This window comes from Alligator mississippiensis, chromosome 11 (assembly GCF_030867095.1).
Source record: "Alligator mississippiensis isolate rAllMis1 chromosome 11, rAllMis1, whole genome shotgun sequence".
Classification (NCBI taxonomy): Eukaryota; Metazoa; Chordata; order Crocodylia; family Alligatoridae; genus Alligator; species Alligator mississippiensis.
Window position 1 is genome coordinate 61,961,921 of NC_081834.1, and position 68,928 is coordinate 62,030,848.

Here is a 68,928-nt window from a genome sequence, read left to right on the forward strand (position 1 = left end):
GCCACGCTCCTGCTCCTGGACAAGGGCCTTGTCTGGCGCACAAGCCCAAGGAGTTATCATGGGAGCAGACCCAGGTCTCCTCTGTGTCAAGGGAAGCGTCAGCAGGGCAGAGGCCTGGAGTTCACTGCGCGAGAACAGCGAAAAGCACCCCCAGGGAAGCCCATTTCCCCAGCGCCTGTACTGGTGCGATCCTGAGCAGAGAGGGCCATGAGCACACGAGAGAGGAGCGGCTGGAACAGGATCACTGACTGTTACCTGTCAGCGCGACAAGGCCCAGCCGAGACACGGGATCTTTGTGCCGGGTGCTGCACACGTGCAACGAGAAGCATGCAGGGCTCTCCCCTGACTGCTGCCAGCGCAGAGCCCTCTCCCACCCCATCCCTGCAGCTCCACAGTTGGCTCCTCCCATGCTAGAGTTGGGAAGGGACAGAGATTTAAGCCTCTTACCACAAACGCAGGACCGCCGCTCAGGCACCCAGACCCAGGCCCTCCCCTGCGTGTGCACATTACCTGACTCCTGCTGTGGCAGGGCTCCTTTTGGGCACAGGCGGTGACACGTCCTGAAGGTCTGGGGTTTCACCCTGCCCTGCCTCCTCCAGGGACACAGCTACAGGATGGGGCTGTGGCTGCTCCAGCCAGGAATCAAGAGGTTCCCAAAACCCCAGCAGGTGCCAGCTTCTCCAGGGCCACCTCCTCAAGCTTCACATGCACGGTGCCCTGGGGCAAGACAAGCATGTTACAGGGAGCTGGGGGCAGGGGGCACATCCCCCAGACACATGGAGGTGAGGCCAGCAGCACTGATGATTGATTAGCTTAATCGCTTTCCCCTGGAGCTTCTCTCCTCTGCCTGCCCCAGCTGAGACCCCTCGACCAGGGCTGCTGCCTCAGGCTGCAGTGTAGGGGAGGGTCGGAGATGCAGATAGCACCCCCTGGCATCGGGGCAAGAAGGGGCGGTCTCCTGCCTGATTAGCATAGTAATTAAGAACAAGACATGGCAGGGCAGTCAGGTGGGTGGTGTGCCCAAAGGCAAGTAGGGCAGCTAGCACTGGGGCTAGTTGGGGAGGCCCACTTTGCCCCAGGGACCCTAGGGACAGCCAGAGAGAGCCCCCCAGCTCACCTGGCCTGACCTTAAATCATTTTTCTGACCTCATCACAGGGCCCCAGTCAAGACGCAGCCTCACTGAAGGCTGCTAATGCAGACCCATCCATTCCCAGGGGGTCCAGGATGTGGGGAGTCAGTAAACTGGTGTGACAGGTTGTGTGGAGGAATCTGGAAGCAATGGTCAGAGGGGGATGGGAGGTGGTCCACTCCAGTCCTGTAGGAGTCACAGTATACAACAATCGCACACAAAACATGATCGTGCTTTACAACCAAGCGAGATGCTCTGTAACATGAAACACACTTTATCGCACCAAATGACTTGTGAGTTTTGGGGTGCTACACATGGCTGGCTAGAGGACCTCTTTCCTCTAGCCTTGCCCAGTTGGAGAAGTGGATTTGAGTCAGGCTGCCCCACCAGCTGGAGGAGCTCTTCCCCACAGACACTCAGGATCCTGGGGACAGGCTGCCCTGGGCGGGTGGCCTCTAGCTGCCAAGCCTTTTCCACGCAGGCCTGGGGGAGCCCCCTCTGCAGTAATGGCCAACCCTCTGGGCTCTGATTCCAGTGATCTGAGTTCAGATCTCAGCACAGCCTCCAGCTTGTGCTTCTTGCACCTCCAATGCTTCTGCCAGTCCGGAGGTGGTTTGGCTTGGCTCTCTCCTTGAACTTCCCTCTCCTTTGCCCTCCCCCATGTTGCGTGGGTGGGGAAAATACAGCCTATGGCCTGGATCTGGCCCACAGGTGTTGTACATGTATTTTTGTGACATTGGTATGCCATGGGTGCATGAGCATGTAGCACTGATTGTTTGACAAGTGTGTTCTAGCAAATGCAGAACAAAGCCCTGGGCCCGTGGAGCTGGGGACTCATGCTCTCCTCTCTCTGACTGAGGGGAGATGCCGAGAGGAGGCAAACTCCCCATGAGAGCTATTCTGCTCCGGGCTCTCTCTCCTTTTAACTCCACGATCATCAGATGAAGTGCAAACATATTTCTGAGTGAGCTCCAATCCCACTACCAGAAATCAGCAGGAGAGGACAGAGAAGAGACAGTCAACTCCACCTGGAAGAGAGATGCTTGGCACAGGCTGCTCCAGAGCCCAACGGGAGGGGAATTGGACAGTGAGAATGAAGAGGACAGCGACATAACCGGACCCAATGACAGTGAGGAGGTCGGCAACAGGATCAGCAGCAGTGGGAGTGACAGCAACATCGACAGCAAAAAGGACAGGGAATCAACTGAGATTTTAAACCCTAAAGGGTTTCTTTGGACCAAAGGACGATGGTAGCGGGTGGATGTGTGGAGCCACGGGGGAATGGGTGTATTTTTTTGTAACACGTGCATGGTTCTTCTTGTGTGATGAAAGGTTTATGATGGAGGATGAAAGGTTTGTGATGGAAGATGAATATATTTAACTTTATATATTAAATCAGATCAAGTGTAGTCCTTTGCTTACCTGGCAGGGGAAACACCATGACCATGCAGGCAGTTTTCCTAGTTGCACCGGGGGACAACCACTTTCCTGGCATGGGGTAGTACCCACAAAGGTAATGCATCATTAATCTCCAATTTAGCTGCTGGAGTGGGGAGATCTTGGCTTTATGTCACTTTATGGACATGGGAGACTCCTGCCAAGCTTGCTCCCGTGGCCATATGGCTGAGGGCAAGCAAAACTCGGGGGCATCCAAACCCCAGCATGTAGGATGCCCCTCAAAGGAGTTGGGGACATCTGAAGTCCCAGATGGGGCTGGAGGATGTTTGCCGGTAGTCAGGTCACTTATGGTTCTGCACAGACTCACGGATTTGGAGTTGATTTGGCTGGTTTGGTTTGCAACATGGGGAATTTTTTTTTTTTTTTAAATCTCCCTCCTCTTGCCCTGGGGCCAGTGAAGGATGACTGCAAAAATCAATACAGAAAAAGGGAAAGGAACAGCCAAATGCCCAGTCTGTAGCACAGACACCACACATGCAGGCGTCTGCTTTGTCCATCCAGCCCCTCTTGGGCTCCCACATTCTCGGATGATTTTAATCACTGCAGGTCAGGATCCCCCCAGCACCCAGCCCAGCAAAGGAGGGAGTTGAATGGAAAGCAGGAGCTCAAAAAGGGATTTGGGGTCCTTGTGCAAGCAAGACAAAGAAACAAACACGCCAAAGGTGGCTCAATCGCTTCCCCATGGTGACATTTCCCCTCTTTTCCAGTGCAGGCTGTTTCTTTCAGTTCTGGCTAGGGCTTATTGATCAGCTTTGGGCCATGGCATTGAAGAGCTCCCAAAACCTCTGGCTTGTTTCTCCTTGGAATGAACTGGAATGGAGGGAAGTCACCATCACCTTTTCTTTCCAGGGGCCTCACCATGTACTTTGCTAACTCAAGCATTGGTGGTTCAATGGTAGAATTCCTGCTTGCCATGTAGGAGACCTGGGTTCAATTCCCAGCCAATGCAGGTGAATACAATGCATGTGTTAGCAAACTGAGCTAATCCTTGACAAACATGCTCATTTGTTGCAACTTTCTATTATTCTTTGAATTAAAAAAATTTTTAAAAAAATCCAACAGATATTTCAAAGCAAACATGGCAGAGTAAATCCGCAATTTATTTACGTTATTGATTCCTTTCTGAAACTTCTGCATTTTATTTATGATTCATATGCAGATATAGACACAACTAGCAGCACTAATATTGTGTGACTCCATTAAAAAAAATCTGATGGCACCCCAGAGTGCCCAGTCACCCTGGCTGAGATTTACTCCTCTAGGTTATTTCAACAGCACGGAGAGCATGCTACAAATGAAAAACAGCAGAACAAAAGTGCAACCTTCACCCCATGCCTTGTCCAGCAGGGAAAATGAAAGGTCCAAGAAAGAGAAACCCCACATATTTAATACCTTAATTTTATTTCAGTCTTCACAAAAAAGGTTTGCTGTCCATTGAGAAATACATTTGGCAGAAAGAGAAGGGGAGGAGAGAATGAGAGGGAAGTTCAAAGCTGGATGCAGCACCCTGGACATTAAATCCTACATTTCATTTCAAAATTGAGTGTCTCCACAGCGCAGCTCTTTCCATCCTGAATGACCTCTCCTTTGCGTCACTGCCCTTTTCTATTTTCTAGCCCCCTTGCCTCCCTTTGCTTTTTTTTTTTTTTTGTCTTCAGCAAAACTCTGGGGATTATTACAGAAAGGGTGTTGACTCTGTACCACTCCCCATGGAGGGATTTTTCACTGGAGTCAGGCATAAGATACCACAAAAGTCCTTTTATACAGAAAGTAACGTTACACCTCGGCAAAGGAGAAGTACTGCCTCCTCCCCTCCTCCCCACCTCAACCACAGAGCAGTCTTCATTTCACAGGATAAATGAGAAACCCCAGGGAGACCCTGTTGTGTGGACATGGGCAGAGATCACTGCAAGGTCTCAAATTAAACCCCGCTGTGCAGCAAAGGACTTGTCAGCACTGCCGCGGGGCTGCCGACAGGAGCAGGTCCCCTCCACCTACTCCTGTCCTGTGCTCACTTCAAATCAAGGCACCGCGGTCACCAGATGGAGGAACTTGAGTCCATGCCCCGAAAGCAAAGAGGCTGAAAACAGGCCAGGGCCACCCCAAGGGGATGGTCGTGTGGCATCTTGCGTAAAGGCCTGGTGGAGAGAAGGGGTGTTGGGGACCTGAGTGGACCTAATCCACCTCCAGCTGTGTGTGCTTTGGGGACAGTGGGCTGGGGAAGTGTTGGTCTTAAAGCTGAGTGTGCTGCTGGAGGGGCTGGGCTCTGTCGCGGGGGTGGGGGGGCAGTACACAATTCTGCCCGGGCTCACCCAAGCCAAGAGCCCTGCATTAGAAAGGCAAGGCTCTTTGAGAAGATGCAGTATATTTTATTAGACCAGCTGAGTAGTTGGAAGAAAGTTCTTGGCAAGCTTTCAGGCTCAGTCACCCTTCTTCAAGCATAGGAAGTCTCTGCTGGTCTGAGACTCCAAGGAGTGAGAGAAGCTATAAGTGTGGCAGGATGTCGGTGAAAGTGTAAATAGGGAGAAATTAGAAAGATAAAAGGTAAAACAAGGTAAAGGTGTTTGCAGCCTGCTCTGGACAGCCCCGGACACCCCCCACAGCCGCCCTGGGCAGCCCCCTGGACATCCCCTGCAGCCCGGTGGTGCAGCCCAGCACCAGCCGATGGGAGGGAGCATCCAGTCCCCCGGCTCAGCCCCCGGTCTGCCCCCTCCCCACCTCCCCAGCATTGGTCGGGAGCGGGCCGGAGCTGAGCCCATGGGCCCCACACTGCTGCCAGACGCCACCTAAAAGAAGACATGGCGGGGGCTGTTCTCCAAGGGGCAGACACTGGAGCTGAAGGGTGGTTCCACCAGCAGTGGTACCTGTCCCTGTGTGACCGACTTGGGACCAAGTCCCAGCTCCAGGCCCCTCAGGGCCCGCTCGTGTAAGCAGGTCCGAGGCAGGGGGTGCGGTGCGGGCTGAGCCATGAGGTGCAGCCACATCTGGCCAAAGGCTGCAGCCAGCGGGGGTGCTCCAGTCAGTGCCACCGCTCCGCGCCCTGCTCTGCTCCCGTGCCACTCCCACTGCTGTGGCTGCTGCCCCACGGGCAGGCACCAAATGTGACCCCTGCCAGGTGGGACCTGCCCCCAGCCTGGCGCAGGGTGAAGTGACTGAGTTGGCAGCGCAGGATGAGTGTGGCTGCTGCCCGGATCATACGCCCAGCCTCAGTTCATAGGCGCAGCTCTGAAAAGTGGTTTGCATTGCAATTTGTTCCCTCTCAGGGTCAGGCCTGAGAGACTGGAGGCAGAGTGTTGTTCTGGCGAGGAGTGTGCCCCACGGGGAGTCGGGGTTTGTTGTCTTTGCTAGATTCTGGTGGGCAGGTTGTGGGGTACAGGAGAGAGTTGGCAGGTTTTGTGTTTTGAGCTGTAGGAAGGTGGCTTCAGTTCTGGTGATGAGCTTAGGTGCGTGTTTGACTGTACAAACCACCTTTCAGAGCTGGGCCTATGGACTGCACTTCATCAGCCTCCTGGGCAGCCGGTACAGAAACTCCTGGACTCAATGCACACAGTGGAGCCTGGCACACTGCGCCCGGCCGGACACCTGACAGCCCAGGCACCTCTGCACTTTTACCTGTGCTCCTACACCCCCTTTCCCCCCTACCCCCCACCCAGCCTGTCCCTCCCCCCCGACACCTCCATTTCCATTTTCACTGGCTTTCTCGCCTGCATTGTGGGCCAGGCCAGCTGCTGGCTTCTTTACTATTCCTTCCACCCACGACCCGCTGCAGGTACTTCCTCAGCCAGACAAAGGGGTTTGCAACACTAAAGCGTCCAAAGATACATTTTTTTAAGTACTCCTTTTTTTTCATAATACACATATAGACACAAAAACACAAAATAAGCCGTCACACACTATGAATAACATCGTATGTCCAACACAACACAACACAATACTTTTACTTCTTGCTGTCAATTCCTGTATGAAACGACAGGCTCTGTGACACTTCTGTGTGGGTACCTTTGATGCCGATGCTGATGCTACTGGTGTTGAGCCAGCTGAGTTATTGTACCTGCTGTCAGGTAGAGCGGAGGACCGGGCGTGAGGCTGTAGGGGAGGAGGAAGCCTCAGTGGGGCACACTGCCGTGTTGTGCAGAGGCCCCAGCACCAGGAAGGGCGCACCTTAACACACACACAGTGTCACCCACCCACATCACGAGTTTTGCCTGTCGGCAGCTTGGGGTGCAGGGCCCCAAACGACAGAGTCCCCCCGCGAGACACACACGGCTGGTCCAGCACACACTCAGGCCTGGTCTAGGACACACACAGCTGGCAGGCTTTGTGACCTCAGTAAGAGCTGCCACCCCTGCAGGTTTGACCCCCTGTGTTGTAACACACAGCCATGACATGCGTTTGGCTTTCAAGAATTTGGGGTGCAGTTCCCCCAAGCCCCTACACCCATCTTCTTAAATCATGGCACACTTAGTGCTCTCCACAGAGGCTACCATCCCTACCAATTTCATCCAAATTGGACAAAAACAACCAAGTTATAGATGTTCCATTGATTCCCCATTATACCCTGTGGCCAGATCGCCGACCTGGCTCTGAAGCTTCGGAGCCACTTCAGCCGGATCGAGGTGGAAACCCGGTCTGGAGCTCCAGACCGGATCACTGCCATCCTAAGTGGCCAGATCCGAAGCCGGATCGGATCACTGCCGACTCGCACAGCCCTACTGCCGGAAGCAGCGCAGGGGACCCCGCAGTGGGCGGTGTGTTGGAGGGGGCATCTCCTCCCCCCGGTGCAGGGAGTGACCCCGGGTGGAGCTGAGTGCCAGGTCAGTGTCTGCCCACTGCTGCCGTCCCTCTGGCTGCTACGTCTCCTGTGTCTTGTTTCCACAATTTAACAGATCCAGGTGGAGCCTGCGCTGCCTCCGGAGGGGCCCAGGGAGGAGAAGCGGGAACAGCAAAAAACATGGAGCTACAGCCCATTCACACCTTTCAAACACCTTCATTTCAACCTTGATTTAGCCCATAAACCTGCACTTATTTCACCCTTGCCCAGGCCTTATCTTGCCAGAGCAGAGATCCTTGCTGTGGGGTTGCAAATAGCTGGCATATGAAATGAGACCAGCTTGGCTGCAGCCGGCCAGGGGAAGGGCTGGGATGTGGGTGCTGCTCGTTGCAGGTTGGGACCCCAGTCCTGCCCACTCGAGCACCACAGCACTGGAAAGAGACCTCGGAGTCCCGGCTGATGCAAAAATGAACACGAGTCGCCATGTGACGAGGTAATAACCAAGGCTAACCGCACTCTTTCTTGCATGGGCAGGTGCATCACGAGCAGGTCTAGGGGTAACAGGGGACTTTAGCCGAGCCCCTGTTACCAAGGGTGCAACTGTAGGCAAAACGAAGTCACAGGTGAAGGCAGGAGAGACACTCACCTCCGGGACAGGCTGCAGCGGGCTGGGGCTCGGGGCGGGCGGGAGCACTGACCTACGGTCTCCCGGCATTATTAGTACTCCAGGAGTCATCAGACTTCCCTCGGGGCAGGAGGAGTCACCGATCCGGCCGTACGGATCCAGGAGGAAAGGCAGGAGAGCTCGTGCCCGAGGAGGTGCCTGGCATCGCCGGAGGGGCAGCGGCTCCGGGACAGGCTGCAGGGCAGGGGCAACCCAGAACTGATGCAAGCGGCCAGTCCGCCGCCTCCAGTTTAACCAGTCATTGCCTCGCCTGGCCAACCCGCCGCCGCCAGCTAATGAGATGCTTAGCAAGGAGATACATTTGTCTTTAAGTAAAATAAAGACTTCCAACGTTGGAAACAACTAACTGGGTGGTCTGCCTTATCTTAACCCACTCCTCAGGGAAGAGCATCCTTTCATTTCCCCTTCTTCTTACTTGAGGCAGGGGAGTGCTGAGCAAGACGGGGCGGACGGCAGACTCGCTCCTTCAAATACTTACAAGTATCATCCAGAAGACGGTAGAGATCTGGCTCGGAGATTTCCAGAGAGAGCGTTTCAGATGGATCAGACTCTCTCCCGGTGTCCTGATGCTTGGGCCATGCTGGAAAAATGGCTTCTTCTCCTCCTTCTTGGCCCGGGCCCTTGTATCGCCTGTCTGACCTCAGCAGCCCAGTCCAATAGACGCCAGCAGTGTTGGCAACTAGCAAACCAATATAAAAAGCATCACTGATTACCTGGGCAGAGGAGCAGGGGCTTTTCCCTCCCCCGCTCAGGTGACCAGAGGGACCGCACCCTCGGCACCAGGCTTTTGTCACGTAGGCAGGGAGGAAAATCCCCCTCCCTTAGGGATTCGACCCCAGTGTCCCAAGCTGACCAGGACAGGTTTCTGGAGAGAGACACAGACGGTGGCATTTCTGCCACACTCCCAGTATGTCCCAGTGTCCTGTTAGGTTCCCCTATCACCATTGCCCCCCTCCCCATGTCTCGAAGCATCCTGCAGTGCCTCCGAGCAGCCTGCGCAGCGTCCAAGTCTCGTGCTGGGCCGGCTGTCACCAGGGTGTCGCTGCATCGCTCTGCTGTAGCTCATTTCCACTGCACTTCCACATTTGGGGCCCAGACCTTGGCTCCTGCCCTCGGTGAGTCCCGTGCTGAGCACCCTGCTGGCCTCTGTCTCTACACATTGCAGCTCTAGAGTGGCCTGCCAGAATACTGGGAGGCACTGGGGATACTGGGAGACACACACCCTCCCCTTCCCCCACGGGATGCCCACCCAGGTGCCCCTCCGCACCCCCAGGGCTGGGCCAGGCAGGAGCAGGTCTGGGCCCTGCCTTGCTCCTGGCACCTCCCACAGGGGCCAAACCCAGGACTGGGGCAGGGCTGTGCTTGTGGGCCACAGGCTGCAGGGCCCAAGGCAGGGCCCTGGCACTGGGGAACAGGACCATGTTTCAGGGGTCACAGCTCTCCTGGCTCTGGGACAGCCACAGACCCAGCTCAGTCCCTGGCACCAGCATTGCCACGGGGTCCATTGTCAGGGCCAAGGGGCTGGGGGGCACTGGGCCAGTTACCACCATGGCCAGCAGTGCACAGTGGGACAGCTGCATCCTGGGGGGAGAAGGGCTGTCACAGAGGACCTGGGCACCTGGACAACCCCGATGCCCAGAGAACCCAGTTGTCTCAATACCCTCCCAGGATCTCCCATTAGCTCCAGTGCTCTCCCAGTGCCTACCATTATCATCCAGTGGGTCACAGTACCTGCCTAGGGACCCCCGTTACCCCCATGCCTCCCAGTATCCCCCAGTGATTCTCAAATGAGAAACAGAGCAAGAGCAGACACAACCCTTGATCCCCTCTTTGAGGAGGGGGTGACACTGAGTGGGGCCCTGCTGACACAGGCACGTGTCTGGGTCCCTCTGGCCATGGTGCATCACAGGGAAAAGGATGTGGAGCTGTTTCTTTCTCCCCCTCAATCCCTGGGGCAGCAACTGGCTGCGGATCAGGATCCTCCTGACTCTGCCCATCAGAAGTTCCCACGGGCCAGCAGTGATGGGCACCAGCACAGACTGTGATGGAGGCACACAGGCAGTATCTGGCCCAGTACAGTGGAGATGCTGGGGTGAAAAGGGACTTTGACATCAGTTTGATCTGGATCAGTGCTTCCCATCCAGGTGTGGTGAGCTCCTTAGCTCTGGTAGATGTGCAAACACCTATACGCGATTCACAAAAGCAACACAAAGCTTTGCAATAAGAATCCAGTGTCAAAACCATTTCTGATCCATTGTGGCCTTTCTGAGTTCTTTGCACCAGAAGAACTGCTATATTATTTTTCAGTAGCAAAGCAAGTGAAAAGGAAGAGCAGGCATTTTCTGAGGGTGCCTTGAGTCTAATGAGTGGGGATCTTGACTCTAAAAATATTGGAGAACTATTGTTGTGTAGTGAGAGAGGCAGCTAGCTCTGTTAGCGTGAAGTCCAAAGGAAGCAGGATAGAGATGCACCTTATAGACTCAGGAGGCCACAATTCCTGGCCCATGGGCCAGATCTTGCCTGCAGAGCCAAGTCATGCATCCCCACAGGTCCAGTGATTCGGTGATGGCGGTTATTTTGGAGATGTTGGGAGCTGTAGACAGTAGCAGAGTGCAGTAGGAGACTGGGACATGTGCCCTGGGCACCAAACCCAGGGGCAGGAGGTGAAAAAATACTAGTGGCTACACTGCCAGGAGCACCGCTAGGGATGCTGATCTCCCCTCCCTGCTGCTCCCCACCCCCAGGCACCCTGTACCCTGGGCACTCAGACAGAACATGACATGTGCTGGGCCTGGGACACTAGTGCCGTCCAACCCACATGAGGCCCATGGTGTGTGGCTCTGGACTCGCACACTAGAAAGCTTGAGCACCACCAGACTTACTGAATCCCAGATGCATTAGCTTTCAGGAGCAAGTGCTCACTCATCAGAGGGTAAGAAATGATGTGCAGACAGCCGGTGTACAATGCAAAGGTATTTATTTTAAATATAAAGGAATAGTGGGAGGGGAGAGAAGAGGAGGGGAGAGGATGGGGTCAGGGGGGAAGGGAAACAGTGCTGAGAGAGGCAAACAAATTAACAAAATAAAAACCCCAAAGTGATTGTAGTGATGTTAGTGAAGGATGAGAGTTTGGAGACAGTCCCTCCCAGGGGGGTGCTATGCGTGTGGGCATGTATGGCACCTGCCCCCAGTGGCTGGGGAGAGCACGGCTCCATCGGCGGCTGCTGCACCCCAGTGGTGGTTAGTGGGGAGCTCTCAAAGATGCTGTTGGCACTGTTGGTGGCAGGGGCGGGGGTGGGGGTGAGTGCTGACCTGGGGTCAGTGAAGACCCACAGGCATCACCAGCAGCATCAGTGGCGGCCAGGGCTGATCATGGACTGCCTGCAGAAACTGCGAACAGTGTCGGTGGCACCTTTTTGCAGGGAGTGCACTGCAATGCTCAGGGGGTGCACGTGCACCTGTGTGCAGCCCCTAAGCATCGCCCCTGCATTTGGGGATTGGGAGATGACACCTGGGCCTGGGCAGCACCAGGGTCCAGGCTGGAGCAGCTCCTGTGTTGGAGACCCCAGCCCTGACCCGCCAGCCTGCCCCCCACCCTGGGGATGCCGAGGGGCTGGCAGTCGGGGCGCGGGGAGGGGACAGTCTGTGCCCCCCGCGGGTCATGGCAGGGACAGGGATTCCCTCAGGGCTGGGCTGGGACCGGGCACAGGGTCAGGGGAGCCACGTTGGTGCCCCCAGCATTGAGACCAGGACTGAAGAAAGGGCGCAGGGTCCCGGAGAAGGTGTCAGTGAAAGTGAAGAGATGGGACCTGTTGGTCACATTGTAAAATGAGACCTCGCCTCCCTCGTAGTCCAGGAAAACCCCCACCCGCCTGGGGTGCACGCGCACGGGGAGGGGGGTCCAGGGGGAGGTGTAGGGCTTGTGTCCTCCATCTTCCAGCCACACGACCCAGTATCCACGGCCAGGTGACAGCGTGATCCCCCCCTTCCTGCACACAGACTCCCTGCACACGCCCACGTACCACTCTGTCTTGTCTCCCACCTCCACCTCCCAGTAGCGCCTCCCGCCCGTGAACCCCTCCGAGCCCAGGACACAGGGACAATAATCAAATCTCTCCAGGGTGTCGGGCACATGCTGTCGGGTGTCTCTGTGTTGTACACATTTCCGATCCTCAGACAGGACGAGGTTGGGATGAGCCGTGTCCGGGTCCAGAGTCACGTCCACTGGAGAGAGAGTCACGGGTCAAGGTCGGGGCAGGCGGGTCCCCAAAATCACAGAGAATTCACCGCATCCCAGGAATCGTGGGTCAGTCCCTGCTGGGAAATCACCATCGCCCCAAGGGGAAATGGAGAGAACAGGAAATGGCCCCAGGGCAGAGAGGGATGTTCCCACCAGACCTCTTCATCCCTGGGGCAGAGTGGGGGCTAGAGGGCCGGGTGCTGCACCCACAGGGGGGAGGAGAGAGGGGCGGGTGCCATGGGGTGGGCACCAGGTGGGGGAAGGGCATGAGATTATGTCATACCAGCAGGTCCCTGTCCTGCCCCTCCCCCACCCCAGGCTTGGCTGCTTGGCCCCACTAGCACAGCTCGGGGGTGATGGGGCAAGAGGGGCAGCGCCTTCCCCATGAGCTGGTGCCACAGGCGCTGTTGGGAAGGGGGTGAGGAGGGGCAAGGAGGTAGACTGGAGGGACAGGGGGGACGGGCTGGGAGACAGCAGGGAGCAGAGGGGCCCAGCAGAGCAGCCTGCCCGGAGGAAGGGGTGGCAGGGGGAGCAGAGGGCAGGGCCCAGGGGTCTCTGTGCTCTGGGCCTGGGTCACTTGGTTTGCGGCTGACAGCTGGTTGGTGCCTGCCCCTGCCCATCCCAGGCTGGGCTGCTCTGCCCCAGCGGGGACCCCCATGTCCCCAGCCCTGTGGGCACAGGACTGCAGCCAGGGCACCCCACAGCCAGCGCCTCCCCAGAGCCCAGCCCACGCAGGGCCATGCATGGGGCTGGGTGCACGGGGTGGGGAGGGAAGGGGAAGGGCAGTGGGGAAGCACTGACAAGGGGACTAAGCACCGCAGAACAGGGCCCATTGCTCATGACTCTGGGGCCATTGAGTGAGGAGAGGCATTTCCCCTCCCTCTGGGCTCAGCTGCACCAGGCACAAGTCCCAGCTCACCCCTGTTGTGCATCTGCTCTAGGGGTCCGCGCTGCAAATACTGCACTGGGCCAAGGACGCCCTGTGCAGACCAGCCCTGGGGCACTGCTGGGTCTGGGGCCTTCTGTCCCCGGAGTACTGGATAACCCCATGCCCGTGGGGCCCAGCTGCTGTAGGCCAGCCTCCATTGTGCCAGATGCTGCACACAGAGATGGCAGTTTTGAAACACATCTGAGTTACACTTGCTCTGGGGAAACACTTGGAAACACTTAGGAGCACAAACCCCAAAGGCTTCTGATAGGACATGGATAGGCCAAGGAAACAACAGGGGACCCCCAGCACTTATGGAAGGGCAGGATGGGGAGGGTGAGCAGCTTGGGAATGGGGATCTGTTCAGGGTACTTCAAAAAAATATCCCCTGTGCTCTGTTCCCCAAATCTGCTGTGACATTTGCATTGGAAATGTCGCAGCAGGAGGAAATTGGCCCCTGCTCTCACCCAAAACCAGGCAAAAAAACAAAGACGGCTCCAGCTGAACCTCTCTTCCCAGAGTGTCTTGTCTGTCCCCAAATGCACAGAACCCTGCATGCATGGGCAGACCCCCCAACACACACACGCATATACAATTCTTGCAGGGACTGGCCCACAACCCCAGGGAACGTGTGTGCTCTCCATCCCCTGCTCACTCAACAACCTGCCAGAGCCAGGACCAGAGCAGGGCTGAGGGATCCACGCAGAGCTCGGGCTCGAGCTCTCACTCCCCGATCTGGGCACAGAGTGGCCCAGCGCAGTCCCTCCCCACAGTCACTCTGGCTCTGGGATCATCTGACCCACAAGGGACGGTGACAGCTCTGCATGGCTGGGCGTGTGCATCCGTGTAAGGAGGGAGGCATGCTGTTTTCCTGAAGAGTCTCTTCCACCCATGACAGCCCCAGGGGTCACCCACACAACAGAGTTGACCTGGGCTATCAAAGCCATTTAAGATCTATGGGACTGACCCTCCCAGACCCAGGCACGTGTGTACCAGACCCAAGTGAAAGTGGATACTTGGCTTCAGCTCTGTGCGGGTCAGGCCTGCACTGACTGCTGGTTTGCACCACCCTGGGCACAGAACAGCTGCAGGGACCCAGGCATCTGGGTTGGCATCTCTTGCTGCCTGGAGGGGCTGGTGCTTGCACTGGTGTCTGTGCTCTCTGGGCAACCCCAGGCTTGGCTGAAGCCTCCTTTCTGCCCTCCCTGCTGCCTCAGGGAAGGAGCAATGAAGCCCCTTCCTGGAGGGAGGAACCTGGAGTAACAGAAGTCACCGTCCAAAGCCCAGGAAACACACACGGCCTGAGCAAGAGCTGCCCGCGGGAGAAGGAGAGGGGTTTCCCTGGGCACTAAAGGCAAAAGGAGCACCTGGGCACAGACTGGCGGCAGCTGGGAGACGACGTGGGTGTCAGGGAAAGAGAGCGAAGGACACCAGGAGGAAGCAGCAGGGAGGGAGAGACATACTGGCTGCGGGGCTGGGAGAAGAAGCCCTCAGCCAGCAACCCCTCAGCCGGACAGCCCACTGCCACCCTCCCTGCCGCACAGGCTGGCTCCTGCCCTGTCGCTGTTGCAGCACTGGGATGTGGGTGCTCAGGCTGTGCTGGGAGCCATGGTTGGGAACAGCACCTTGCAGCCAGGAGCCCCCTGAGACCAGTCCACTGAGCAGCCTGCAGAGCAGGGCCCATGGGGGTCGGGGGGCTCTGCTGCCCCTCCCAGGCAGCCAGGAAGGAGGGGAGCAGGGCTGAGCTGATGCTCCTGCCAGTCAGGGCCCCTGACTGCAGCATCTCCTCCTTCCCCAGCCTGCAGCCAAGCCCCGGGGCCAGAGCTGCCTAGCACCTGCAGACTGTGGCTCCATCCTCTCAGCTCTATAGCCCCCAAAGCAACACGACCCTCCTACCGGGCTTCTCTCTCCTGACCCCAGCACCACAGATCAGTCATTTTCTATCTTATCATCCAGGCCAGATTCCCTTCCCCCACCCCCCATGCTCTGCTCTTGCCCCTTCCTCACCCCTCACCCTGCAGCTCTCCAAGCCCCACTGACTTCCACACTCCCTTTGTGTCCATCTCCCCTGCTGCCTGGGCACTAAAGGCCCAGATGGGGTGCAGCTCCTCTCTCCCTTGGCGGAGATCTCACACTTCTGGTGGATGAGGTTTGGAGCCTTGTTCCTCACCCCAGCGACCCTAAAAATAAGCAGCTGTCCTGGCCCTCTGCCCACTACCTGCCACTGCACCAGACAGAGAAGGAGGAGTGGTGAGACCCATGGATGGTGTGGCGGGCCAGTGGGGGTGTTCCTGTGCTGAGCCACCTGCATCACTGCACCCGACCAGCTACCAAGCTCCAGGTGTGTCCCCGGGGTGCCTACGCCTGGCCATCCCCTTTCCGCAGCACACCCACAAGCCTGGGGAAATGCTGCCACCACCCGGACTCAGGTCTCTGTCTGGGCCCTGTGCCACCCGGGATACACAGGCCCTGTAGTCCTTGGGGATCTGGGGTGCTTCTATAGGCCTGAAGCACTCCCCTGTCACCTCCTGGGCAAGGGGGAAGTAAAAAGCCGAGCCCACCTTAGCAGGTCCCTTCCATCTCAACCATGTACCGTAAAGCTTGCTATAGCGGATAGCTTTACTGGGTGGGGAGGGGAGGCTCAGGGAGGGGGACAAGCCAGCGAAGTATCCGAAGAGCACATCTGAGCAAACAGAAGCAGCCTGGTAGCCTTGTGACACGCTCCAAGAACACCGTTCCTGGGTACGTTTCTGGTAAGCTACTCGCACATGGATCTGGAGTCTGAAAGAGCTGCACAACCCGTGTGCCTGCTCCATGTTCCCAAAATATGTCCCCTTCCCCTTCCTCATGTGGCCCCTTTTATACACCTGTTGTGAGCTCATCACTAAAATCCCACCACCAGCAGCCCCGTTGGCTGTGGGCCGATGTTTCCAAATGACATCAGCCCTTGCCAGGTGAGATGGCCAGTCACATGGCCTGCAGTGGCAGGGACACTTGAGACAAAGAGAGCAGGTCCTCCTGGGTCAGGCATGTCTGCAGCCCAGGTCCCAGCTCAGTGATAAATGAAACATGGCGGGGGTGGGAGGGAGCGCTGCCTGGTCACAGCAGAGGGGGACTGGAGGGGCGATTCCTCCACTCGGTGACAGCAGGGAGCAGCTCGACCCCTCATTAGCAGGAGGCTGAAGAGCCCCGTCCAGGGCAGCCCCACTGAAATTGGTTGGCCCCAGCATTCCCCCAGAGCAACTTCTCTGGGGAACGTCCTGTCTCCTGTGCACACAGGCAGGGACATTGTGACTCCGCCTGGTAGTGCTTGCGAGGGGTGTCAGGGCAGAGCAGAAAGCAAAGGTCCCTGGGGAGACAAGACCAGGAGTCTCTGATGAAGCATTGGCTCCACTTACCTGCATATTGTCGGGCTCCGGCAAATTCTGAAATAACCAGAAACCAGAGGTCACAGAGGTCACACAACCAGGCACAAACCCCACAGGACACATGTCAGTGGAAAAGACACTGCAAAAACCAAAACCACAACTTACCCAGCTCTGCCAAGGGTCTCAGGAAGGAAAGGGGAGGAGAGCAAATAAAGTCACGAGTCAGTTAGTACCATGGTTGCCAACTCTCTGTAACTCTACTGGTGTCCCATAAAATATACAGTAAAAACCACGGGCCCATAACATTTGTGAAAAATTTGAGTCCTCCATAAATAATCGATCCACAGGGAGCTTGATAGACAGGCGGAGCACAGCACTGTCCCCGGTGTCTGAGCGGGACCTGAGCGCCCTGCAGGGAGCTCTTGTCAGGGCTTTGGGGCTCGCAGGAACCTGCCTAGACCTCTCCTCTCCCCCAGCCTCGTGCTGCTGCTGGGTCCAATGGCTTGCCCCCTGTGTCTCTCAGATGCCCACCTCAGAGGTACGAGGAGCAGGGTGGCGTGGCTGGCAAGAAGCTGTAGGACAGAAGCAGGGGCCAGAGTGGGTGGAGGTCTGTGCCAGAATGGGGGTAGCAGCGTTGGTGAGGTACACTAGGACGTGGACTAGGGCGGGGTGTCATGCCATGTGGGGCATGGTTAGGGGTGTCAGAGTGTGGGGGTGATTAGGGGCCCCCTGGGGTGGGGGCATCATATCGTAATACCACTGCTGCCATCAAGCAGGATTGGCAATCCAAGAAATTTTTTTCCATTTAAAATCTTCCAACTTCATACTGAAAACCAAAGCTTTCTGCTACACTTGGTGTTGATCCCCTACACATGAATCCCACTCTTGTCACTCCCTCCCAAGGCCTGGCAGAAGGGCTGAATTTACATTATGTGAAACACAGATCAGTAAAAACATATGTCTTTAAAGAAAGGGTGTCATATCAGTAAAAGCTTTGTAGATGGTCAGTAAAAAAAAAATAAAAAGGTTTGAGGTGGAAAGACTGGTCAATAGCCATGATCTTTACTGACAAATCTGCCCCCATGCTGAACACACCCCACATCAGCTTCAGTGGACATGCTGACTGAGTTCAGACTGCAGGATCGGGACCACAACCCTTTGCCTTGGATACTGCTTTGTAGCCCCTGATCCTGAGATCTCCCCATCCCCTCTGGGAAGTGAGAGGAGCTGCCCCAGGGACATCACTCAGGTGCAAGGAAACATTGGGAAGAAAGCCCTGAGCCATCCCCAACTCAGCCCTTTGGGCAGAGACAGGGCAGACTGACTAGAGCGGGCCCTGCCCACACACCCAAGCAGTCCTCAGGAACAAGGGGTGCTCAGCTGGTGCGAACAGCACCCCCCGCACCAGCACTATGCCAACTGCCCCCATCCTGATGTGGGGGTGTGGGACAGTGTGTGGGACTGGACCCTTTCATACAGAAGTGTCCTTGTCACAAGACCTCCCTGGAGATGGAGAGGGACGCGTGGCTGGGTACCAGGGTTTTGCCAGTGAAGTCAGGGGGTCAGGGGGGCAGTAAAAGGCACTTACCTTTCATTGCTTCATACTTTGCTGCAACGTGAAAGAGAACGAGAATTAACCTGGAGTCCCACAAATTCCCTGGCCCGGGCCCAGGTGCAGCAGCCTCTCCCCACCCGTGGTCATGGACAGACACTGCAGATCTGTGCTCCAGGCATCAAGCCGAGTCCAGCCCAGGGCCATGCGCTGTGTGGGCAGGACCCGGCTCTGCTGTCCCGGCTGCCTTGGGCACATCCTCTTCACCAGGCTCTGCACAGACACCCGGGCACCGGGCTCAGCTGCCTGGCTCCAGGACGCCCCACCCCTTATAGCACCTCTCCAGCAAGGTGACTTGTCCTCACTGGGCTGCCGGGCACTCCCCTTCCACCCTCCCTGCCTGCCCTTCCACCACCTCCGCCAGGGCGCCTGCCTCCTCTTCCTCCCTCTCTTGTCTTCTGGGGGTTTCTCCAGAGCTCTGCCCTCAGTTGCCCTTCTCCCCTCACACTAATCATCACTTCACATCATCTTCATCTGGCATTGCGTGCTGACAGCTCTCAAATCCACCTCCTGGCCCGGGGGTGCATCCTACCCCCTCTCCCCTGCCACCAGCCCCAGCCTGGCTGGGCTCACTAGCCTGTGCTCTAGGCTGTTTCCTGCTCACTGCAGGTGGAGGGAGGCTGAAGAAAACTCCTCCTTTCCCCTCCCAGCCCTCCTCTCTCACTGCACACAGCAGCACACTCAGCCTCACAATCTCAGGGTGTCTCAGACTCCTCTCCTTTCGCTTTGCAACCCTCCACCCCAGCCCCTCTCACTCCTGTTCCCAAATCCTGCTCCTCCATGGCCTCATGATCCAGCCTCCCCTAAATCCTGACAGCCCAATTTCTCACCACCCTCCTCTCAAGCTACACCTAATCCAGCCCCTCTAATCTGTGCCCCCCATATGCATCCTGCCCCTTAGCCCCTGGCTCCTGGAGAGACAAGCCCTGCCCCTGGGGCTCCCACGCAGCACTGCACAGGGGTGGGACAGAGCAGCAGGCTGGGGGTGCTGGAGGATGAGGTTTCTTGGGGAGCTCCTCAGCACACATCACACACAGCTTCTCCAAGGAGAGCCCTGAAGGCCTGCTGGGACACCAGCTGCAAAACAGGAGACCTCCCCCTTCCCTCCATAGGGAAATCCATGAAGAAAAGTTACCTTTGTCTGCACGGCGCCTCTCTGAAACAAACAGCAGGAGAGACGTGTTACACAGATGGAGACTGGACACAGTGAGGAAGAGCACCAAGCAATGGCCTTTCCACTGTACCTATACACACAGGGGCTGTCCCTCACTGTCCCCCTTGGCCACAGCACACCTGGGTCCCCAAACCCACTGCACTCAGCCTTGGTGAGGCTGCAGCTGGAGTACTGCATCCAATTCTGGGCTCCACAATTCAAGAAGTATGTTGAGACACTTGAGAGAGTCCAGAGGAGAGCCGTGCACATGATCAGAGGGCAGGAGAATAGGCTGTATGAAGAGAGGCTGAGAGCCAGGGGACTCTTCAGCCTGGAAAAGCACAGGCTCAGGGGGGGCGTGGGGGCAGCTTATAAGTACATGAGGGGTTTGCATCAGGATGTGGGGGAACATCTGTTCACCAGAGCGCCCCAAAGAAAAACAAGGACCAATGGTCATAAACTCCTCCAAGACTGTTTTCGGCTGGATATAAGAAAAAAAAGTCTTTACTGTCTGTGCCACCAAGACCTGGAATAGACTCCCTCCGGAAGTGGTGCAGGCACCTACTTTGTACTCATTCAAGAAATGTTTGGATGCTTATCTTGCTGGGATCCTTTGAACCCAGCTGACCTCTTGCTCCGGGGCAGGGGGGTGGACTTGATGATCTTTGAGGTCCCTTCTAGTCCGAAAGTGTATGAAATCTCTGAAACCCTTTGCCCCTCCAGATGGGGTGAAAGGAGTTGTCAGCAACTTATGGGGGAAACACACTGCAAGGGGGGTGTAATCAGCCCCCTCCCAGAGTTACACACCAAGGAAAGCTCAGGGGAAACTGAAAAGAAGCTGCTGCAGGCTGGAAATGCAGATACAGTCCCTGAACATCCTGATCTCTGCCCTGCTGTGATTCCCTAAGGAGGGGGAACCTTTAAAGCATATTTAATACTAAGTTCCCTTGGTTCAGAACTGCAGCCCCAGTCCTACATTGATCCGGGCTGTGGGACTAGTACCTGGGGTCCGGGCAGGGCAGAGTTAAGGTTGGCCGTGCGCTCCAGGGTAGAGTCCTGCCCCTCGCCCCACTGCAGGCCACAGAAGGGCCAGAGCCCAGGGGATCCCATGTGAGGAGGGATCCTGCTATGTACTGGCCAGGTCTCCCTGTCTCCTGCAATGGCATGGACCAGGGAGTGTAAAGGCTGCTCAGGGCGGTGGGCTCAGGGACCCCTTCTGCAATAGTCACCGTGCTGGTAAAGACATTGGCTTGTTCCCGTGAGAGCTGGTCTGTGTCCCCAGGAGCAGCCCTTCAGTGCACTGCTGGGGTCTGCAATGGAAATGCGGATGGCCCTTAGCTGGGGACAAACCAGGCTGACACTTGGCCTGCTACAGTCAGGCAGGCACTTTGGGCTCTGTCTCCTGAGTGTCCCTGCATAGACCTGAGCTAGCTTAACTGAGCCACGGGGACCACTGAGGAAAGCACATTTCTTCTGTGTTTGGACAAGAGTTCAGCACACGTTCCCCTGGGACGGGCAGTGGCAGCCGTGGCCCTGGGGCGAGCGAGGGGCTCCCTGTGCTGTGAGGGAAGCTGTGGCCTCCCTTCAGCTCAGGACAGAGCTCTTGGTTGCTTCAGCTGCAACCTAATTCCTGTCATCCTTTTGGGACTGTGGAGTCATTTAGTACTAAACCAAGTGCTGCCAGTACTGTGCAGTCCCAGAGATGCACGGTTACTTTTTTTTGACAAGCTCTGGCAATGTAGTTCATCACTATGGTGATATAGTGTTGGCATCATGGTTTGTGCCCACTGATGCTATGTCGTACTGACAAGCTACGTCCCCCTAGCTCATTGCTTCAGTGACGTAGTGTCTCGTGTACACGCGCGTACTGTCACACGCACGTAAGGGGATGGGCCGACACAGACAGGTTTGCATCAGCTTCCCTGCGCACCACGTCCCTGCTGCCTCGGACTGACCTGCTCCAGGGCATGGTGCAAACTGCCCCACTCTTTCGTATCCCCTCCAGGACCTGCTCTAAAGGTCTCTTCCAAAGGAGCCATCCCCCTGCCCGGTCCCCTCTGACTCCTGCCCTTATGGCAGGGCTAGTTGAAGGTGATGCTATACTGGAGAGAGACTGGCCCAGGGGGGCTGGTTCCCTGCTCATACTGAAGGGGGGAGTTATCTCCCAAGTCAGCTTGGCCAAGACTGTGGGCTGGTTGGTTCCAGTTACTGGGATCATCGGGCATCTTTTACCCAATAAATTCTTGCCCCTGCAGCTGCCCAAGGTGTTGGTTGGGCCGTTGTCTCTCCTGCTCTGGGCCAGACTGTATGCTCTCTATCTTGGTGGTTTTTTCCCACTATGGGAACCTCTCCCCGGGGTCAGAAGTGTTTGTGTGATGCAGGGAAGCAGGGCCTGGATGGCTTTTGTTGTGCACCCTTCTGGCTAAACATCAGTTGTGTGACTGCCTGTGGCCACAAGGCACTGCAGTCAGGGGCCCACGTGGGCCCTTCCACTCTTGTGTCCCTTGGTCCTCATCCCTTTCCTGCTCTTTTCTGTGTCCATCCACTGAGCTGACCTCGAGGCTTCTGGAATGGGACTGAGGAAGATGAAGTGGGTCAGCAACGGGAGGCATGGACCTGGGCTGGATACCAGGTGGGTCCATCCTAGGCCAACCCCTGGCCTTGCAGCTAGTCCCTGCCCCTAATTGTGAGGACAATGGAGAGTAGCTGCCCCTGGGACCAGGGTAGAAGAGACATGTCCACGAGGGGATGGGGCAGAGGGGCCTTTGTCCAGCACATGCTCATGTCAGCCTGGGCGTAGTGAAGGAGGTGCGGATGGACCTGGGGGCCTGCCCTGGGATACAGTCCAGCAGGACACGGAGGCATCGTCATGCCTGACAGTCACTGCTCAGCACAGCTGGAGCGAGAGCAGCTGGGCCCAAGCACCAGTCCTGTGTGAGAATGGCCTTGCATGTCCCGAGTGCGATTTCTGTGTTTCCGCAATTGGAGACACCGGGTCAGGTCACAGCCATTGGCAACCTTAAGACCCTGCTCTCACCCACAGGCTCCCTGGAGACCAGGGAGCAAACCAGCAGGAAACCCCCACAGTGCACGAGACACACTAGCACACCAGCATGCGGTGCAGCTCGTTCTTGTGGGGCGATCTCAGGCCGAGCAGCCCTAGCTTTGAGGAGAGAATTGAATTTGGGAGAAACACTTTTTTTTTTTTAAATGAAAAATGTTCATGTCCCAAATCAAATCAGTCAAATCAATTCCAAATCCATGAGTCATCCAAGAACCACATGAAACCTTGCTACCAGCAAGCATCCTCCACCCCTGCCTGGGGTGTCAGATACTTCCAAATCCTTTGACAGGCATCCTCCGTGCAGGCCCACACCAAGAGGATTGGGGTTTGGATGTCCCTGAGTTTTGCTTGCCCTCAGCTGTATGGCCACAGAAGAAAGTGAGGGAGGAGTCTCCCATTTCCATAAAGTCCTTGTATAGCTGAGATCTTCCCACTGGAAGACAAAGTGGGAGACTAACTATGCATTACATCCGTCAGGGTACTGCCTCCTGCCAAGAAAGTGGTTTTCTCCTGCAACTAGGAAAACCACTTCCATGGTAATGGTGTTTCCCTGCAACAGGAAAAACACATTAATAGGCTCCCAGCACAGAAATCCTCCCTCCTCATCCATGTTTCCAACTGAGCAGCACAGATCTGGTGGGACAGCTCGCTGCAGTGTCATAGTTTCATAGTTGGTAGTGTCCAAAGGAACCTCAAAAAATCATCGAGTCCAACCCCCTGACCCGTGTAGGAAAGAGCTAGGTGTTTGTCCAGTCTCCTCTTAAAGACCCCCAAGGTAGGGGAGAGCACCACCTCCCTTGGGAGCCCCTTCCAGATTCTGGCTACCCTAACCGTGAAGAACTTCTTCCAGATGTCCAACCTAAACCTGCTCTGTGTATTTGTGGCCGTTGTTCCAGGTTAGTCCAAGGGGTGTCGTGGCAAACAGAGCATCTCCTATTTCTTGCTGCTCCCCTCCCCACCGATGAATTTGTAAATGGCCACAAGATCACCTCTCAGCCTTCCCTTGCATAGGCTGAAGAGATCCAGGTCCCTCAATCTCTCCTTTAAGACCTTACCTGCAGGCGCCTAACCATATGAGTGGCTCTGCTCTGGACCCTCTCAAGGTTATCCACACCCCTCTTGAAGAGCGGCGCCCAGAACTGGACGCAGTACTCCAGCTGCAGCCTGACCAGTGCCAGATAGAGGGGGAGCATCACCTCCCTGGACCTGCTCATCATGCGCCTGCTAATACGTGATAAAGTGTGGTTAGCTTTACCGATCACTTCATCACATCGGCGGCTCGTATTCATCTTGGAGTCAGCTATGACTCCGAGATCCCTTTCTGCCACTGTGCTGCCGAGAAGGTCATCCCTCAGCCTGCAGGTGTGTTGGTGATGCCTTCTCCCCAGGTACAGCACTTTGCACTTGCAGTGTTCGGTCTGGGCTCTTCACCGAGCTCCAGGGCTGTGAATCCACGTGGCCCCTTTCCTGGCTCAGATGTGGGGTCTGGCCTGCTCAGAGACTTCTCCCACAGCTTCAGTCCATCCCGGTGCTTGGAGCTCCTCTCAGAGCAGTGGATGGAGCCCGCGTCCATCCTGTCCTGTCCCATCTCCGAGGAGCTCACCTCTCCACACAGTCACCCCCCTTTCTTACGTTACCTGTCACACGGTGCTGCCGCCAGAGGCAGAAACTGCCCAGGAGAACGACAAGGGACAGAATCACGGCCAGAGCCACCGCCCATGGGAAATAGGGACCTGCAGGAGAAAGTGGCATTCACGTGGCAGCCCTGTGTGAGCAAATGCACAGGGCTGGGGGCAGCAGTAGCTTTCCCTGGGATCCTCCTCATGGATTTCAGGCCAGCAGGCCTCCCCCATGCTTGATGCTTAGCACACTGGGAGCCCAAGCTAAAGACCAGCTAATGCACCTACTGTCCTGCCCCTGCCTGGAGGCAGCAGAGTGGTCACTGCAGGAATAAACCAGACCCAGCAGCACAACCCCTGCATGCAGAAGCCTCTGCCAGCTGGAGGCAAGAGAGATAGTGACCTCCCCTTCCTCAGGGCATCATGGGACCCTCATGGGAAGTGGCTCCTCATCCAGCAGGTCAGCAAAGACAAACAATGTCCCTTCAGTCCAGGGTTACAATACATCTGGGTTTTCCCAGACACGTCCTCTTTTGGGGTCCTCCCATCTCTGTCTGGGTCTTTTGTTTTTAATATCACCAAATGGCTGGGATTTGGGATTTTGCTCTGCTCAGCACCGAAGTTTCCCCCCCGCCAGCACTGGGCTGCAGCAGGGCAGGGGAGGCACCGGCTTCTCCGGCAGGGGAGCGAGCTGGGGAGGGCAGCGGGGAGCTGCGTGCCCTCCAGGAGACACTTGCAGGGCTGCGGGGAGCAGGGGGCTGCAGGTCGGGAGTGACGGGCACCGGGGCGGGGAGGCAGGGGACGGTGGGTCAGGAGCTCAGGGCACAGGCAGTGCCAGAGGACTGTGGGCTGGGAGTGATAGGCAGCTGCAGGGCTGAGGTGGCTGTGGCTTGGGAGCGAGGGGCAGGGCCAGGGCACAGTCATATCTCTGCCCCCCCGCAATCATATTATACCCCCTCCTTCCTGTCAGGTGCCCTCTTTTTTGAAACTGGAAATATGCTAGTCCTGCTTCAGTCAGAGGCTGAAAGCTGCGATCTGTGCCGGTGTGAGGTTGTCCTGAATCTCAGTGTGACCCCTCATGCCAGGCGGCGCAGGCTGACCCCAGGGGCGCAGTCAGGACTGAGGTGCTCGAGTGCCATCAATGCAGCCCACAGACACTGTCCCCTGCAGCGCTGCAGGCACAGAGCGAATGCTGGCCGGGGAGCCAGGCCCCCTTGTCTGTCCCAGCAGCTTGTCCCCAGGGCTCTGCCGGCCATGTCCAGCCGTGGCCCTCGGGGGACTCCTGCTCCTGCTCGCTCACCCCAGCAGCTACCAATGGACCATGAGCAAATCTTTCCTCACTGTTCTCCCAAGGCCTTTGAACCTCTTATATCTCCTGGCTGCAGTAGACTTGGACTCAGTCAGACCTTGCACCAAAGGCGTCCCAGGAGAGTGTGTGCAGGTACCAGGAGCAGGCTGGGAGTGAGCCATAGTGTGGGCAGTGCAGGTCCAGGTGCAGGGTTATGGGGACGAATCCCAAGGAGCAGTGAGGTCTCTCAGGGGATGTCTGCGTGGTGCAGCACGGCCCCATGCTGGGATTGCTGTGCAGACTCTGTACGTGGAGCCCCAGACCCAGGAACATCCTGGCCCCCTCACACTGTGCCATGCCTGGGGGGCACTGCTCTATGTAGGGGGCAGGGGGCAACTCTGGGAGTCCTGCCCTGGGGTGAAACTTTCACAGCACAGGCTGATGGGAAGCCCCAAACTGCAGCCCCTCCCCTGTCACCCTATTAGCCTGGTCCTGCCTCTGGGCTTGCATCTCCTCTCTCCTTCCAGGGCCCTGTGCCTCGACTGAGTGAGGCACTCAGAGCTCAGGAGCCAAGACTTATGGGGTTCACCGTGAGTGACCATTATGTTAATGTGCACCCAGGGAAATGCACCCTGAGTCTCCTTGTGCACTCAGCCTGAGACACCTCCGAGGGTCTCAGAGTGGTGTCATGCTGAGCACCTGCCTTTGAATACCAGGCCCCGTCAGGTGACTCAGGTGGGGCACTCAAAGCTGAGGCACCCCCACTCTTAACTGGTTTCCTAAGGCACCCCCAGTCCTAAGTGGTTTCTGCCCTGGGTCCTCTGCGCACCAGGGCTGCTTTGACAGCTCCATGTGCTGCGCATGAATAAACTCCAGAGTAATGTGCCCCACAGTTTATTTGTGAGCATTAATTGCACATGTAGCACCACCCGGTGACTTCTTCAGCTAGAGAAAGCTACTGGCTAACTGGAAGAACTTCCCTTCGTTATACACATAGTCTGTGACACCATTGTCAATCTGAGCAACATGCTGCACCATGGCATCTGCTCTAAGGCAAAGGTGTGGTGTGGTCTGGACAGGGTGGGAGCCCTGGGGATATACACCCAGCTGTTGTACCACAACTCCTGCACCTGCCGTCTCAGTCCCAGCGGGGTCCCTCAGCCCTTCACCTCCTCCCAGAGCAGAGAAACCCAACCCATGCTCAGCCTGGCACCCCAGCCCCTCCTGGAGAAGCTCCAGTGCAATTTTGCCCTGCTGCACACAGCTCGGTACAAGCAGTCCTCAGCGCCCTGGGTGGGAGCAGCGTATGGGAGACGGTCATTTGCTGTACTGATCTACAGTCACTGTGCTTGCTTGCTTCCCTCCTCAGACCTGCTGAAGATGCTCTCAGGGAGCAGGCACCAACTCTCACTAGCGTAACTGGGGCCTGATTCTGCCTATTCCTCCACCCCTTCTCCCTCTCTCTCTCAGCCCCTCTCCATCCCCTGCCTCTGCTCTCTATGCCACCTCTGCCAGCATGGCAGGCACCAAAACTGCAGGCACCGGAGGCTGAGAGAAGACTCTGGGTGCTGACAAGTGAGTAAGTGTCACCTCCCCCTGAGCCCAACAGCCCCATTCAGGACACTGCGGGCGGGAGCAAACAGCAGAGGCACTGACCTGTCACCTGCAGCTCCAACAGAGCGTCACCTGAGGAGTCATTGGACTGGACGAAGCAGGTGTACAGCCCATGGTCAGAGCGTCGGACGCTGCGTATTCTCAGAGAGACGCTCCCATCGCTGAGGTCGTCCTTCACAAGTTGAGTCCTGCCCCGATATGCAGGCATCTGCTGCCCATCCTGATCCTGTCCACCTCGGTACAAGTGCACGTAGGAAGAGAACCCAGGCTGGAGCCACCGCACCTCCATGCTCTCAGCGCTCATGGGGGGCAACAGGTGGCAGGGGAGGACAGCATCCTCTCCCATGGTGACAACAACTGGCTGGCCTGGTCCAATCACTCTGAACTGGGCTGGGGAGCAGAGCAAGACACCAGAGAAAGGAAGAGTCAAGAACAACATCGGTGCAGCTGCAACAGGGCAGCAGCGTGTGAGCGTGGACAAGGGCAAACCTGCATCCCCGCAGCCTGGCTCCAACAGGCACAGTGCAGCATGGGAGCTCACAGCAGGGCCTGTCCCTGCTCCCATTATCATGCAGACACAGCCCCATAATGAGAGACGGGCACTGTAGGGGAGGGCAGCTGCCTGAGGCCCTATGCACTGAGGGGCAGCACCTCTTGCTGCCCCCAGGCACAGGGGAGGGAACCAGGGAGGTAGGGGCGGGGGCTGGGGCAGGGCTGGGGTTTCAGGCCACACCTTGTTCCAGGGGTCAGCAAGCCAAGCCTGGCACACAAGGCCATTTTGCTCAGCACACCACTGCCAGCCCAGGCTCTAAGCAGCTGCTGCCACCCACGCAGCCCGGGCTGCTCCCAGCAGGAAGGTGGGAGGCTGCAAGCCCTGCTGCAAGCAAGCTGGGCTGCACTGGCTGGCTGCACCCAGGAGGCTGCAAACGGCACTCAGGCCAAAACACATTGCCTACCCCTGCCTTAGTCCATGAGGCTGCAAGGGGTGTCTGAGTCCCAGGCAGGCTGCAGTTACATTTCAGAGGAGACAGACTGGTCAGAGCGGTGGAGCAAAGACTGAACATGTTCACCAGCTGCTGAGAGCCAGGCCAGTGTGACAGACCACAGCCCAGGGGCAGTAAGTGCCAAGGGGCAAGGTCTCTACAGAGCAGTGGATGCAGGGCAGGAAGGGACAGGAAGGAGCAGGGGTTGGGCTGGTGCAGGGAGGGAGGGTGAAGCAGAGATGGCAAGTCAGCAGCTGGGAGATGCAGGCCTGCGGGGGCGGGGGTCCAGAGGGGGAGGGTCAGTGTCTGGCCTGGGCTGGGCCTGGGTCCCATGGGGGCAGAGGTGGAAGCGGGTGTCAGGGTCACATCTTGGCTGTGTCACAGGGCAGCAGAGCTCAGTCAGAGAACAGCCGTAAATGCCACGGGGACGAGAGGCACCTACCTGCCATCGGATGGTGAATCTGGAGTGCAGCAAGGAGAGCGATGCAGCTGGGCAGGAAGGGGCTCCCTTTGGGGCCAGTGGGGAATGAGAAAACCTCTCTCTGCATAGTGATGTGGCCTGGGCAGCAAGGGAACACACAAATCCAACATACGTGTGCACAAGGCTGTGCCCACTGACCATGGCACCAGGACAGCTGGCAGGATGTGGGGTGCAGAGGGAAGGGGCTCTCCAGGAAGGCAGCCTCACACAGCGGTGTGGTTTACCCAGCAGCAGGACCTGGCACCTGTGCACACGAGCGCCTGCCCCATGGAGCTGCCCTGGTGCTGCAGCAGTGATGGGGGCTGGAGAGGTGCCTGCCCGGGATAGACCTGCAGGGACAGGGCTGGGGTGTCACCAGGCAGCTGGACCCCCATCTCTGTGCACCCTGAGGTGTGACTGACCCGGGCTGGCCAAGGGGTGAACGTGGCCAGGGAGCAGCCCTAAGAGCCCTGGCTCCTCCCCGTGCCTGCTGCGGAGGGGGTGGCAGCAGGAGCAGCTTCTGCTCCCCAGGGAGGGGCTCTGCCCTACCCCAGGGATGGCAATGACCCTGCGGGCACCACAGGAAGAACCGGTCTCCCGGGCACTGCCAGCTGGTCTCGGGGTGGGAAAAGTAACAGGGAAGTGCCAGCCAGGCCCCTTTCCCGCCTTTCCCTCCACACACATACTTGTCCCTTAGCAAAGATATTCAAGTTCCCTCAAAGACACAGCCCTCCAGGCTGCCAGAAAACACCAACCTCGGAGCCAGCAACTCCGCTCCCCAGAGCACTGACACCACGGGCCCCGTGCTCCAGGGACTGCTAAAACATCATCCTCAATGGCCTTTGTCCTGTCCAGCTGCCAGGGCCTCTGCTCCCAGCAATACCCTGAACTCCCTGCACTGTCCCAGTCGGTCCCCGGTGCAAAGGCCCCGTGTCCCTCCTGCACCCACACACTGACACCCTGAGGAGTTGCAGAGCAGAGCGGGGCTGCACCGCGCCAGGAATACGTCCAGTCTCTGTAAGGGTCACACGAAGTGCTGAGCTGAGAGAGCCGGTCTGGGCCTCTGCCCAGGGTGCTGTGGGACCTCTTCCCTACAGACACAGAGATGGCTTGCATGAAAGCAAGGGACCCAAGGCAGCCAAAGCAGATCACAGCCTGTGCCTTAGTCCCCTGTGTCTGCTGCCAGGAGCTGGACAGGGGACTGAGCAACGGCCTGGAGGCAGTTCCCCCATGCAGAGCCCACATCTGCACGCACTGTCACAGCTGGCTGCCCGGCATCTGCTGCGGGGTGGAGAGGAGGATTTGAATCTCCAGTCTGAGGGAGCTGCAGCCCAGTGTCCCCGTCCCTGCTTCCAGCGCACAGCTGTCCCCACCGGGCCCAGCCCCAGCCCTGCGCCCCCATGGTTTTGGAGGAGGACGCACCAGCTGCCCGGTGGAAAGAGCGAGCTGGCTGCCGAGTGCTGGGCTCTGAGGCGCAGTCTCACAGAGGTGCCCACAACTGGGCTGAGCCAGGAGGTCCTGCATCTCCCTCTGCCCCTCAACCACATCCAGTACTCGTGGCCCCCATTCCCATTACTCTGTCCCTGTGCGTTGCAGGGCCAGGATGTGGAGCGGTTTCTCTCTCCTGTAGTCTCAGAGGCAGCAGCTGGCTGTGCATCAGCCCCTCCTGCCCCTGCCCATCAGTAGCCCCCACAGACCCCGCAGGGACAAGCTCCGGCACAGGCTGTGATGGGGGCACAGGCAGTGTCCCAGGGTGTGAGCCCTGGCCCTGGAGGGGCTGCGACAGGGGCTCTGCCCGGGGGGATTTGCCAGAGGGAGGAGAGGAGTCTCCCTCCAGGCTGGTGCTTTCCTCGAATGAGGTGCCAGGATATGGGCTCAGCTTGCCAGCTCAGTCCTGGGCCTCAGGGCTGACATGGCCAAGTGCCCAGCCCTGCCCAGGGCCCAGTGGGCACCGAGTGTGCTGGGAAAAGGGGCGGTGAGGGGAGAAGCCAGCAGAGATGCGGTGACCCTGTCTCATCACAGGCTCAAAGCCCACGTGTGGGGCACTGCGGTGGTGGGAGAAGTGGCTGCAGGAAGCACAGCTCTCCAGGGAAGGGGCCTGGGGTCACCGATACGGGGTCAGGGTCACTCACCTGCGTGTCCTCAGACTCTTCTAGTCCTGCAACCAAGAGCAGAGAGGTGAGGATTCACACAGCAGAGACACCACAGCAGGACCCAGCGCAGACACGGACAAGCCCTGCTGTCCCCAATGGCCAAACCCCTGGGGCTGTCTGGAGCTGGGACAAGGGGGGGTCGGGCTGCAGCGTTTGCACTCAGGTCCCTGCAGCAGCCGGGGGAGAATTGAACCCCCACGACTCAGGGAGCCCCAGAGGGAAGGTGTCCTCAGCAGCACCAATCCTGCCCCACTGGCCTGGCCCAGAGGAGGGGTCATGGTCCTTTCTGGATGGGGAAATGTTGGCATCGCATTGCAGCCTACCAGGGGAGTCGGTGTCACCGTGGAGTCATCACTTCTCTGTGCCCTGGCGTCTGGCGCCTCAGTTCTCAGCCTTCCTTCCCGGCAGCCCAGACTTGCCCCTCTGCGTGTCTGGGTGCTTGTGTGTCCGACCGTTGTTATCTCACAACTACACACACGCCTGGGGCAGCTCCAGCCCGGCCCACCCATGGGCCTCGTCCCTACAGCACCCAGCTCGGCACGGTCCCACCACAGATTAGGGCTGACGAAGCACCAGCTCCCCCTCGGCGTTTTCTGACCTGTGCCCCCGACACTCATCCCCTGCTGGGCTTCACTCACTGGGACAGGGATTTTACACCACCCTGAATCTCCCTGTGATCCCACCTCTCGCATCCAAGATGGACAGCAGATGCTTCAGCAATTCCCCCACCGCTGGGTCCAAGGACTGGCATTTACAGAAGTAAATGGTACCACGGTCACTTCACTGATGTAGCAGACCTGTGTGTGGTCTCTGTGGACTGAGATATGGGGCCACGGGCCCTCCTGGCCGTGCGGAGGGCATTTCCTGGACATTTGGAGCATTGCTATGGAAAACAAAGGAAGGAGAGGAGTCTCGGCTGTGAGATAACAAGGTAGGAGCTGTGGGGCAACAGGGCCCTCAGGAGTCCAGGTCGTAGCGGACATTATCTGGTGGTTTCTGCTGGAGTCAGGAATGTATTTCCTCCAGCGCTACCCACCGCCTGCCTCCACCCCGCCGTCCGTACCAGGTTTGGGAACGGATGCCGTATCGTGCTGAACACGTCAGTCGGGCGTTCTCTGCCGTGTCACGGTGAGGAAGAGGATACAAGACTGGACATCTCCAGCACACAAGGATGGACATTGGCTCTGACTACTGCTAATATTCCCCATAGAAAAGGAAGGATCCGCCTTCTGCCAGTCCTTGTTTCCACAGCAAATGTGCTTCTGTTTTCTAGCCTTTCACATGCTTTTTCAAATAAAAAGGATGTTTTCATTTTCTCCCACAAAACCAGGACGCTCCTCACTGGGGAGGTAATTCAGGAGATTCCCTGTTTCAAGCTACAGTAATTTAGGGTCCTGAATTACTGAACAGGCCCCACCCCTACACAAATACTCATATCGTTCTCTCTGAATTGTTCCCACAGGCGGTTTCTCATTTCCTGCCTCCGTCCCATAAAAGTCTGGGATTTAGGTACTCTGGTAGCGCCCAACCCTGCGGTGCTGGGTCCATCTTCCATGTGACGGAGTCCATCTCTAGGGAGGCAGAAGGAAGACTTGAAACACACGGGGTCAATCGTATCTCCCGTGTGACGGTGTCAGCTCTGCATTTTGCTGGGGCTGCGGGGTGGGCTGGGAGTGGCGAACGCCCCTACCATGGTGCCAGCCGGCGTGTTCATCAGCGCTGCTCTCTCCTCAGTCTGGATTAGGGGCCACGGGCAGAGCCTCTAAAGATCCCGGCATCACCTGCAGGCGCAGAGCTCGCCGATGTGTAACAAATATACTACAGCGGTGCGTGTTGTCTGGTCCCCGCTGAGACGTGCTCCTAGACCTGCCGGCCAAACACGGCCACTTACTAACGAGACTGAGAAGCTGCCCAGCACTGACGCGAGGGGCTCAGAGCCGGTCTGGATGAGGCTGAGGGATGTGAGAGCCCAGCTCCCACGGCAGAGCTGGGGCCGAGATGAGCCTGGCAGAGCACGGGGGCATATTTGCTGCTGGGGGTGGGTGTATTTTAGGGGTGAGGCCAGGGGTGCATCCAGAGAAGTGTTTCTAGTTTGAGAGTGGTGTGTGGGTGTGGGGCCGGGGGGGTGTTTGCTGGGAGATCTCTGTCTGGAGCCAGGTCTTCGGGGCACTTGTGAGCTGGAATGATTGACAAACCCCTCAGGGTAAACCTGCTGCAGGCTCTGGGCATTTCCCCTCTCCAAGGGCTGAAGGGAGCTGAATGGACCCTGACCGCTGCTGCCCCCTCCCTGAACCTGTCTGCTCCGTCCCCCTTCTGCCCCGGCACGGCCACCTGCCCCCAGCTCCCTGCAGCAACAGCGTGTGTGTGTGCGTGCGTGCGTGTGCGTGCGTGTGTGTGTGTGTGTGCGTGCATGTGTGTGTGTGTGTGTGTGTGTGCGTGTGCATGCATGTGCGTGTGTGAGAGTGAGTGAGCAAGTGATAAAGCTGGCTGTGAATTGAATATTGTTCTAAAATCTCGAAGGATCCCCCCTGCCTCCCACAGACCTGTCCTCCCCTCCGCCCCACCCCATGCTTTCCTCAGTCTCGTCCCTGCTCTTGCTCCCAAACTGCCCCCAGTGGTGGACAAGCAAGTGGACAAGAGCGCCGGCCAGTGTGAGCACAGCACAACTACACACTGCCCCGTGGAGGTGCAGGCACAGCCCGGTGGGCAGTGGTAACTCGGCAATAGGGGCACTGCCCCGAACTGTAGCAGTGGGAATACATCCCCTCTTTGTCAGCGTGACTGAAGCAGGAGTCACCAGCAGCCGTAGCCCTGGGGGTGGGAACCGCAGGCCTGGGGGCAGTGCGGGGTCGCCCGCGCGAGTGCGAATGCAGTGGCAGGTACACTGGCTCCGGGGTGACGAGGGGAACAGCCCATGCGGAGGTGTGACTGCAGCAAGGACACAGACTCCCACGGGGGCAAATGTCAACAGCACTTTTGTGAGTGTGGCTAAAGCAGGGACCGGCATTGCCCCAACTCTCACACCTGAAAGAGCCCGTTTGTTAACACGAATACACCGCAGAGTGACATGACCCCAGAGCCGAAGGTGAAGCCAGCTGCTTTCTCATTGTAAATGCAGCAGCAGCAAGCACTGCCCATAGCAGTGAACATGGGGGCACCCGTTTGCCAGGATAAAGCACTCCGGGTCAGGGTGAATGTGCCTCCAGTGGCATTTCTGTTACCACAGGACTGGGGCAGTCCCCTTTCTCAGGATGAATGAACAAAGAAGACACTGCCCTTAATGCTACCACTGAGACCAGCCACTGTGTTGTATTAGAAATGCAGTAGGGCTACATCTTCCGTACCGGCGAGAGTGGACGTAAGGAAAAAAGAGCAGCAGTTTCCACCCACACTGGGTCCAAGCAAGGGGCCGGCCAGCCCAGCCCCCCGCCCCCAAGACTGCTGAGCAGCGCTGCTCCAGGGGAAGAGCACAAGAAGCAGGGAGTGCTTGCAGAGATCCTCTGCCGCTCGTGCTCCCCCGGCCGCAGGCTGTCACAGGCAGTCACATAACTACACACTGGGGGAGCAGGGCACCAGAATGGCCCCCACCCGCGCTGCAACGAGGGGCAACAGGCCTTGACTGGGATCTGATCCCTGATCCCGCTGACATGTCTCCTGCCCAGCACACGTGGTGTGGTAGGAGATGCAATTCTTGGGATCGGGGATCAGATCCCATCACACCTTGAACTGAATGCCTCTCAGCAGCCTTAGTCACTGGGTAGTTGGTACAGGGACAAAACCAGGGGGGAGGGTTATCTGTTGACTGCTCCCCATTTAGAAATTGTTGTTATTTCTTTCTCATTCATGCTTGCCTGTTTTCAATGAACCACATGATCACAGCAGGCACAATACTGCACCCACCCCATGCCTTCTCCCTTCTCCTTGCTGCCCAGGGTGCTGGAATAGCCGCCTACACCTCTGATTGCAGGTTTAGGGGTGTTATGAGCTTGAGGTTACAGCCCTGACTGTTTTGTCATGATTTTTCCCTCATGCATTTATCCAACACCTCTCTGAACTCAGTTATACTATAGACCTCCGCAGCACCCTACCCCATGGCCACCGCATCTTGAGACAATGAGTTATACACTTTAATAACACGCTGGCTGAAAAAGAATCCTTTTTCTTTGTTTTAAACTTAGTTTATGACCCCTCGTTCTTGTATTGTGAGAGTAGACAATACATCCCTATTTACTTTTTGTCTTCACCATTTAGTATTTTAAAAACTCTCATCATGACCCCCCTCCAGCGTCTATTCTCTAAACTGAATAGGCCGAGCCTCTTCAGTCTGCCCTTGTCTGCAAGTCCTGCCATATCACAGCCGACCTTGCTGCCCCTTTCTGCACCTTCACTCCTTCTTCTGCATCCTTTGTGAGGAGCGGGCACTCAAACTGCACGCAGTGTTCAAGGTTTCATAGATTTCATGGACATTAGGGCTGGAAGGGACCTTGGAAGATGTGGATGCCCCATGGATTTATAAAGAGGCATGATGATACTTTCTGCCTTGTTTACAACCCCCTTCATAAGAATTAATAACATTTTTGTTTGCCTTTATTTTTTGACAGCTGATGAGCACCGAGCAGGTGTTTTTAGCAAATTATCCACAGTGACTCCTAGATCTCTTTCCTGTGTGGTAATAGCTAATGTAAAGCCCATCAGAGTGCAGGTAGAGTTTGGGGTATTTTTGCCAACGTGCTTTACATTCACTTTACATTTATCTGCATTGAATTTCACCTGCTATTTAGCTGCTCATTCCCTCGTTTCGCTACTCCTTAGGATCTGGAAAGAGACCCCAGGCCAGAAGCAGCTGTCCCACCACAGGACCAGCGTCAGAGCGGGGTGCATGGCTGCAGTGCGGAGGAAGCAGCAGTGAACTAGAGGTGCCTTCTCAGGGCTAGAGAAGACCCAGGCCTGTGAATGCCCCTGTATGGACTGTCGTATGAGAGACTGTCTGAGCTCAGCAGTAACCTGAGTCTGCTACACAGCCTTGCAGGTGCCTCAGTCACAGAACCATAGAAGTCGGGTCGGAAGGGACCTTGCAGATCTTCAAGTCCGACCCCCTGCCCGAGCAGGAGGAAAACTGGGCTCAAGTGACCCCAGCCACTTAAGGTAGAGCTGCAAGACATTTCACCAGTTCAGGTGAAATGCCTGCCATCCACCCCCCCTCTCCCCCAAATATAAGGTAACAAGAGAAGGGTCTCTTTATACCCTCCCTGAACAGAGCTCAGTGGAAAGCCCATGTGCAGCACACTGCTAGCAACACACATTTTAAAAACTTATCTGATGAAATGAAGGAGGAAAACATGCTGAAAGAAAAGCTGCTTGCAAACTCTGGAGCCCCTTCCCCACTTTGCTTGCCAACACAGTGTCCTATTTCAGTCAAATCAAACATTTTAAATAGCACCCCTGGGATATTAAGTTCTAGCTACTTCTCATTTTGTGGAAAGAATATATGTCTTTACTGCTTGGAATACTTTTGCCAGATGAAAATTGTCCACCTTGCTACTCATTGCCTTCTCCAGGTCCCTGATGTACCTGTTAAACACCACTGGGCCTAACACGGATGCCAGGGGAGCCCTGCTGTTTACTTTCCATCCTGGAAAAGGGCCATTTCTACTCGCTCTTTGCTTTTATCTTAAGCCAATTTCTAATCCACGAGCGGGCACAGCAGTGCTGTCTCACAGGCTCTGCCTCACGACCCAGCTCTGCCAGCTCACCTTCCTCATCCCCTTCCTCCTCCCATCTGCTTACCCCACTACTACTACCCCTTCCCAACACGTGTCTCAGCTGCGCTGGCTGCTTGGGGTGAGGTGACCCCCAAAGCAGAGGCTGGGAGGGAGGTTCCCTCTGGGCAGTTGTCTTGCTCAGTGCTCTGAGCTGCACCTCCCTGCAATCAAGGCACCATGAGGTTTCTGCACTTCCTGGGCTCCAGGCCAGCACTTTCCTGACTGGTGCTGACCCACGGGCACAGGTCTCCCCCTGCCCCACTGTCGTGGCTAGCAAAGAGACCAGAGCATGCAGGAGGAAAGCAGGGAAAGACTAGAAAAGTAACCTAGAACCCAGGGCAGTCCTTGCACTGCGATGCTGGGCAGTGGCTGTTCCCTTCCCAGCTGTGCACACATGTCCTGACCACGGGGGCAGCCAGCTGTGACGTGTGGTGGGAACTTCCTCCTGGGCATCGCTCCACACCTTGTCCAGCTCCTTGTCCATCTCCTGGCAGCACAGACAGGGCTTCACACATGGCCTGTAGTCGGGTTTGTGCCCTTTGCGGTCCTGCAAGCCACATCCATGGCCTTAGTGCGGAAGGGGACAGGCTCCTGTGGCAGAAACCAAGAAGACAACCCACGTGGGGTCTCTCAGCTCAGCACATTGTGTGACCCTTACAGAGTCCAGATGTATTCCTGGCACTCTGCACCCTCTGCCCAGGCCCTAGCTGGAAAGTGTGGGAGCAGGGGCAGTTAGTGTAGTGTCTGTATGGGCTCAGGAGATAAGAACAGCCATTGGATGAGAAAAAATGAACCCTTTTATCACCAGTCATGGAGAGCTGCTGCAAACTGGAGCTCAGGCTTCCTGGGTTTAAGTAGGGCTCATCCCTCAATTCCCACATTCACAACAAGACCCATTACTTTGGCCATCTTTTGGAGTCTGAGTAAGACCTTTCAATTTGGGCAGACTTTTAGCAGATGGGGAAAAGCTCTCAGTATTCCTCGGGAACTTGTTGTTGTAGTAGTATTTTACCTGTTTCTATTGACTTTGATAGTGCAGCAGGAAATCAAATAAATAAATCAACTTAATGAATTGTAAGGGGTGGCCTTTACATTTTCATATTCTAATCTTTCATTTCAACATCACTCGGTGTGGTGTGGAGCACACAGGCCTTTGCAGCATCACAGACTAGAAAGTGCAGGGAGTGCTGGGTTTTGCTGGCATCCCTAGGGACGGGGCTTGGTCGCTGGCATCCTGCAAACACCGTGGATGGCAACTGTAGCAGGTCCTGGAGAGCAGGGCAGGCCGGTGCCAGGGCCTCTGGGGAGCAGTCACTGAAGTTGCCAGCCTTTGGGCTGGTCTCCGGGCTGGTCCCTGAGCAGGTCTCTGGGCTTGTCTAAATACACCAATTTATTTGGAAGTAAATGAGATGAGTAAAAATGGCTGTACCAGGCTTAGTTATGTGTGGCTGTTTTATGAAAATAAGGCACAGAAATGGAATTTTATAACAGCTGTTTACCAAAATCATCTCTCTGTCCTCCTTTTCTGATTCAATTCCCCAACTGGAATCTCTCCTTTCTCTCTCTTTATCTTAACTCAGTAAAATCAATCCCATATCCTGTTCTACAAGATGCTAACCTCTTAATTTCTGCTGGCATTTCCTCTATAGTCTAACTCCATCCACACTTCTCTTTTTCTTCGATCCTTCTTTCAAACCCACTCCTCTAAAACCCCTCTTACCTTCTTAACATCACTGATTCCTACCTCCAAACTGTTGGGCTAGGCTTGCCTTCCTTTTATTTCTCAAGCTATTATTTAGGCACTCTGTCCCTGCCCCTGCCCCTGCCCCTGCCCGAGTCTTGCCCGTGGCAATGGCCCTGCTGCCCTCTGCTCCCTTGCAGGGGGGCCACACGGGCTCTGGGACCCCCGTCCTCACAGCGGTGCTCAGTCCCCCCAGACTCATGCTCAGCCCTCGTCTCCCCTCAGCACCAGATGCCACCCTGGGCGCAGGCAGGCGGGCAGCAGACAGGCTCCCCACCCTTAAGGGCGCTGCGGATTTACCTCCCCTGGGGGCAGGCCAGGAGAGGAGGGAGCCTGCACCCAGTGAGTTCGGGTTGCCTGAGCTGGGGGACTTGTGCGTTTGCATGGGGAGGGGGCAAGGTCTCTGCGTGGGGGCACCCCCTCTCCCTCCTCGGTCTCCATTCCCAGGGATCGAGCTGATCCAGCCCCTCCAGCCCCACAGCACTTTCTTCCACCCTCCAGATGCCTGTTTGGGCCAGGAGACCCCTCCCCAGCCTTTCTGCCCCTCATCCCTTCGTGCCCTGGCACCCACCCATTCTGTCACCAGAGTGGGTGCAGCTGACGCGGTGCCCCTTGTCCCCCCCAGGACCAGGAGCAGTGCCGGGGGGAAGTGGAGGGGTGGGGGAGACCCTCCCAGCTGTGCGGGGCAGCTCTGCCAGGGCCGAGATGTGGCCGGACCCTCCCGCTGCCGTGAGTCTCTGCCCTGACCAGGGGTGTGTGGGGTCTGATCTGGGGGTCAGGGGTCTCTCCCCAGGTGCCCTGTGCTCCTCCCAGCCCCATGCATGGCATGAGATCCCGGGGGAGAATCTCGCTCCCTGCCGACTCCACGGGACCTGCAAGAATAAGGGAGGGGGTCGTGGGCTCATCCCCGATCACAGGGACAGTCCTTCCCAAACCAGAGTGTCAGAGGGCACCTGGGACCCTGAGTGGGAGGTGGGGGCTCACCTGAGATGGGTGGTAACAGCCAACCCCTGGCACCCCCAGGACCCAGGCCTGTGAGCCCTGCCCAACCCCAGGGCTCTGGGGGCTGCCATCCCTGCACCCTGCGGAGATGGGGAACTCGCTGCAGGTGAGCGGGACCCAGGCGGGCTGGGGGCTGTGAGGGAGACCGAGTGGGCTGGGCATGGCTGCATGGAGGGGTGGACCAGAGGGACAAGGCTGGGGCTGGGCTGGGGGTTGGCGGGTGAATGCATGGCCGGAGGGACAGGTGGGGGCAAGAGGTGGGTATGTGTGCAGACAGACAGGCCGTGGCGTGACGTCTCTCTAACCCGCACCGTCTCGTTTGCTGCAGCTGGAGCTGGAGGCGCTTCGGGCCCGGCTGGCACAGGCAGAGCAGGACATGGAAACTGTGCTGTCCTGGTAGGTGTGGGGCTGGGGAGGGAGCTGGCTGTTCCCGTTGTGCGGCACAGGGCTCGGGGCACAAGCCCAGGGCCCATCCCACCTTCTGTGCGTGTTTCTGCCTGGGGAAGGGGTGTTTTCTGGGACGGCGCCATCCACCTCCCTGATACCAGAAATGGTTTTTTGTCTCCACAGCGCACGGCAAAGGGAGGAGCGGCTCCGGGTGAGTTTGCATGGGGCAGGGGTCCTCAGGGCTGTGGGCAGGGGAGGGAAGAGGCTGAGGCCAAGCTTGGCCAGGCTGGGGGACATCCCAGAGGCTGCTGAAGCTGGAAGCAGAGTCCCGACACATGGCGTGCGGGGAGAGGAGGGACCTGATGGGTGCGCAGGGAGGTAACGCTGGTGGGTGTGGGGCCCGATACGCTGGGCGCAGGCATGGGCAGGCTCTGACGGGCTGGGGCGATTCTCGTGCAGGCCCAAGTGGAGGCGCTGAGGAGCCAGAACCTCTTCCTGGTGCTGGCCCTCAAGGCGCAGAGGGAGCAGGGCTGCCAACAGGACGACAGCCCCACGGAGGTGAGTCCTTCTGCATGCCCCTGCCCAGGGGGAGGGGGAGCGTGCGTGTGCCCGTGTGTGCACAGGGCAAGGCTGGCCCCTGCTGTGCCAGCCCCGCAGTGGAGGCGACGGGGGGTTGCCCTGGGGAGAGGGCTTGTGTGTGCAGCGCTGGGCACCATGTGAGCTGTGTGGATGGCACAGTGGGACCGGTGGGGTGACAGGTCTGTGCTGCACTGACCTCCCCTGCTCCCTGGATTGCTGCCCCCCAGCCTCCCCACATACTCCACCACATGCCAGTGCTGGCCCACGGGCTTGATTTTCTCTTCACTGCTATGTTACTTTTTCATTTGCACCAGACTCCCATGGATATGGAGGGGATGGCGGAGGAGTGCTGGCCACCCTGGAGGGGGTAAGTGGGGGATAGAGAGGGCAGGGTGAGGTGCGGGGCTGTCCTGGGTAGCTCGTGGGCTCTGGGCCAGGCTATGGCATGTTGCAAGTGGTGCTGTTTGCAGGTAGGGGAGTCCTTCCTTCTCCGGTGCTGGTGGGGATGGATTCAGTCCAGGACCCATTTCTGACCAGCTCCTTTTTGTGCAACCAGGAGCATTAGCCCCCACCCGGAAAAGGAGGCAGGGTCCCACGAGGACAAGGGGACGCAAATCAACGTGCCCCTCCCTGCAGAAGCCAGCACCCAGGCAGAGGGCCCTGGGCATGAACACACCAGTACCCAGACCGGGGCCCTCTGCCGGGCTGAAGTCAGGTGCGAGACTAAACCCCTGCCCGTCATGGAGGCAAGCATGCAAACCAAGACTCGCCTCTGTCCAAATCAACGAGGACACGGGGAACGGTATGGTGCTTTTTTACTGTTTGTTTGTGAGCCTGGGATCAGAGCGGGATGGGACCTGGGAGCTGATCAGGGCCCCTTCTGCCTCCAGGCAGGTCAGGATGACCCCTGATGTCCATCCCTCAGGGTGCCAGTGCCCTGAACCAAGCAGCTGTCCCCTGTGTCAGTCCCACATCATCCCTGGGCCTCTGCATCCTGTCCTCATGCTGTGTGGGCGCCACATCTTGGGAGGGGATTGCCTCCTGGCGGTATGAAGACCGAAGATGCTGGGGGGATGCCTACTTATCCTTACCGTAAAGAAGTTCTTCCTGATGTCTAATCTAAATCTGCTCTGTCAGTTGGTGGAGCTTGTTTCTAGTTATCCCAAGGGGCACCCTGGTCAATAGGCTATCTCCTATTTCTTGCTGTCCACCTCACCCGTGATGAATTTGTAGACGGCCACAGGTCACCTCTCCATCTTCCCTTGCAGAGGCTGAAGACATCCAGGTCCCTCAATCTCTCTTCATAGGACCTTAGCTGCAGGCCCCTAACCACACAAGTGGCCCTCCTCTGGACCCTCTCAAGGTTATTCACGTCCCTCTTGAAGTGGGCACCCAAAACTGGATGCAGTTCTCCGGCTACGCCCTTACCAATGCTGCATAAGGGGAAGTATCACCTCCCTAGACCCGTTTGGGATGCACCTGCTAATGCATGACAGAGTGCGGTTAGCTTTACTTCTCACTTTGTCGCACTGACAGCTCAAGTTCATCTTGGAGTTGACTATGACTCTGAGATCCTTGCAGCAAGATAGGGCTCCCCGCCTAGCCGCTGTGCTGGGTTCCCCCACCTGACTCGTCTTCCACACCTTGTTATTAATTAATTAATGATCTTAATTAGGCAGGAGACTGCCCATTTACAGCCCCGATGCCAGGGAGCACCATCTGTGGCTCCGTAACTTCCCTACACCACAGCCCATGCCTTGCAGATGGCATCCAGATGTTACAGTGCTGCCGGCCTAGCGCTGGAGCAAGCTTAGGCCGTGCTGTCAGGCCTCGGTCACCTGCACATTCACACTTCCCGCCTCTCACTCGGGCCTCGCACACTCCACCCTCTCTCACAGGGTCTCTTTCATGCATCACCAACTTATGCTGCCCTGCTCCCTCCTGGAGGGAGCAAGGCCATAGGCTTAGCTAGTCCATTCCTTGGGTGGCAGACGTACCATCTGTGGGGCCTCTCCCGCAACCCTCACCGGAGTAGTGGCCAGCCAAGTACTCAACTGGGTCTAAGCTTACTCTGGCCCCTTCCGGGACAACACGATGTGTATATAAATGTACTGGGCCCTCAGCCCTCTGGGTCTTCTCCCCCTTCACTCGGGCTTCCCATCTCCACACCCTTCCCTCAGGCCCACGGAGCTTCCCTCCCGGGTGGGCTCAGGTGGCCGCAGCCATGCCTGGACCCCTACCTCCGGTGGTGTCCCGGAGGTTAAGGTGCCTCGATGTCCCTTTCACCAGGGTGGTAATGGGCATTTCATGGGGATCCCACACCACTGGGAGCCTCACCAGGCCACCCACTCCCAGCAGGGTGCAGTTTTTGGTCATGCCCAGGACCAGGAGCCTCCTAGGCATCCCCTACAGGTCCTCCCTTACCTCCAGGGTGCTCCATGAAGCTTCACAGCCAGGCGATGCTGTTGCCTGGCCTGCCAGCAGCAAAATGCCCTGCTTATATAGGCAGCCCTGAATCAAAAAATGGGTGCTGTAATTAGGCACCTGCTGGCTGCTGGCTTCTAGCCCTTAAAGTGGGAGGCACAAACTGTGCCCTGCCACAATCCCGTTCTGCTGCTGTGCTCCTTTGGAAGTCATTTCCCAGTTTGTGAGTGTGACGGTGATTCTTTCTCCCTAGGTGCAGCGCTTAGCACTTAACTTTATTAAAGTGCATCCTATGCTGTCCATCATCCATCTCTAACCAGTTACCCTTGTGCAATCAGGAGCAGATGCCCCTCCCAGGGGCTGGACGCAGGGACCCAGGCCAGCCTGCCCCGTACCAGAAAGGCCAGCACCCAGGCAGAGGGCCCCCACTATGGAGACACCTGCACCCAGACCAGGGCCCTCTGCCTGGCTGAGGTGGGATGCCAGGCTGGCCCGGGGACGATGTTGGAGGCAGGCACCCAGACCAAGGGGCATCATTGTCTAAGATGGACACAACAGGGGGAAAGGTATAATGATTTTCCTAGTGCTAGCATGAGAGCGTGGGATCTGTGTGAGGGTTGGAAGGGCTGGAGCCAGTGTCATATTGAATGAAATAGTTTGAATGTTTGTAATGGTTGCCCATTAGCCAGTTTCAGGAAGAAGATAAGATCTATCTCCTTATCTAAGTCATTCTTTTTGGACTACGTGTAAAAGGTCCTGACTTTGTTTAAAGTCTTAATTTGAATTTTATCTTCAGAAGTCTTTTACAAAGAGAGCAAATATCCTGAGTTCCGAGAGATCAAACCCTAGGGCCTTTTGACCAGATTGGTAAGAAAAGGTCATTTGCAGTGGTATGGAAGTTCCCCAAAGTAATTAAAATGCTCAACAAAAGAAACTAATTACTAAGCAAAAGAATCTATTGAGTAAGATCCGAGCCCAAATTTGGGAGTAATGACAGGTTTGAGTAGGAGTGGCCCAAGACCGCAGCTCACTCAATAAAAACTGTAACTTACTGTCCCAATTTGGAGGTGACCCTACTTGCAGAACAACGAAGGAAGAATCGCAAGTGTAGGCCGGATCAGATTGATCACCTGAACCAACCTCTCCATGAACACGAATCTTTTAGTTCACGCTGAAGCCGCAGAGCACCTGAAAGGGACTGAAGGAAGGGGACTTAGTCCTATCACTGCTGAGGCCAGCCTATTGAATTGTATTGCTGAGGCGAGCCCATTGAACCTAACTACTGAGGCCAACCCATTAAATCGTACTACTGAGGAATGAAACCATTTTTTGGTATTTGGCTTCTTGGAATTCTAGGATTGTAAGTATATTATGAAAATAATAGTATTGATTCAAATTTAACTTTTAGTTGTAATTGTAGTTGTTTTTGTAACACTAATTCTTATAGCATTGTTTGGGAAGGAAGTGCATTCGGAGCATTGTTTCTGATATATGTAGTTATTGTGTTCTTAATGTTTGTGGTATTTCTTAAAGCTAAGCAGTGTTATATACGTAGCAAAGAGTTTTAAAATAAAATTGTGTTGTATAAATTAAGTGTGTAATCATTGTGAAATCGTGCAATCAGCTAACTACTCCCCCAGCCAGTACATCAAAAGGAATCAGTAAATTGTGTGGGATTTTCTCTATTCCATAACCCACTAGAGACAGCCAGGACTATGTTCCTGGTCCTGGGAAGGTCTTGCAGGTTGGGAGCAAGACGGGTTGAGGGCTGGGACCCCTGTGCCAGTTCCTGGGACAGAGGCAGTGGTAGAGAGAGGGGAGGCCGAGGCATGGGCTGGTGGAAGTGGCAGGGCCTGGGGGTTTGGGGTGTCTGCGAGGTGACCAGAGTCTCTGCCTCCCACCCCCAGTGCTGACACGGCGGCAGAGGGGAGGAGGCGAAGGTGGGGAGCACTGAGCAGGTGAGTTGCCAGGGCTCCTGGCCCAGGTCAGGCCTGCTGGGACAGAAATCCCCGCTGAGCCAAGTGTGAGAACCACGTACTGCTCCTGGCTGGGGAGACTCTCCTTTACCCCGTGGTTGTTCCTGGGTGTGAGCAGAGGGGCCGAGATCCAATCCCATCCCACTCACACTAGTTTCTTCACACCTGTCCTGCACCCCACCCTGAGCGTGCCCTGACTCTGCCCTTCTCCCACAGGTTTCACCTGGCCTGGATGGCCCCGTGCTGTTTTGTCCCCAGATGAACAGCTGAACTCCTCCCCTCCCCATGCCCCTCTTTTGTTTCTGTTCGTGATGCATCTGCCACTGCATGATAGACACCGGCACTCAGGTGTCCCTCCATCCTCCCCTGCCTGATCCGGGATGGGCCCACAGGATGCCAGTGTTGGTGCTTTTGCCTCTCTGAGCATGTAAGTGGTTTCCCATTCCTTCGAGGTTTCCACAGACTCTTCTTTTGTCCCTTTCTCTTGAGCTGCACACTCCAACCTAGGGGCCATCATGACTTTAGGGCTTCTTAGGGCTATCAGGAGCCATGTCCTTTGAACGTGGCCATGAGCCAGGCAGGCTGCAAGTACACCTGAGCTATTAGGCAAGGAGCATGCACAAGTGTGAACAGTGAAGCAAGGGGCATGGTATGAGCCACTCCTGCATTGCACCAGGCCAACCCAAGCCTAGGAAAGGGATCACTCAGCGCAAAGTCATCGCTGCCCTACTTGGTTGCCTAGTATGAGCTATTTAATGTACATGACCTGTTTATTTGTGTTTTGGACATAAAAGGCAGAAGCAGAGTCCTTGTGGTTTCAATTCTCACCAGACACCTCGCAGAGAAGAAAAGACAACCTCATGACACCAAGATGTCACCAGGGCTAATTACAAGACCCGAGTGGAAAGGGGTGAGCTCCAGGGAAGGAGGAGCCCCAGACAAGTCATCAGCATGCTGTCACACCTGGACCCTCAGGGAACCACTGATCACCTCCAGGCAAGTGAAGTTTCACCCAGTAGAAACAACAAAGGTGTGGCATGGCATGGCTTGGCGTGACCCAGAGGGGTGGAAGTTGTCTGTGGCCCATCAGCCACTGCATCTGGCATGAGGCTGTCACAAAACCCTTCCCCCTACAACTAAAGTCTCTTTCATCAATTTGTCCTGCTAGGGTTATACACGTTGGCAAAGTTGTGAGGAGGCTTGGCAAGCTAATAGTGCTCCAAAAATACAGAGAAAAGTTCTTGATGGTGGAGCAAGCAATTGAAGCAGAATACTTCACGATGGTGGCAGAGCCAGAAGTAGGTTGCAGCACAACAGAAATCTTTAGTCCTTTTGGTTTTTCTGGCCGTTTCAGGTTTCCTTCCTGTGAAGTACTGTGTGGTTGCTGAAGCTCGGTGTCATCCCCATCTTAAGAGAAAACATGCAGAGGCCTCGTTTCAATACAACTCCCACGTTGATAATGGCGATGGGGCAGACATGCGTGATTACCAGAAGCCCCTGGTCACGCACCTTCCCCAGTCACAGACCTGCACGTACGGAGCCAGTGACTGGATGATGATGATTTGTACTTTGAACTGAGACTGGTGTGCGAAGAGGCAGCTGCAATTATGACTGAGCAGGCCTATTTCGATCAGCTCTGCTCATCTGTGTGCAGGGGACACTAGAAAAGGCACCTTGAACAGCCTGTGTCATGTCACCTGCCTGAATCTGCCCAGGTCAAGTACTGAGGTCTGCAACCTGGACTATCCGCACCCTGGTGCACGGCACTAACAGCGACCGACTGGCCTGAAGGCCAGCACTTGTGTCCAGAGCTGCGTGGATTTCTTTCCCTGAACAAGCGTGCAGAAAATGATCTAGTCATCCCAAAGCAACTGACACAGTGAAACGTATGACAGGTACTTGCAGATACACTCATGCTCCTTGGCTGTCTCTTCTATCTCATACCCCTTCTCCTCAATTTCAAGATAAAGAGGCTACAGTATCATGGACCTCGTGTCTAAACTTCCTGGTTTTCTTTTACTAAGGCAGAGTTTGACTATGTTGAACAAGGTTCAGAGTGGACAACTACCTACTTCGGTACTGGAATTGTATTAAAGCGCCCAAGTGGGAGTGTGGCAAAATCCAGACTGTAGCACATATCACCGAGGACTGTCCTGTCCTAGTTATCTTTGAAATGATTGCACTGAAGACCTGCACTAGGCTGCTGACAATGCCTCGCCATAGGTATCATACCTGATACGGTCACTCTCGCCTTCCCCCTCAGTGCCGTTGCTGATAGGATGCTTAGAGCTTGTTCTGTTATTCGGATGCTGTATTCCTTAGGAATAAATCACTAAGCAATAAATGGAAGCCATTGTGCAAGACCCCCGCTCAAAACCCTGGCTCCTAACTGACTGTATCCTAGTGCATTGCAAAGTCCCCCTCGGCACAGCTACAACCAGCGCAGTGCAGGACCCCAACAGCTACAGCGGCCGTAGCAGAAGTACTCACGTCGCGGCCCGGTCAGATCCTGACAATCTGCAGTGCTGCTGAATCCCTGTCCTCAACTGTCTCAGGCAGGACACGAGACGAGGAGGAGAGGACGAGCAGTACAAAAGGCTGCTGGATGGATCCGCATTTGATATGCTCCACCATGCCTGTCCGCACGGCCACAAACTGATGTCAGCAAAAGAAGCAACCAAAGAAGGGGTTCAATGTCAAGTGCTGGAGAAACCCTGCTAAAAGACATCATCTCCAGCAGTTCTTCACAGACAAACACGCCAACTGCCCTGACGCTCCTGACACCACTGATCACTCAACAAAGAGCGAGAACTTCAAGAAAGGCGTCCATGAGACGTGCTAAAAATCTCAAGGCTTCTCCAAAAAGAAACATCATGACTCGTTCAATGACAATGACAGCCTTTAGATTACTCAACCATTCAAAACTGACAGAACAACATGAACTTTAAATATGAAACTTAAACATCAGTTTGTTAGAAAAGGACTCCACTAAATAGGTGTGTAATCTGTAACATGTCATGAAAAATGGGATAATTTATTATACCGGTGCTGCAAATCCTGATGAAATCTTCCCTGGGCTCACATAAGGGCTTCACTGAAGAGAAGGTGCTTGGGTTTGGTTTAGCACGTCATCCTGCACGTTCCCCTAGCCATTGCTTCCCATCTGCCCTGAGGGTTTTCTCCCCGTTTGCTTCGCAAAGGAGTCTAATCCCTTCATCAGGCTAGAGCAGGGCCAGGTTTCCGATGCCTGATCACATCAGGATTTCTATGCAGGTACCGTCCAGGTGGGAGCTTTCACCTCTGGGGTCCAGCTCCCTGGCCTGACACATGCAGAGATCCCAGTAAATGTGGCAGCTTGTGGCATCCAAGCCTGCCCTCTTCCCCACTGTTGTCACCATGGGATATAAAGGTGACCTGGGAAATGTCCAGGTTATCCTCTCCTTGCTCTCGACCAGTCCTGCCGTGAGTGTCTCACCAGACCACGTCCGCATGAGGTGCCAGGGCTTGAACTCCCCTGGAGAGGCCAGGGCTGGTCACAGGCCCTGTTCTGCAGGGCACTGATCTATCCAGCCATCTTTTCCTTCTTGCACTGGAGTCACTGGGGTCAAGGCAAGAAATCAGGGTCCCCGTTCATCCCACCTGACCACTGCGGCAGGGTCCCCTCTAGGATACCTTGCTTGGAGTCTTCCCCAGGACCAGGTCCAGGAAGACAGAGCAGGCCAGAGAGCACAAGGGGAGCTGACACCATGCTACACCTGCCATTGCTGAAGGGCTGTGTTGTCTGCACATGGCAGAGGGCTAGGGGAGGGCCTGACTGCCTCCTTACTGGGGACCAGCAAGCAGGTGGGACAGTCTGCAGCCCAGGACAGGAGCATCTCTAGAGAAGGCAGGAGCTGCCTTGTCATGGGTGGAGGTGACAGGAGGAGAGGAGCATGAGGGGAGATGCTGATTAAACAGGAGAGGCAGGAGAGTCCATCAGGAGCTTTCTTAACAGCAGGTCGCAGGGTGGGATACACGGAAGGGGCTGAGGTTGGATTTGGCATTTCATATAATGCTCATGAAACTCTAACTTCAAGCAATAATTTAAAAAGCACAAACCATGTGGGAAGAGATTTCCATCCATGTTAAATAGGAAATTCTTCACTGGGGAGACCTGATGGGCTGCATGTGAGCAGATGTGTCTCCAGGGACATGGGATCATTGAACAGGAGGACTGGAAGGGACCTCACAAGGTCATCTCGTCCAGCCCCCTGATCCAGGCGCTCTCATCCCTGAGTATCCCATCCCAGCCAAGTGTCCGTCCAACCTGCTTCTCACAGTTTCCCGTCACGGAGATGCCACCGCTCCTCTAGGCAGCCTGCTCCAATGTCTGGCCCTTCATGGTCAGAAAGTCCCTGGTGAGGCCTCCCCAGCGCTGAATACAGGGGAAGAGTCATTTCCCTTGATGGACACATGACACTCCTGTTAATGCAGCCCAGGACACTGTTGTCTTTTTTGGAACAAGCAGGAGGGAGAAATGGGAGACACGGACTTGTAGCTCAGTCCTGGGCACGGCCACCTGCCCATGGGGCACGGAGCAGAGACCCGTGTCCTCCCTGATGTAAACTGAGGGCTGTCCAGGTTGATTGTGGGTCAAGCCGGCCTCCTCCTCTATTAGTAGGGTCAGGGGCCAGCTCTGCTCTCACCCTAGCGTGATTGTCCCTCTCCCAAGAGGACCCATGACCCACCCGTCTCTGACCACCTGTTCTGCAAGGAGCATGCGGCAAGCGGGCCTCAGGTTTGCCTCCTGCGTCACATCCGACTGTTCAGCCTGGGCATCATGCAGAGCCTGCTGATTTTCCTGGCCCTGGGGAGGGGGAGAAGGTCAGATGAAACAACAGCTCTTTGACCCCCGCAGAGCTGCACCAATTCAGTTGCTCTGGCAGCATGCGGGCTCAGCCCAGGCCCAGGTGGCAGTCAGGACCCCTCTGCACACCCCCAGCCAGGCCAAGCAAGCTGGTGTTTGGTTGAGGGCCTGCAGCACTGCTCAGCTGGGCGACGTGAAGCCCCAGTGGGGTCCTGAACCTCAGACAAAGCCGGCTTGCTCAACAGTTCGCAGCATGGGCCCAGGACTGATGTGGATTGGGGAACGCTGTGCTCAGCTCAACAGTTGTGACCTCTCTGTGCCTTCCTCTACATGTGGAGTAGGGCGATAGCAGCCCCAGCCTCTGCTGTGACAGCCCTTTGGGATGTGCTGGTGGGAAGTGCCAGGTGAGACCTATGTAACATCATGGCATAAATCAAGGGATCCCGCAGCATCTGAACGGACAACGGAGGCTCCCGGTCTGGTGACCCTGGCGAGTAGAGACACTCAAAAAGGCTGAGGTGAATTTGATCTGTTATCCTTTTTTCTCTAAGCGGTGTAACTTAGATTGGTAGCAAGAAGAGCACACCTCCGCCCTTGCCAGTGGGTGCAAATCTTAGACCAGTTTCCTCCGTTTTAAACAACGATGCCAAACTTTTCTTCTGTAATTCATACAGACCAGTTTCTGATCACTTATTCTGGTTCAAGCGTAATGTCTGCCTGTTGTGTCTTATTGTTTTCCGTGCACTGCCCCTTTCAGGCCAAAGCCCTCCTGTCCTCCACTGCAGGGGCCCATTGCTGGTGGCAGTTTTGCAGCACTGGGGACGCCCTCTTTCTGCCACGAGGAGCCGGAGGCTTTCTTGGTTCCTCCCCCCCCGCAGGGCTGGACGGGTCAAGTGAGAGCAAAGCATGTATAAACTCTGCACACATGTACCGAGGGCAAAGGTTAAGATCCACATGGATGTGATTTCAGAGGGTTATAATAATAAATAAGTGTAGTTCAAAGCAGGAGTGTCCAGAGGGTCGATGCTGAACTCCCAGCATATTACAGTCCCACCAGTCAGAGCTTCCGAGCAGGGCGATTTTACCCGGAGTAGCACACTGTTCAGCTGAGGGACTGGGACGTCTCACGCGGTCGCAGTCCCTAGCGCAGAACTTGTCCTTCTTCCCTTCAGACACTTGTAACATCCCTATGGCTTGGCCTTCCTTTCACCCACATGGTAGAAAAGAGTGGACTCCAAGGAGACCCTGGGAAGGGCCCAGGAGTCACTGAAATAATGGCAACCTCAAGTAGGACAGTGCAGCCCCAGTGACATGTCCTATGGGGCAGCCACAGTATGACTGTATGTCTTTTCCTGAGACAAACCTTGAAGCTGGGACAAGATCCCAATATTTAAGTCATGTTATGTGCTGAGACAGTCCAGGTTTTTCAAGCCAGGAGTGTCTCAGTGAAAGCAGCACTTTTGCTTTAGCCAAGATCTCTCCATTCCCGACACAAAAGACCTCTGGGACAGTGCAATAAGGAGCCGGATTTTGCTCAGAAATGATGCTTAGGCTCCAGAGACGGCCTATGCTTGTCTCTTCCTCAGGACGTGACTTTAGACGCCTGCAGATCTCTTCTCCCATTCAGCCGGTCCCAACGCAGGTCCCTGATGAAGCATGACGGATGAACGGGTGGAGGGATGTGACACAAGGCAGCATCTTGCTACAAGAATGACACTTCATGTCAGGGACGGGTGCGCCTGCTCTTCTCTCCCCGGTCCAGCTCCATCTCTCCCCTCCACCCTGGACTCAAGAAACCGTTTCCCCTCTCTTCTCCTCTCCTTGCACCATCCCGTGCTTCCTCCTACTCACCACGATCTTCTCTGGCACGGACGCTTTCCACCCCTGCAGCTCCACAGCCTCGTGTCCCCTCTGCTGCACGGCTGCCTGCAGGGTGAGGAGCTCCTGCAGCAGGTGCTGCCCGTCCCTCCTGCGCTGCATCTACCAGGAGCGGGACCGGGGTAAAGGGAGGCTCTGAGCCAGGGACCTCCCTGTCCCCCCCAAACCCGCTGTGGGACTCAGGCCTCTTGGGACCCCAGGGTGCTGCCATGAGTCTCCTCCTGGGCAGGCGCAGGGAAGAGCAGGGCAGTGTCTGTGGCGGGAGGGGACCCAGGTGGGGCTTCACAAACACACCCTCCCCTAGAACTGCCCGCAGGCGAGCATCTCCCCTAGTCAGCTCCGGGTCAGCGGGATGGGCTCCCCTGGGGAGGGAACAGAGGACTGAACGGGTTTCCTACCTTCCCGCGGTCCTGGAGGCGCTGGGTGACACTGAGCACAGCTTCCTCCGGTGTCCCCTGTTCTTCCCTCTCCTGGTCTTCCTCATCCTGCATCTTCTCTGTGGCCGGACTGGGACTCACTGCAGCAGGAAGGAAAGTGGGGGGTGAGTCCTTTGCCCCCGAGGGGAAGACAGGTGCAGTGTGGGGGACAGAGATGGGGCCGTGCTCCCCTCGCCAGCCAAGGGCCCCCTGTCTGCAGAAATCTCCCAGGGCCCTCTCCATCCCGCTCCTCCACCCCTGCAACCTCACGGCCCCCATGGCTGAGAGCACACTGGACTGCCCCACTGACCTGGGAGGTCCCTGTGCCCCCACAAGTAACCCTGCCTCCCCCATCACCCACCCCCACCAAGGCCACCCCACGCACGGGGACCGGCAGGTCGTGCGGCTCAGCCCCCTCGCCTTGGCCAGGATGCCCCTGCCCAGCCCTGCGCAGGGTCTGCCTTGCCCCCTGGAGTGAATGGCCCTAAGACTGGGTGGCCCCAGCGCAGCTCCTCACCGGTGCGGCTGGCGCCAGGGGCCGGGGGGCTCGCAGACCCCATGGAGCCGTGTGGGTCCGCGGAGGAGGAGCTGCAACTCAGGCTGGGACTGGGGCTGGGGCTGGTGCAGGACGGGCTCCGCTCCAGCCCCAGGGAGGCTGGGCCCTCCTCCACGTCTCTGCAGGGGGCTGCCTCCTGCCGGGGGGCTGCAGGGCCGGGCTCCAGGCTGCTCCATGCCCTGGGCGGGAGGCTGCACGGCTCTTGTGCCCGGCGCTCCTCTCCTCCGGGCTCCCGCCTGCCCAGGCGCACCCAGGGCCACCTCCACTTGCACCTGGAGGTGGTGGGCTGCTGCAAATGCTCTTCTTTGGTGCTGGCACGTACTGTTTTTTTACGCCAGCACACAGGGCACAGCCACGTCCTCGCCTTGATGGGCCCCTCCTCTTCATGGCCGGGGGGGCCCAGATGTTCCTGCCCAGGCCCCCGCTGTGATCTGCTGGCACGAAGCCCACCTTGGTGGTCCTCCTGCTCGGCACCCGCCTCAGCCTGTCCATCCTGGCACTGAGCAGGAGCAGTCATCAGCTGGGCTTCAAGGCACCCCTGTGCACCCGTCTGCCCCTGAACCTCCTGCTCTCCAGGAGACAGGCCGGTGTCCCCGGGGATGCCCCCATGCCGCCAGCCTCCTGATCACTTGGGGATCATGGGCAGGGAAGCCCTGGGCTCAGGGGCAATGACCGCAGAAAGCTGGTTTGGACACAGCTCCCTGCTCCGGCCCCTGACCTCTGGCTCCACGTGCCTGGCTCAGGGCTGAAGCCCCCGGGAGTCCAGGCAGCTGCTGGGATTAAACCCAGGGCTGGGATTGGGGAGTGCCCAGCAGAGGAGGGCAGGGACCCCTTCCCTGGGACCTGTGGGTGCCCGTCAGCACAGCAGCTTTGGGTTCCCTGCCCGCTCCGGCCGGGCAGCGCTGGCTGAGCTGGGAGGGCTGGGATCTCCTGTACCTGGGGATGTTTCCAACCCCGTGGAGCGGGTGTGAGAGCATCAGGGCCGCGGTCACCACCTTGGAGTGGGGCGGACTTTCCTCCCCTTTCTGCAGTCCCCTGCACAGACATGGGACGCCCCCGCATGTCTTAGCGCAGGCTAGAACTCCCCGCTGAAGTGAATGGAGAGCCTGGCACATCCTGGTAACCAAGGATCCCGCTCTGGAGGTGTCTGAGTCCTGCCCAGTGACAAGAGCAGGAGCTGCATGATTTTGCAGAATGAATTATAATCTCCTGCTGGAGGCACCCAAAGTGCAAGCCTGCTCCCCATGCCATGTACTAGAGAACTGTGTGGTGGGACAGCAGGGTGCCTTCCTCAGCCTGGCTGCAGAAGCCAGGACACTGCTGGCCCCTTCGTGTTAGACACAAGGCGTCAGACAGACTTTTTACCTTCTGGACATAGGAAAAAATCAAGTTCAAGGAGTCTTGATTTAGGCACCCAGAATTAATGGATGCTTTGATTCATCTCACAGCCCCTAAACATCCTGCATACATAACGAAGATAATGTGCAGAAACATTTTGTAATAATAATAAGAAAATCTCTTGTTTGGGAAGCTCCTAGATCAGCACTTCTGAACTCCTGAGCCTCAAGGCGCTTCTCGTTGGGCTCCACTCAGCCCTTGCTGGACTCACAGATACCCTCACAAATGCCAGCTCTTGCTCTTCACTCGTTTTTGGAATACAGACAAAATACTGGAGCAATTCTCCTGTTGCAGAGAAGTCAGAGAGAGCGCGACGGGTCCCAGTGTTTTTGGCACTCTGGGTTCCCATCTGAAATGCCGGGGTTTCAATTGTGGATCGTGTTTGCACACCCAGCAGTTCTGACACTGCAGGTTACACTGCAGCATCCTTGCAAGGATGTCAAGGCACCTCGGTGTGCCCTGTCCCCCGGCTGAGAACCACTGCATAGAGGGATACTGTGAGTGCTCTGGGAGGGCGGAGGAAACCAGTTCTTCTCTGCGTGGAGCAGGGTGTGCACGCATGTTTTCCCAGCCCCTTCGCCTTCATGTCGATGCTCTCAGGGTCCGTCTGGGCCGCTGGTGCCGGGAGGAGGACACTGGCCCCTGCACACCCTGCTGCTCCACCCACGTGCTGGGCAGCTGCTTGCATTGCTGAGGTGCCCTGCGGCTGGGAGCCTGCAGCAGGGGCAGGAGCTTGCTCCCCCGCGCCCACTCGCCCAGCTCAGAGCCAGCCTTTCTCCTCGTGGCACGGCAAAGCGAGCGGCATTGCAGGCCCCGTGTGTGGGAAGCGGGGCTCGGAGCAGGGAGCCCTTCGCCGGCTCTCGCAGTGCCCGGGACCTGCTGCCAGGGACGTTGAATCCACCCAGCCTCGGGCTTCCGGACGGTCTCCAAGGAGGCAGCAGCAGGAGAGGTCCCGGCCACGGCCCGGGCAGCCCCTGGACTCGAGGGAAAACGTCTGTGTGACACCTCCCGGGCAACACGGAGCTGCCAGCAGTGTCCTGGCTTCTGCAGCCAGGCTGAGGAAGCACCTGCTCCCGGTCCTGCAGCTCTGCAGCACATCCCATGGGGAGAGGCTTGCAGTTGGGGCACCTCCAGCAGGTGAGCATCGGGATCGGGGTTTTGCATTTCCCACCGAAAAGGGAGTAAAACACAGATTTCCCCCCTGTACCTGAGGAAAACACGGATTTCTCATTTTAATGAAGAAACCCATGGATCGTGCATGTTTGCAAACAGCTCTCTGCAGGCTGACAGACTTCAGGCCCGCAAGAGGGTTGTGGTGGGGGACCAGGAGGAGGGCGGTCAGGCAGGGGCACTAGGTGCATGTACATGCACATGGCCCGGGCAGCGTGGAGAGCAGCTCTGCAGGTAAATTGGGGGCAGGGATTGAAGCCCCTCTGGGGAGGGAGGCAGGGAGCTGGGCAGGGCTGGGGCGGGGGCTGCTGCCCAGCCGAGAAGTGTGTGGGGCTCAGGGCCACAATGTGCGGCCTCAGGGGGCAGGGGTGCTGCCAGCTGCCTGCTGCGGGTTCAGGCTCCTTTCCTGCTGCCCTCTCCCGGGGCCTCTGCAGCCACCAAGCACGGGGAAGCTCCTTGCCATCACGTGCTCCACGCTGCCCTGGCGATGCACTCCCTGCCCGCGCAGCTGCAGCCAGGAGCACAACCCAACACCCAGGTCCACGGTGCGCCCACCCCCGTTTCACACAGATCTGAGAGGTGTGGGTCCCTCTTGCCCCCCGGGAATACGCCCAGCAGCGGGGAGCTGGCTTCACCCCCAGCCGAGCCCCCAGCAGGTAGGCAGCAGTTGTGGGGGGAGCCGGGCTCTGCTTTGCTGCAGCCACTGCCTCCTGCAGCCTCCACGCTGCCTGCAGTGGCTTGCTTGAGTGAGGATTAACCCACGCAGCTGCCTCAATGACCGGATTGAACCTTTGTTGCTGAACCAGGCATATCATTTTATCAAACTATCAAATCATGCGCGGAAGCTACTGGTGCCTTTTGTGATGATGACACACTCCTGTGAAGTTGGAGCTACTGTGAAGTTGGAGCCAGCGCTTGGTCTCTCATCAAGTCACTGAATAGTGCCACCCTGGCATTTGCACCAGACGTGAGGATGACACCAGGAGCACGCGTGGACTCCTGTGGACTCTGCCCGGGCCTTGGACATTGGATTCAGGAACGTGCATCTTGGGCAGCGGTCTGTGCGGAGGGAACCAATGATACAAAGGAGACGGCTGGGACCTGCTGGGAGCGGGTGTGCAACTGCCAGCTCTTCACTGGTGTGAGATGTGGAGGAAAGCGCAACCCTTAATGCTGTGGCTTAGTTGGTTAAAGCACCTGTCTTGTAAACAGGGGAGCCAGGGTTCAAATCCCAGCAGTGCCTACCTCTTCATAGCTCACTGCAAAGCCCCAGTTTCCTATCTTTGGAGCAGGATTGGTCCTGGTGTCAATATGTAGCTTCCTGGCTCCTTCTTCCCTCTTTGTGGGACTTTGATAGACCCCTCTTCTTGCTACAGCATCTAAACCTGTCTCTCATGAACAAGAAATGGGTTCTCCTGCAGGATAGGTGCAGTGTTTAGAGTGGGGCAAAATCAGAAAAAATGAGATCTCTTCCCTGTTTCTATGTGCAACTGCAGGCCTGTGCAATATAAACCCCTATTCATCATCGGAAATGCATGTTTCTGAATGCTGTTCTTCTTGTCAAGTGACCATCTCATGTTTTAAAGGTCCTCTTTGGTTGTCTGGGCCAGGCCCAAGTGAAAGGAAACTAGATCCCAGGAGCCGCGCCGAGCGCCACAATCCAGATTCCAGGGGCATCCTTTCTGAAATAGGGTTTTTGATTTGGACTTTCCAAATGCATTTAATGGGTCACAGATCAAGGATGGGTAGGAAACCACCGAGGAGAAAAATCATCTAGAAATGGGCCGAGAGAGAGAGAGAAACTGAACGAGAGGCTGAGTCTTGCTGGTGCCTGGGCAACTCCTTTGGACCCTCTGGGTACTTCTACATGAGATGCTTTATTGAGCATTACATTCATCTGATGTGCATTAAAGCACGGCCGTAAAACCATGCACTAGGCTAATGCACGTTCGATTAGTGAAATGTGCATTTTTCTAATACCTGAAGATACAGAGAGTTTTTACACATGCTCTAGGGTGCGGGGGAAGGTGCTTTAATTAAAGTGGATCCAAAAGCCACCCAAATTCAAGCACCTGGAGTGTCTCATATATCAGCATCCCCACACTTCAATACGTCAAACAAGCTTTAGTTGTAGTGCCCCTGCCACCATTTTGAAGCACGGGGACACTGCTACATGAGACGTGGCGGCTGGCTGTAATCACAGCGCGTGTGAGCAGCCTCCTGGCTCATGTACAGTCACCAGCAGGTACTAGATTTAATGCTCGCGAGAGCATCCTGGCTGAGACTCCTTCCAAACAGGGGGCAAGGACGGCTTCTCTGCCACCCCTGCCTGGCTGTAGCTCCCTGGGGCCAGCTTCTGCCTGCCTCCAGCTCGTGGGGGTTTCCTTGGTGGGCCTGTCTGGGCAGCAGCAGTGCTGCACAGGCCCGGCTGGAGCAAGGAGGCTCTGCCGCTTGCTCCCTGGCCCCTGGGCATTGTGCCCCTGTGGTGCGGGTACGTTCTGGCTCCAGCACAGGAGCCAGCCCCTGGCCTTGCAGTGGGGACCTCGTGGGGCATCTGCCTGAAGTCCCTGGCAGAGGAACCCCGTGGACATGGCAGCTTCCCTGCCCCTGAGACGCTCGGTCCTTGGCCCCAACTGGGCAGCAGAAGAGACCACAGACCTTCTGGTGATTTGGGGCAATGCCGAGGTGCAGCGGCAGTTCTGCCAGGGCAGGTGGGCCAATGCTCTTCTCTGAGCAGTGAAGGCTGCGTGGCTGCTGCGAATGGTGGTCACTGAGCACAAGAGATGGTCCAGAGTAGCTCGCAGCACCATGCCCTGCATGCAGGTCAACCCAGCATCCTCACTTGAAGGGACGCAGGCCATGGGCAGCATATCTATTCAAGCACTGGAGGTCTGCCGAAGCCCCCGCACCAGACCAGACCTGCAGAGAAGACCCAGACAAGAGCCCTCAGGCCGGCAGCACCCGTGTCCCGTGTCCTCCCTGCCCCTGGCTTCCTCATCCAGTGCTGATGACCAGGTTGACATCTTCCCCACAGCCAGAGCACAGAGGACAGGCCAGGGAGGACACCGCCCATGGCCAGCTCCAGCTCCAGCTCCTTCCTGGAGGGGGTCAGTGGCCGTGTGGCAGGCGGTGGGCCTCTGCCACCCAGCACCCCACAAGCAGCCAGACCGCCTCCCCACCACCAAGCGCCAAGGCCACCTGCCAGGACCACCTGCCATGCCCAGCTGGTAAGCCCATCGCGTGGAGGATGGCTGCGAGGGGTGGGGGGCACTGTGGCCACCAGTGCCCATGCCACCTCACAGGCCCACACCTGGCTGCAGGCCTGGCTCTAGGGGCCCCACACAGGCCCCCTTCCCATCCTCTCCTCGCCCTCCCCTCTTCTTCTCTCCCTGCCTGGCCTCGCTGTCCCCTGCTGTCACGTGCAGAGAAACTCACTGATGGCACCGGTGATCTCCACCTCCGCTGCGGGGTCAGGGCCTCGTATCACAGGCAGAAGCAGCCCTCCAGGCAGCGACGCACACGGCGGGGAAGTGTGGGATTGCCCGGGGCACCACTGAAGTGCAGAGCCCTGCAACAGGTTCTCATGTGCGCCCGGGGCACCATTGCGGGAGGGCACAACGGTTGGGCACCTCTCGGTGTGCTCAAACAGCTCCATGTGGCATGACCTGGAAAATCTCAGTAGGGGCACGCTTGGGGCACAGCGGGGGTAATGCCCCATCCAGGTTTCTGATGAGACATACCGGGGAGAGAACAGGGGCATCACCGGCTCGGTGTCCCAGATGAGTGGGAGCCCTAGTCCCTGTGACCCCGGGCGGCATGAGCCTTCCTCCACGGGAGCAAAGTGCTTGGCGTGCAGAGGAGAAGGGAAGGAGTTGGTCGAGGGCAAGCCTGGCAGGTGGTACCAAGGGCCAGCCCTGGCCTGGCCTGGGGAGGGGATCAGGAAGGCAGGCTGCCTGCAACAAGAGCCAAGCGGGCCACCTGCCCCATGGAGGGAGTGGGGATGGAGGGCTTGTGCAGTGGCCACCCATGACAGGGGCTGCCTGGCTAACTTCCCATGGTCCCTGGGCACCTATACACGCACGACCCCGATCTAAGGCTGGGTGGTGCACAGTCCCTGGGTCTAGTGCCCGTTACCTCCAAGAGGTTGCAGTCTCTCAAAAAGAGGCTCTGTCTTCTCCTCCTCCCTGCCTTCTCAGGCAATGAGGGATGCCCTTCCTCTAACTGGCCAAGCTTTGAACCTGGCCTCTCCTTTCCCTGGAGCAGTCCCACAAGGAGAGGCCTGACCCTCCTCAGCCCGGGACCCTCGGGAAGCAGCTCTTCCCTCTGGCCCCTTTCCCCTTTGCCCACAAATCGTCTTGTCCTTCACGTCACAGTCCTTTCCACTGCAACCCCTTACAGTCCCCTGTTACAGGGCATGTCTACATGTGGCGCTAGGTTGCCGTAGCAACACACTACAGTGATGTAGCGTCTGCAGGTGTCTACACATAACCAACAGCATGTCACCACAGCGACGTGCTCCCCTGGTGTAGCACTCTGCTAAAAATAACTGTGTGCCACACATAACGGCATACTACGGGCTGTTACTGCACCATGATGTAACACTTGCAGAAGGAAGTACTACATCATGGTGCAAGAACAACACTGCCGTAGTGACACATGTACAAGTGTCCACAGTATGCTCGCTCTGCAGGTCCAGCAGCTGTGCGTGGGGGAGAGGCACCAGCTGCCACCGGGGATGCAGCATGAGGAATGGTGCCCCGATGACCAGACCCTCTGAATGCACCGTCTCCACCAGCACCAGGCGTAGGACAGCACCCTCCTGCTGGGCAGCTGGGCACCGTCATGGAGGAGTGGCTGGCCAACCTGCCGGCTTGGCACCCGGTGGCAGGAGCAGGAGAGCAGGAGAGGGAGGCATGTGAGCAGCAGAGGTGGGCGAGCAGGAGCAGGTGGCCAGCGAGCAGGAGAGGAACCTGGCTTCTGGGGTTGAAGAGAAGCGCGTTGCCGTCCAGCACAGCATGGGGCCACCCAGGAGCTGCTTCTAGAGCAGACAGCCTCTGAATCGCAGCGTCCTAGACCCTAAACACTGGAGGCTGCAAGTGGAAGAGGAACCGTGCAAAATACCCTGGTCTGATCCGGTTTGCTCTGCCTTTCAGCATCCGCTGTCTAGCACCGTGTGCCGCGGGAGGCTGGATGCGGGATCTGTGGTGTCACCCAGTAAATGGCAGTCCTTCTGCAGTGCCAGAAGAAAAGCATTCATTGTCCACCGTTGTTTTGAGAACACATGGGCGCAGGCAGGGAAGCCCATCCTTGGGGAAAAAGGGCACCAAGAAACCCCAGTGGCCTAATGGATAAGGCACTGGCCTTCTAAGCCAGGGATTGTGGGTTCAAGTCCCTCCTGGGGTGGTCTTGTTAATCTTCAACCAAGGTGCAGATGAGAAGGCAGTGAACATATGTTCACAGGCTTCTTCTAAGTAACCAGTTCCAGTGCTTCACCACCCTCATAAGGAGGGAGGTTTTACTAACATCCAACTTCACCCTCCCTTGCAGGACTTTGAGCCTATTATGTCTTCTTCTTTCATATGTGGCCACTGAGAGCAGTCCAGCTTTGTGCTCCTTGAAACCACCCTGCAGGTACAGATTGATAGGTGTTAGGGCCAGAAGGGACCTCAGGAGATGATGGAGTCCAACCCCCTGCATAGGCAGGAAAGAGTGCTGGGTCTAGATGACCCCAGCTAGATGCTTATCCAACCTCCTCTTGAAGACCCCCAGGGGAGGGGAGAGCACCACCTCCCTTGGGAGCCCGTTCCAGACCTTGGCCACTCGAACTGTGTAGAAGTTCTTCCTAATGTCCAGTCTAAATCTGCTCTCTGCTAGCTTGTGGCCATTATTTCTTGTAACCCACGGGGGCGCCTTGGTGAGTAAAGCCTCACCAATTCCCTTCTGTGCCCCTGTGATGAACTTATAGGCAGCCACAAGGTCGCCTCTCAACCTTCTCTTGCGGAGGCTGAAAAGGTCCAGGTGCCCTAGTCTCTTCTCGTAGGGCTTGGTCTGCAAGCCCTTAACCGTACCAGGTAGGTAAAGGCTGCTATCAAATCCCTTCTCGGTCTTCTCTTTTCCAAACTCAATACACCCAGTTCCCTTAGCCTCTCCTTACAAATCCTGCCCCCCAGTCCCACAGCCATTTACTCTCTCCAACTTGGCCACATCCTTTTTGTACAAGCCTCACGGGGGTGCGTTTGGCAGGGCACTTGTCAGGAGGCATTACAGACCCTGCTTGTCCTGGCTACAATCCTCTGCTGCACCCTTAGCTTGTTTGGAGCATCTGAGTTTGGGAGCTGCATCAGACACAGCCGAGCTGAGTGGTCCTGCCCTGCACCAGGATATGCACCATTCAAGGTGCCAGGCAGCCAGGGTTCAAGCAAGCAAGCAAAAATGAATCATGAAAAGATTGTGAGAAAATTAATGTTTTTCAAAATAATCTTTATCTCCCCCTTGCTGACCCCAGCTAGACACTCATCTAACCTCCTCTTGAAGACCCCCAGGGTAGGGGAGAGCACCACCTCCCTTGGGTGCCTGTTCCAGACCCTGGCCACTCGAACTGTGAAGAAGTTCTTCCAAATGTCCAGTCTAAATCTGCTCTCTGCTAGCTTGTGGCCATTATTTCTTGTAACCCCCGGGGGCGCCTTGGTGAATAAAACCTCACCATTTCCCTTCTGTGCCCCCGTGATGAACTTATAGGCAGCCACAAGGTCACCTCTCAACCTTCTCTTGCAGAGGCTGAAGAGGTCCAGATTTAGACTGGACATTAGGAAGAACTTCTTCACAGTTCGAGTGGCCAAGGTCTGGAACGGGCTCCCAAGGGAGGTGGTGCTCTCCCCTACCCTGGGGGTCTTCAAGAGGCGGTTGGATGAGTATCTAGCTGGGGTCATCTAGACCCAGCACTCTTTCCTGCTTATGCAGGGGGTCGGACTCGATGACCTATTGAGGTCCCTTCCGACCCTAACATCTATGAATCTATGAATCATCAGGGGTGGTGATGGCATTCAGCTTTCTGTAGTCCACGCAGAACCGAATGGTGCCATCCTGCTTCCAGATGAGTACCACCGGGCTGGCCCAGGGACTCGTTGAAGGCCGGATCACCCCTAACTCCCTCATCTGTGCAAGTTCCCGCTTTATCTCCTCCATCACCCTGGCATTGATTGTGTAGGGTCGGGATTGGATAGGGCGATGACTACCTGTGTCTATCGTGTGCACGGCCAGGTGCGTTTTACCTGGTTTGTTGGAGAACACTGTCTCGTAATCCTTGAGTACGGTGAGCAGCTTCTCTTTGTCCTGGGACAGCAGATGATCCGGCCGGTGGAGTTCCTCTATCCCTGCCTCTTCATCCCAGTCACCGTGCACAACCGGCTCCTCCGGGTCCTTGGGTGAGCTGTCAGCTGGGGAAACCCAGAACACCGTCTCCCCTCAGTCGATGTAGGGTTTCAGCATGTTCACATGCACTACCTTAGGCGTCTTTTGTGACCTGCTCTTGCTTCCCACATAACTCACATCCTCCAGCCTGTCCAGGATGAGCTGGGGACCCTCCCAGGCCACTTGCAGCTTGTGCGCTTTTAGTGGCAGGAACACCATGACCTTGTTGCCTCGCTCGAAGGTACGCAAGCGAGCCTTTTTCTCATACCAGACACTCTGCTTCTCCTGCGCCTGGGCCAGGGAGTCTCGTGCCACCTTCATCATGTCAGTCAGTTTCTGACAAAAGTTAAGCACGTGCTCCACCACAGGTCTTTGTGGAAGGGATCTTCCCTTTCCACTCCTCTCTCACCAAGTCGGGAGGACCTTGAACTCGCCTCCCGAACATCAACTCGAATGGCGAGAACCCAGTGGACTCCTGGGGCACCTCCTGGTAGGCAAAGAGCAGATGTGGCAGTTTCTCATCCCAGTCATTGGGATTAGAGGCCACCTAGGCCTTTAGCATCCCATTCAAGGTCCCATTAAACCTTTCCATCAGCCCATTTGTCTGAGGATGGTAGGCTGTGGTCTTAAGGTGTTTCACCCCACAGCACTCCCACAAGCACTTCATCACCTCGGCCAGGAAGTTCCCACCCCGGTCAGTCAGGATCTCGGAGGGGAAACCCAGCTGGAAGAAGATGTTAGTCAGGGCATTCGCAACTACGGGTGCCTCAGTGGAGGTTAAGGCAACTGCCACCGGGTACCGTGTCCTAAAGTCCACCAGAGTCAGGATTTCTTCCCTCTGTGGGTCCGATGTCTCCGCGGGCCCACAATGTCTATACCCACTCTGTAGGAAGGTTGTTCGATGATCAGGAGAGGCTGTAGGGGAGCTCTTTGTTTGCCCCCACTCTTGCCCATCCACTGACACGTCTCACAGGATTTGCAGTAGTCCGTCACGTTCTGGGCCAAGAGAAGTTCGCCTGTAGCCGCTGGCGCGTCCGCTCCCTGCCCATGCAACCGGCACAAGCTTAATCACGAACTGAGGAAAGCAATTGTTGCCTGAATTTTCGAGGTACTAAGAGCTGGCGAGAGGGCTCCCAGGTCTTGGCCAGGTTCTTCGGTATCCACGACCGATAAAGGAGTCCCTTGTCCCAGACCACCTGTTCCCTCTTTTCTGGGGTGAACTCCGTCTCCGACTCCTGAGCCCTCTGCCGGAGTTCCTCCAAGCTGGGGTCCGCCAGAACCTCCTGCGTGAACTCCTCCTGCCCCGCTAAGCAATCAGCAGGGAGCTCAGGTGCTCCTGTAAGTAGTGCACCCCCACCCTCAGGGGCGTCCTCCAACTTCTCCCCAAGAGTCTGTTTCCTCTGCCACTGACTGACCAGACTTCTCCCCGGGACTGTCACTTAACCCCACCTCCAGGTCGCTGGTTTCCTCAATGGCCAGGGGCTGCTTGCAGTCAGAGGGAGTCAGAGTCTCTCCTTCCTCCCCCTCTGCCTCTGTAGCCAATTGGGTGACCAGGCCCTGGGAAGTTTCCACTCCTCCCGCCTTAGCCTTTCCGCTCTGTTCACGGGTCACCACATTAACACGGTAGGGCTCTGGCTCTAGCTCTAGGAGGTGGCCCTCCTCCCTGGGCAGGTATTCTAGCTCCATAATATCACGTCCCGCCAGGATGGGGACAGGAGCCCCTTCCAGCACACTCGCGTCTATGCACATCCCACAGCCTCTCCGCTCGATGTAGGGACGTGTTACAGGTACCTCAAATGGTGGGCACCCCACCCCTTGAATGGTAAGGGTCCTCCTCCCCAGGATTATAGCTGCAGGTGACACAAGGCTGGCATTGATTAATGACACACTGGACCCTGTGTCCAGCTCCCCAACAAGGTTCTCCCCGTTGGGGAGAAAATGCCATTTCCCAGTTGGTCTAATAAAAGGTATCATTTTGAAACCAAGAGTTCTAGTTTTTGGTATGTCTTTATGTCTCAGACAAACAGGACTACCAAGTACACCTTTAAACGTAAAAGATTTTTTTTGCCCATTTCATCCAAGGGTTACGTGGTGTTAAACAGATGAGCTGAACAGATGTGCCATAAGCTGACAATGGCAGCAAGCTGAGATTTGCTAATTTACAGATGCCAAAAGAATGGACATGTTGTTTAAAAAAACAAAACAAACAGCTTTCACGCTTTGCAGAACCTGCCTTCTTCCCCCTCATCGCCACCTTCTTCGACGTAATCGTCATCATCATCTTCATCCTTCAAGATACAGAACATTAAGAGATTTTTTAAAAACTACCGTATGCTTAGGTTGTAATGACATGTGCTTTGCAGAAGATTAAAACAGCACTTTGAGGTTTAAAGATCATGTTTAATTTGTTTTTATTACTAGACATTTGTACAGACCAGAGTCCCAATTTACTGTATTACACTTATCAGGTTAGCAAAGATGTACAAAACCAAGGCTGGAGTCTTTTATTAGAGTCTTTTTCTGCTGTTACTTCTGACCTAATGATTATGCCAACTAGCTGTGAAAATGTCTCAAGAAGAGCATTACAAAATTCAGTGGCCCACAACAGCAACAGCTGAGAAGAACCCTTTTTGTCGGTAACGGAAGTCAAACAAGAAGGGAGAAAAAAGAGTTTATACATCCAGAGCTGTTTTGTTTCGAAACAAAACAAAAGTTGCTTTATAAATGGGGTAACTGGACAAATTTAGGCCACTTGGCTTGGCTACATGAAATCCTAGAAATGTTACACACATACACCAAGATCTCCAGTAGTATAAGTGCAATAGCAGGAACTGAGGACAAACTAAAGCTTTTTTTGCATATAGGTAAATATCTTTGCAAATATATTATCTGCCAAATGAAATGCTTTACAACATCTGGTAAAAGTTTAAAGGCATTTAGCAATTCATTCTGGAATTTCATCTTTAACCGACACGTAAATTTAGGATGTGCTTTTGCTGGATTTATTCAAGTTCAGGTTTAGCTGGTGTATAATTATGCTGATTCCAGTCCTCATTTTCCCTTTCCAAAATATACTGAAATTGTTAAGACGGGACTTTCTGAACCGTGTGTGCTTAATGTTGGCTACTGCCTACTCCCCAGCAACAACAAATGAAAGGAGTCCTTCCTCTGTTACCAAGCTGTGTTGTGGTAACATTAGGAGTACTTTAGTTCCCAATTTCTTTAGCCCATGCTGCAGTTCTTCACCTCCTGGCAGCCGCCGTACACAGAAGCCACTAAGTATATTGAGGTTTCTACCAATATTGCCACCCCCACCAATCAAGTGTTCGTTCATTTTCTCAAAGAATTACTGCCAAGTTCTTACTCAGATCCTCAAATGAGATTTCGTTTTTAGCTTTGGAAGGGGGTTTTTCTCCTCAAAATCTGACCTGGTGACCTGGTAGATAACAACACTAATTCTTCAAGGCAGCGCAGTAATGAACCTTGAAGCATTTCACTGAGCAAGACAATGCAGAACACCAAAGAGAAGTGGCTCTCCTACTGCAACGCACTTTTTTGATAGTAAAAGGTCTCTCTCTAAAGTAGCCTATGGCTCACATCTGATAGTGGATTTACACGGTTCTGCTTAGAGAAGTTTAAATTATTACACATGTATAATCAGACAGTGTCAAGGAAATCCTAAGTCTTACAGTAGAAAAGGGAAAGTCCTACCTGGATCTCCTTCATCATCAGGTATAAAAGACCAACTTCTTCCTCCTCTTCACCCTCCCCCAAATCTGAACCCGCATCATCTTCATCTTCTTCGTATTCTCCTGGTGGACCAGCTTCATCTTCATCTTCTTCATCCTCCTCATCCCCTCCTGAAAGGCAGGTAATCAATTCCTTACAGCTTCACTTAAACCTCAAAGGCTTGTTTGTAAACTCATCTTAAATAAGCTTCTAAAAACCGAATGAGCTACAGAATCAAATATGAAAATGACGGGTCCAAAAAAAAGCAAAAGCTTTTGGTATCAGCAATAAAACGACTGCTTTTATATAGTTATGTCTCAGTAAAAAGATTTGTACTCATGTTTTCCTACGTGCAACTCTCCTTTAACTGTGCACAGCACCCATGACTACACTGTTTGCAAGCGCATTCCCCCCGCCCTCATTACTCAACAGAAGCAGTATTTGATACTGGCCTACACTTCAAAAATGTAGCTGATTTGTGCTCCAGCAGTTGCACAGTCACTCTAGTTCCAATTTTATATTTAGATACCGACTGAATGGCATAACTCATGACTGCATGTTTAGAGACGTTACCTTCATCATCCTCGTCTTCCGAGTCAGGGGCCTTGTTATCTTCCTGATCAAACCCATCTAGGTAGGCAATCTGTTGAAGCAGCTCAAAAACGCTTTCCCTGTAATCCTCCAGGTTTGTGACATCACAGTTGAACAAGTCCAGGCTCTTCAAGTTTTTGAGATTTTGCTGAAAATGAATGAAAAATGACTCACTGAGATGAAATAACTATTTGGTACCTCCAAGTACTGGACTGTTGCCTCCTAAATGTCATTGATTTTACTACGTATACCTACTACCTTCTCTTCTCCTTTGCTGTTCCCCATTGTCCAGAGTTCATTTAAGAAGTCTTGGTGCTGACAGTCAAAGTTCCTTCCCCATAAGACCAGAGATACCACCTCTCCCTCTACACTTGCTTTTGAAATAGCTGTGACCCAGGTTACTTCCCATTAAGATGCATGTCTTTGTTTCTGGAAGCCCCATATGATCCTATTAATCACCCAGGGCTCTCCCATTCTCTGGGGTCAGCACAGCCAACTGTCCCAGCACCAATCCTACCATGCCTGGTGGACAGACAGCTTTCCATGGCCTGAATGGGGCAGCTATGGGATGTGCTGATAGAGGTAATCCTGCTTAGGGAGTAGGAGATCTGGGTTTTGTAGCCCATTATAATCATTAGCTGCTTGAGGTGTTCTTTTCAATACTTCAGTGATACTAAGAAATTGCGGTTTTGGGGGCCATGTGTAAGAGACACCACTTTCAGAGGGTAGTTTTGGCACTTAAACAAGTATGCAACAAGTATAATTAACTTAAATAGAAACAATTTTATCTCTGTGACAACTCGAACCAGTGAGATGCAAGGCAGACTATCATTACCAAGTTTCTAAAACACTTGTTTAGCCTGTGTTTAGTAATAAGAACAGCAAAATTAATCATAAAGATTAGCACCTTGCTTCCAAAAACTTAATTAAAAATTTGTGAACTGTTTTTACTAGGCCACAAACCACTTGTTAAAAATGGTCTTGTGGATACCTTTCATTTACTAACCAAGCAGTTTCACTTCTTTTTCCGCAGAAATCGGTTGTTATTAAAGAAATCACGGTGTCTTTTAATGCGTTTTAACCACTGAAAACAAATACGGGGGAATACAGAACTATCGCTGACAGACCACAAGTTTGAATACATCTCCTCCTGTAAACCCCACGGCTGACACAAAATTGATTACTACAGTGTCTTTACAAGTCTGTCTCTAATGAACCATCAGATGATGCATGTATTGCAATAGGAGTAATCAATACTGGCCTAAGTGGGATACAGAAATTCAGAAAAAAGAAGATTCAAATGTTGCCAGAACTGGCAACAAAAAGCTACCCAAGGTTTGGGAAATAGTGAGAGTTTTACTTTTTGCATACTGTTCAGTTCTGTTGAATGTCACACTAAAGCCATCTTGTTTATTATCTTTTTGTGTTTTATTGATTTCCTATTTCAACTGTGTTTGTTGTACTTATCCCTTCTACTTGCAATGACCTTCTATCGTCAGGCACTTACAAACTTTACATTTGCATTCAATGATAAAATTATTGTTATTTTTCTTTTATAATGCTAGAAAGATTCTGACTTCTTTAACACACTGCAATCTTCTAAGAATCTGACTTTGTACTTACAAGGGCTTCCACAGTGCTGAGATCTTTGATTTTGTTGCCACTTAGATTTAGAGGTGTGAGATTTGGACATCTTCCTGCCAGGACCTCTTGGCCTCCCGAAATGACGTCGTCGCTCAATTCCAGCTACAGCGCACAAAAGTTGGATAATTAGATGGTTGGTTTGATTGCTATCAAAATCAAGAGCCTGTATTTTATTGAAAGAACAAATGCATCACAAGACTATTGACTTCCTGTACAGCCCGTAAAACCTCAGATTACTTGCATAAAATGAAATCTGGTTAAAAACATAGCAACCCATGTTGATCACATGTACGTCTCTTTAGAGCCTAACATTTATTTCAGAAGCTCTTCACACCTGCACTTGAGAGTGATAATTCATTAACTAGTTTCATACTTGGGTGCCGACAGACACTCAATCATGTTCTACTGTAAGTCGGCAAGTGATCTCACCGATCCCAACTGTTCAGTTAGCATACTTAGTATGATGCAAACTTAAAATATTTCCAGGCTTTATTTTTTACACGGGGATGTGAAACATAGCATTGGATCTTCGTACAGGCTTTAGGTCAACAGACTAGGTTGAAACTGGTTCCTTACAGGTAACGAACAATGATTTCAGTGTTCCCAGCACTTCACCTAATGCGACTGCTCCCGACCCCCTCTCTTTACAACAGACTGGGATGGCCATCGTTAACAGTTTTCAAGTGATGCTTTTTCAGTACTTTGGCTCATTAATGTTTGAAACCAGCTTTAATTACATTCAGGGTCTTAAAGACTTAATTCTTAAGTTCGCAATGTTTAGGAAAACATTTCAATGAGATGCAAACGTGACTGTGACTATGGAAATACGCAAGTAGTTTAACTGTTGCTGTGTTTCAAGGTATACAACTTTGGCAGGAGAGAACCGATGGGTT

General features: G+C 55.5%; 3 protein-coding genes, 1 long non-coding RNA gene and 2 other non-coding genes across 7 annotated transcripts in view; 2 read left to right on the forward strand and 4 right to left on the reverse strand.

Annotated features, from left to right (window-relative positions):
- The first annotated feature begins 3,466 nt into the window (after nucleotides 1-3,466).
- TRNAG-GCC (transfer RNA glycine (anticodon GCC)) lies at nucleotides 3,467-3,537 on the forward strand. Its single transcript has one exon. It is a non-coding gene; the product is annotated as a tRNA-Gly (tRNA).
- Nucleotides 3,538-11,357: 7,820 nt separating this feature from the next.
- On the reverse strand, nucleotides 11,358-12,287 carry LOC132243751 (E3 ubiquitin-protein ligase TRIM39-like; the record flags this gene model as incomplete). The annotated part of the gene is made up of 1 exon (XM_059714139.1): nucleotides 11,358-12,287. A coding segment is annotated over one exon (561 nt), but the record flags the coding sequence as incomplete, so codon positions are not given.
- A 5,820-nt stretch (nucleotides 12,288-18,107) lies between these two features.
- On the reverse strand, nucleotides 18,108-24,173 carry LOC132244185 (uncharacterized). The gene is made up of 3 exons (XR_009455760.1): nucleotides 24,047-24,173; nucleotides 19,328-19,348; nucleotides 18,108-18,189 (listed from the first exon to the last, which is right to left on the reverse strand). It is a non-coding gene; the product is annotated as an uncharacterized LOC132244185 (long non-coding RNA).
- A 2,088-nt stretch (nucleotides 24,174-26,261) lies between these two features.
- On the reverse strand, nucleotides 26,262-28,565 carry LOC132243752 (myelin-oligodendrocyte glycoprotein-like). Its single transcript, XM_059714140.1, has 3 exons — nucleotides 28,356-28,565; nucleotides 26,973-27,320; nucleotides 26,262-26,359 (listed from the first exon to the last, which is right to left on the reverse strand). Exons 1-3 carry the CDS (start codon nucleotides 28,459-28,461, stop codon nucleotides 26,262-26,264), a joined length of 552 nt encoding a protein of 183 aa, XP_059570123.1. The 5' UTR covers nucleotides 28,462-28,565.
- A 31,426-nt stretch (nucleotides 28,566-59,991) lies between these two features.
- On the forward strand, nucleotides 59,992-60,064 carry TRNAR-UCU (transfer RNA arginine (anticodon UCU)). Its single transcript has one exon. It is a non-coding gene; the product is annotated as a tRNA-Arg (tRNA).
- A 3,995-nt stretch (nucleotides 60,065-64,059) lies between these two features.
- Nucleotides 64,060-68,928, reverse strand: part of LOC132244186 (acidic leucine-rich nuclear phosphoprotein 32 family member E-like) — a 7,364-nt gene continuing 2,495 nt past the window's right edge. For both annotated transcript variants that reach the window (XM_059715227.1, XM_059715228.1), the window contains exons 3-6: nucleotides 68,015-68,137; nucleotides 66,374-66,539; nucleotides 65,783-65,931; nucleotides 64,060-64,359 (exon numbers count right to left, since the gene is read on the reverse strand). In XM_059715227.1, coding sequence (XP_059571210.1) covers nucleotides 64,285-64,359; nucleotides 65,783-65,931; nucleotides 66,374-66,539; nucleotides 68,015-68,137 — 513 coding nt within the window. In that variant the 3' untranslated portion in view covers nucleotides 64,060-64,284. The remainder of the gene's footprint in view (nucleotides 64,360-65,782; nucleotides 65,932-66,373; nucleotides 66,540-68,014; nucleotides 68,138-68,928) is intronic.

What these genes read in the sequence shown, in the direction of transcription:
- LOC132243752 (XM_059714140.1), bottom strand. Translation starts at nt 28,461, where the DNA reads ATGCAGAGAGAGGTTTTCTCATTCCCCACTGGCCCCAAAGGGAGCCCC. An exon ending in GATTCACCATCCGATGGCAG is followed by an intron (nt 27,321 to 28,355) that starts GTAGGTGCCTCT and finishes TCTGCTCCCCAG; the next exon opens with CCCAGTTCAGAGTGATTGGA. An exon ending in GTTGGAGCTGCAGGTGACAG is followed by an intron (nt 26,360 to 26,972) that starts GTCAGTGCCTCT and finishes GCCTTAGAGCAG; the next exon opens with ATGCCATGGTGCAGCATGTT.